This window comes from Sceloporus undulatus, chromosome 1 (assembly GCF_019175285.1).
Source record: "Sceloporus undulatus isolate JIND9_A2432 ecotype Alabama chromosome 1, SceUnd_v1.1, whole genome shotgun sequence".
In the NCBI taxonomy this organism is placed as follows: domain Eukaryota; kingdom Metazoa; phylum Chordata; class Lepidosauria; order Squamata; family Phrynosomatidae; genus Sceloporus; species Sceloporus undulatus.
In genome coordinates this window covers 7244474-7316562 of record NC_056522.1, presented here as the reverse complement: position 1 = coordinate 7316562, position 72089 = coordinate 7244474, and the positions used below count along the sequence as shown (strand labels likewise).

At 41.8% G+C, this 72089-nt stretch overlaps 2 protein-coding genes and 1 non-coding gene across 4 annotated transcripts in view; 1 reads left to right on the top strand and 2 right to left on the bottom strand.

Annotated features, from left to right (window-relative positions):
• BLK (BLK proto-oncogene, Src family tyrosine kinase) overlaps positions 1-7593 on the bottom strand; it is a 45701-nt gene extending 38108 nt beyond the window's left edge. The window contains exons 1-2 of the mRNA XM_042446974.1: positions 7468-7593; positions 442-561 (exon numbers count right to left, since the gene is read on the bottom strand). Of these exons, the coding sequence (XP_042302908.1) occupies positions 442-555 (114 nt within the window). The 5' untranslated portion in view covers positions 556-561; positions 7468-7593. The remainder of the gene's footprint in view (positions 1-441; positions 562-7467) is intronic.
• Positions 7594-12295: 4702 nt separating this feature from the next.
• Positions 12296-48063, top strand: FAM167A (family with sequence similarity 167 member A). 2 transcript variants are annotated; one of them, XM_042446785.1, is made up of 3 exons: positions 12296-12619; positions 33142-33716; positions 45490-48063. In XM_042446785.1, the coding sequence occupies exons 2-3, from the start codon at positions 33336-33338 to the stop codon at positions 45751-45753; spliced, it is 645 nt and encodes a 214-aa protein (XP_042302719.1). In that variant the 5' UTR covers positions 12296-12619; positions 33142-33335; the 3' UTR covers positions 45754-48063. The 2 variants fall into 2 exon arrangements, with proteins under 2 accessions (XP_042302719.1, XP_042302720.1); XM_042446786.1 differs by lacking the exon at positions 12296-12619 and adding an exon at positions 32279-32404.
• LOC121920108 lies at positions 40746-40855 on the bottom strand. Its single transcript, XR_006101649.1, has one exon. It is a non-coding gene; the product is annotated as a U6 spliceosomal RNA (small nuclear RNA).
• Positions 48064-72089: the final 24026 nt, after the last annotated feature.

Here is a 72089-nt window from a genome sequence, read left to right as displayed (position 1 = left end):
ACTTACTTGGAGTTAGATACCACCTATAGATCATCTTATGCAGGTTTTTTTTTTTAAATCATTGCCCAAAGTAAATTTTATGTCTTTAGACCACATTTCCCCCTATTTTTTTCCCCATATGAACATTATGTCCAAAATTTTGGGCTCATCTTATCATGTACCCTTTTACAGATTCATCTTCTGTCTCTATTTTCAGAAACTATTTAAATACTTTTCAAATGTTATTATGAATTTAATAAGTAATACATAGATAATGTTGAAGGGGATGCTCCTGAGATTTCTTCCCTTTACCATGAGAACTTGAGAATGGAGCCCAATCCTTAGGGTCAGGGCCAGGCTCTGAAAGGATCCCTACTAGCAGGGGCTAATGGGAATTAGAGTCCCACTACATCTAGAGGTTTCCCCATGTCTGGTCTACTGGTCTTGGAGAAGATTCCTTACTGGTGGGACAGGTGGAGGAAACTTCTTTCTCAGGTGTATCTGAGGTTTCATCCTATATATTGAATTGTTCTTCGGCCTCTGAATGGTGCTGGTTTTGCTTCCGCATAGACCCATCCTGCCCTGAAAGAAACGCAAACAAGATTGCTTTAGAACAGACTTCTGTGATGAGTTTGCTAGGCATGGCTATTTAGACGTGTGCTTTTTCTAAGCTAAAACAGATGTTTCGGAAAATGTCACATTTTGCCATTCAAATTTACCACATGACATTGTACTTCAAAATACTAACCCTTTCTCTTTATTTAGTCTTATTTTTATTGGATGTCACTTCTGAACTTTTCTAAATTGCTTACTGTCAAAGGTAAAATAAAGTAGACGGGGAGACTGGTGGCTTCTATATTACTTGGGCAATTTAATTCACTCTGGGCTATAGTTGGAACTTGAAAGGAAATATCCAGGGTGGCTAAACTTGCCAGGCATCCTGGTAATCCACGATGATGTTGTACATTAGACTTACAATCTCATAACTGGATTTTGTAGCACCTTTGAGACTAACTGAAAGAAAGAAGCTGGCAGCACAAGCTTTTGTATACTTCAGTCTACTTTCTCAGATGCATGGAGTGGAGGATCCAGGGACAGACTTATATAAGCAGGCTATATGTGAGAAAAGCAATAGAAATGCAACATTTGTGGGTATGGAGATGAGATGACAAATTCAGATTTAATGATGGTCAATGGGAGACAAAAGGACTGGATAGAGAGGGCGGGCTGGAGACACCCGTTTTTGCTCCAGAGGGAGCACGCAGCAACCAAACCAACCAACCCCACGTCCTTGTTGACCTGCCTCCCCTTCCCTCTTTTCTCCCTCTTTATGTTTTTATGACAGCAGGGAGCGATGGGGATCTTGGAATTTTTAATGCATTTATCTTTTAACTGTATCTTTTTTCACTGCTTGGATTCCTTAAGATTAAGCATAATACAAATTGTTATTGTTATTATTATTATTATTCCTCTTAGGCTGTGAGTGGGAAGTGCGCAATGTCAGTCACTGCCTTTCCATGGCTGAGCAGGGATTTGAAGCCTGGTTCTCCGGAGTCCTATGATTAATGCAGTTTGATACTGCTTTAGCTGTGGAATTCTGGGATTTGTAGTTTTGTGAGTTATTTAGCATCTTCTCTGTCAGATAGCTCTGGAGCTCAAACAAGCTACAAATCCTAGGATTCCATAACACTGAGCCATGACAATTAAAATGGTGTAAAATTGCATTAATTCTGCAACTCTGAAACCATTGCACCATCCTGGATCTAGATGAGGTTTGTTGTTATTCTTGTTCCAATTTGGTTCCGACTTTCAGAAACCTTAAGTTGAGCCTATCATGAGGTTTTCTTGGCAGGTTTCTTCAGAGGAGGTTTGCCATTGCCATCCTCTGAGGATGAGAGAGGTTGACTTGCCCAGGGTCACCCAGTGAGTTTCCATGGCCAAGCCAGGATTCGAACCCTGGCCTCCAGAGTCAACACTCAAACCACTACACTATGCTGGCTCTCTAAATAGGCTTCACATACCACCAAACAAACCTGACTTTGAGGTGTCCCATGAGGAGCTGAGGTATTTCTGCCTTCTGCTATAATAAAACAACCGCTCTCGGATTTGCCATCGCATCAACTAGCATCACAACATTTTCCACTTGTGTATCAATTAGGGGGCTGGGCATATGAGATTTTTGTTGCTGATGGGAAAGAAAATTAAAAAACCACCCGGTTTGATCATCAGATAACTCCAGCCTGGTTTCGTAAAAAGAAGGCAAAGAATAGATACTGCTATCTGCAGGATTTTGTACAAGCCAAAATCAGGTGACTGGGTGACCCAGCTAGAAAAGCAAAGAAGTAACCTTGATGGGAGAGCCAGTGTGGTATAGTTGTTTGAACATTGGGCAATGACTCCGGGGATCAGGGTTCGAATCCCTGCTCTGCCATGAAAACCCACTGGGTGACCTTGGGCCAGTCACACTCTCTCAACCTCAGAAGATGGAAATGGCAAACTCCCTCTGAAGAAACTCTGTGATAGAATCATAGAGTTGGAAGAGAACACCAAAGCCATCCAGTCCAACCCACTTCTGCCATGCAGGAAATCCCAATCAAAGCATCCCTGACAGATGGCCATCCAGACTCTGTTTAAAGACCTCCAAAGAAGGAGGCTCCATAAGTTGGAAACGACTTGAAGGCACCACCACCCCCCCCCCACACACACACACACACCATGGATAGGAGCTATTGACTTCCTTTTATTGTCTTTCTTATTATCAATCAGCCAAGATCCACTAAGACCTTGATGGTCCTTTTTGGATACCCCCTTGATTCTCCCTCAATAGGGCTGCCAGGTTAGTATCATTTAGGGTTGCCAGCTTTTGCATTTTAAAAAAGTAATGCCCAGGAGCACGCTTACTTCTTTTCCTGAGGTATACTTGTAGGCTGCATCTGCACTGCAGAATGGACACAGCTTGGCACTGCTTCAACTGCCATTGCTCAGTGCTATGGGATTCTAGGATTTGTCATTCTGTGAGCTATTTAGCCTTCAATGTCGGCAAGCGCTGGTGTCACAACACACTACAAATCCCAGGATTCCATAGGATGGAGCCATGGCAGTTAAAGCAGTGTCAAACTGCATTAATTCTTCCATGTGACAGCAGCTGTAATCTCTCATTAATATATATAGCAAAGAAAAGAAACACACAGACATCAGCATTGATATACCAGAATAAAATGTAACTGGTTCTTCATACAACAACCAGCAGAAAAGTCATCAAAATGCTAAAAGTCGTTCTCTCTCTATGTTTGGTTTTTTTGAGGTTTTTAAAAACTAGAAATCTCCAAATTCCTCAGTGTTCATGCTGGCTGAGATATTCTGGAATATATCGTTCATTCAGTAACTACTGTAAAGTTGTACAAAAAATAGAATTGTCATTTTTTAGCTGTTTTAATTTTTTAATTCTGTTTTTGAGGCCTTCCAGATTTTTTTTTTTAAAAATAACAACACACAAATAGAATCCACAATTCGTCCTACTAATAATACACCCACAAATACACCCTTTCCTTGTTTTGCTGGCCAAGTTTCTTATAATGATCTACCATGTATGCTCCTTAAAAAAAATATTTTGGAAGCACTAGCTGCAAGTTGCACAATCTTGTATTAAGTGAAGCTCAAGCCAAACATCCAGAATGTGGTACATTTTTTATATATTAATGAGAATGGCGAAGAATGACACACTCCAGGAGGTATTCATGAATGTTCTGCTAAAAAGAGATATATAATTTCTGAATGTGAATAAACGAATAGTTAACATTCACAATTAGTAATTTTTAGCATAAACTTTCTCTGTGTCTGATTAAATGATTAATTCCAGGAAGCGTATCCTTAAAATGCCTTCTTCTCAGTTATGTTCAAAGGTGCTATTGAACTCCTTTGCGTCTTTTTATGCTAAAACAGACTAAAATGGCTGTCTCGTGGAATACCCATATTTATATTATCCTTGATATTTTATCCTTTAGGATATCCTTGACTTGGGTTCTTGACATTCCCAAGATCTACCTGGGATCATCAATTATTCACCAGTTTCAGATGTTTAAAATTACCGGTGTAGGCTCTTTAGGTTATCAAACTGAAAACCATGCCCTATGAGGAATGCCTTAGGGAGCTGGATATGTTTTGCCTGGAGAACAGAGAAGGTTAAGAGGGGACATGATAGCCATGATTAAATATTTGAAAGGTTTAAATAAATAATTTTAAATGTTATACTGTTTAATACTGTCTTAAGGGGGGGAGGGATAAAGTGTTTTTAATTGTCATATTTTATATTTTACTGTTGTTAACCGCCCGGATTGGTTTGCCAGAGGGCGGTATACAAATTATTATTATTATTATTATTATTATTATTATTATTATAAAATTAAGCCATGTTTAAATATTGAAGAAGGAGCAAGCTTGTTTTCTGCTGCCCCAGAGAATAGGACACAGAGCAATGGATGCAAGCTACAGGAAAATAAAAATAAAACATATTATTATTATATTATTATTAAAAGAGATTCCACTTAAACATTAGGAAGAACTTTCTGATGTCAAGAGCTGTTCAACTGCAGAATATGCTGCCTCAGAGAATGGTGGAGTCTCGTTCTTGGAGGTTTTTAAACAGATGCTGGATAGCCATCTGTCAGGAAGGCTTTGATTGTGTTTTTCTGAAAGGCAAAATAAGGTTGGACTGGGTCTCTTCCAACCTGGAATATTGTGTCCAGTTCTGGGCACCACAATTCAAAAAGAATGTTGAGAAACTGGAGTGTGTCCAAAGGAGGGCGACTAAAATGGTGAGGGGGTCTTGAAACCATGCCCTATGAGGAACGACTCAGGGAGCTGGGGATGTTTAGCCCGGAGAAGAGACGGTTAAGAGGTGATATGATAGCCAGTGGATGGCCTTGGATGGCCTTGAGCTAGCCATACTTGAAGGGATGTCACATTGAGGAGGGAGCAAGCTTGTTTTCTGCTGCTCCAGAGAACAGGACCCAGAACAATGGATGCAAGCTCTAGAAACAGAGATTCCACCTCAACATTAGGAGGAACTTCTTGATAGTAAGAGCTTTTTGACAGTGGGACACATTCCCATGGAGTCTGGTGGAGTCTCCTTCCTTGGAGGTCTTTAAGCAGAGTCTGGATGGCCATCTGTCGGGGATCCTTTGATTGAGATTTCCTTCATGGCAGAATGGGGTTGGACTGGATGGCCTTTGTGGTCTCTTTCAACTCTACGATTCTATGATTCTATGATTCTATTCTTCTATGCTAGATCAAAGCCCATCTAAGATATTTTGCAGTCCAAATTGCAACCCCTTCCACCACAAAATCAAGATGCATAATAACCAGGACCAACCAATTTTCGTCTTAACCCTAACTCCAAAAGCATGTTTACAGTAAAAACTGAGTAATCGCAATTCAGTTAATGAGCCTTATGCTTCTCTTTCAAGACCGCCAATACCTGCCACCTTAGGCAGATGCCACACTGTGGCTAATGGTAGGGCTGACTGCAACAGAAGCCAAGTTAGCCAGAATTATCTCCATAAAATGGACAAATGTAGGGGTAGCCATGAGCATTGCCTCCTAAATAATAATAATAGTAATAGTAATAATAATAATAATAATAATAATAATAATAATAATAATAACGGTTGCCCTTCAGTGAAATGTTAGAGAGACAGCATGCTGTAGTGGTTTGAGGCTGGGACTTTGGAAGACCAGGGTTTGAATCCTGGTCAGTCTTGGAAACCCAGTGGATGGCCTTGGACTAGTCATACTCTGTCAGCCTTAGAGGAAGGCAATGACAAACCCCTTGCAAACACATCATGCCAAGAAAACTTCATGATAGCTTTGCGACAAATCAAAAATGACTTGAAAGTACAAAACAACACAAATGAAATTTTCCTCCAGTCCCCAAATTTGTAATATTGTAGTAACCCAAAACTCCATTACTAATAGGAATACATGTTTCTAAAAGACATAAGGGAAGAGAGAGAAAGAGAGAGTAGAAGAGAAAGAATGAATGAATTTACATTACCTGCTGATGAAGTTCAAAGTCCCAAAATATGTTCAAGAGATGGAAGAATGCATACAGATGGAATTCAATGCAACTTTATTGGAAGTGAATTGTTTCTAGGTTTGTTGTCATTGTCACTGTTGTGTACCTTCAAGTCATTTCTAATTTGGCACTCCAAATAGTTATCTGATTCTTATGGTTAGCAGAGGACGTATCTACATTGTCGTTATCATGTGTCTTCACGTTGTTTCCAACTTATTGTGACCCTAAGGCAAACGTATTACAGGGTTTTCTTGGCAAGATTTGTTCAGAGAAGGGTGCTGCCTTTGCTTCACTCTGGGGCTGAGAAAGTGTGACTTGCCCTATCTTTTAACTGTTTTAATTAATTTTAACTTGAATTTGTAATTTGATTATCCTTTTCTTGAATTTGTAATTTAAGTGTTATACTTTATGTTGGGGATGGGTTGGGGATTGTGAAATTTTATGACCTACTGTATTGTGTATTTTTATTATTTTTATTGTAACCCGCCTTGATCCACAGGGAGAGGCAGGCTAATTATTAATTAATTAATTAATTAATTAATTAATTCCCAATGTCACCCAGTGGGTTTGCATAGCCACAGGGATTCTTTGTCCCTTGAAATCCTAGTTCAGTACTCAAACCACCAAACATTGTAAAGAAATGAAAAACATGTATTATCTTACTCAGCCCTTTGAAAATGTAAAGCAAGGAACATCATGTGCATCATTCTGGCTCCTATTACATTCTGTCCCACTCCCACAACTGTATAAATACGCTTTATACCTGAGGCTGAAATATAATTTTGTACTGCAGCTGAAGAATTGGGTTTACGTCCATGAAAGTTCATGCTAAAATAAAATCCAGCTAGTCTTAAAGGTGCTGCCACATTCTTTTTTTTCCTCCCTCTCCTTTCCTCCTTTTTTACATGACACACTGGCTCTTTCCCCAAGTACTTGGTCTAAATACACTGAAAGTACCAGATCCCATCTGATTTAGGAAGTTAAGCAGGGGCAGACCTAGTTAGCACTAGGATGGGAGATCAGCCAGGAATCTCAAGTGCTGTAGGTTACATTTCAGAGAAAGAAATCAGCAAAACCACCTCTGAGTATCCCTTGCCTAAGAAAACCCTATGAAATTAATGAGGTCACCAAAAGTTGACAGTTGATTTGAAGGCACATACACACACAGAGACATTTTGGGACTCTTTTGGCTGTTACAATCATTTCCATTTTTACAGACAGAAAATAAAAGGCCGAGGCAATGATGTGAAACAAGGTCATATATTAAGGCAATAGCTGAGCTGATTCCCGAATACTGAATCTACTCTTGAATCCAAGTCCCCGGCTGCTAGCCCTCGCTTGATGCTGTCATGCACCACATTTGAGAAAAGCCAACATTAATGGTTTGCCGCTTTGCATTGAGTTCAGTTTCTCACCTTGGAGTATTCCTTGCAGATATGGGTCAAAACATCTCCCTTGAAATCTCAGAAGCCCTCCAGGGCAACCAAAGAAGAAAAAAGACTTGGAGTGTTCTTCGAGTGACAGTATCAATAAAGAGTTTTAATCTGCCAAACTTACCCGCCTACAGAAATGCTCTAATAAAGCTTTGTCAGTTTGACTTCTCTTCGTGGTTTCCTGCCGACAACATCAGAACAGTAAACTGGGAGAGGGGCTGGTCCACTCTTAGAGTCCAGGGGCCAATAACTTGGCAATCAAGTTCCTTCTGAGCTAATGTTAGACTTGTGGCCACTTCAGTGGAAAACAAAGCTTGCCCACAAAGCCTCAATGGACTAAAACAAGCTGCTTTCATGTTTACAACTTTTGTAACTGTTCACAGCTATTTTTAACTTCTCTGTGTTGACTTCTGTTCACCACTTTCTTTGACACCCCACCCCAAAATTACACCAGGATCTTATTGATAGATCCAACCAGAGCAGACCTACTGAATCAATTTTTGTATGGTGAGTTTACATTTATGTAGAGCCCGTTGAATCCATGGGTCTATTTGAGTTGCAAGAGCTGTGCCATACTAGTGGCAGCCATCTTAGCCAGTTCTGGGGTAATTCAAACTAAGCAGAGATAAATTTCAGTTTGCAAAACTACTAGGTTAATTTACCCTATATACTCAACTATAAACTGACCTCATGTATAAGTCGCGGTCAGGTTTTGGGGCCAAAATTATGGATTTTGCCATGACCCATGGATGGGTTGAGGGCAAAACTTGGAGGCTCCTTCAGTGTATGTATGTGTGCATACGGCAAGAGAGATTCTATTGCTGATTTTTGCTTCATCGAAGCTTATCGCATGGACAAATAAACTGACTGCACCCAACAGGATGCAGCCGAGTTGTGGGATGCAGGCAGGAATTATCACACACAGTTCACCATCAGTTCCATTGGGCAAGTGCAGCCTGACTGCATCCTGGATCCCAGGCACGCTTCGGAGACTGCTTTTCAAAGCTGGGAGCTTTCTGACTTAAAAACGTGGTCTCCAAAGCATGCCTGGGACCCGGGATGCAGCCGCGCTGTATTTGCCCAGTGGAATTACATGCAATAATTCCCACCAGCATCTCACAGCGTCGCTGAATGCCACTGGGGTGCAGATGAGTTTTTTGTCCATACAATAAGCTCTATCATTTCAGCTTTCATTTCAGCCAGGCTCTTGGGTGGGAGAAGGACTCTTAAACAAACAGCAATATCAATCAATCACCCAGGACTCTTTCTGCTTGGCTCAAGAGAGAAAGTCACTGCATGGGGAAATCTGAAAGAGCTGCTATCACATTACCAAAGTGACCCATAAATAAGTTGACCTGGGAATTTTGGATCAATTTTTGGACATATATTTTTAGACTTGTAGATGAGTATATACAGTAATATACATTCCAACCCCCAAGAAAGGGGCCACCAGAGATTACAATAACTCCTGCAAGCAAAGTGTGCTCAAAATTCTCCAACAAAGACTTTTACCATGTGTGGAGCAAGAAATGTCAGATGTCCAAGCTAGATTCAGAAGAGGAAGAGGTATAAGGGATCATATTGAAAACATGAGTTATATAAAAGAATGGACCAAAGAATTTTAGAAGAAAATCAGACTGTGCTTAATGGATTATAGCAAAGCGTTTAATTATTTAGATAATGAAAAACTATGGCTCACTCTTAAAGGAACCAGTGTATCACAACATTTGATTATTCTAATGTGTAGCCTGTACTCAGGACAAAAAACCACTGTTAGGAGAGAATAGAGAGAAAAAGAGTAGTTTGCAATTAGCAAGGGAGTCAGGAAAAGCTGCATTTTATCACCCTGTCTATTTGGAAAACTGGATTAGACTCTGAGGATGGAGGAATGAAAACTGAAGGAAGGAACATCAACAATGAAAGAAATGCAGGTGACACCACACTACTAGCTAGCAGAAAACAGCAAATGAATGGAATGATTACTGAAGAAAGTCAAGGTAAAAAAAAAATGCAAAGGCAGGTTTACAGTTGAACATTAAGAATACAAAAATAATGACCACATATGATCTGCGTAACTTTAAAGTAGCCAATGAAGACATTGAGAAAGTCAAAGATTTCCTTTACCTTGGCTCACTCATTATTCAAACTGGAAACTGCAGTCAAGAAATCAGAAGACTGGGAAGGATAGCTATGAAGGAATGAGACAGGATAGTGAAGTGTAAAGCTATTGAATGCCAAAGGGATTGTGCACACTATTGTATTTCCAGTTTCTATGTATAGTTGTGAAAGCTGGACAGTGAAGAAAACTGATAGGAACAGAATAAACTCATCTGAAATATGGTACTGAAGGAGAGTTGTACGGATACCCTGGACTGCCCAAAAGACAAATTTGTGTGTGCCACCTTGCTCTATGGAGCTTGGAAAAGTTACATTTTTGACGACAACTCCTACAGTCCCCAGCTAGCATGGCTAGTAAGCCATGTCTATTAGGCAATTGTAGAACGGCTGTTTCTTTCCACACAAAAAAAGCAGCAATGATTGATGGCATCCATGTCATGACACAGTGAATCTGTTTACTGAAAACAGATTCAGCACTCTGGACAGCTCTCTTTAAGTCTAGAGTAAAACCCAGAACAGAGAAAGAGAGAAAGCAATGGGAGCCACCAGCAACTACTCCAAAAAGTAGGTTTCCTAATCTCTGTTGTTTCATATGTTATTTGAGCACAGAACATCCGTGGTTGTTGCATATTTAAAAATGAAACAATTGAATTTTCCATTACGAAGTCCCCACCACCCTCCCTCAAGATCTGAGCGTGAGAAACTGCAATCTCATTTCTTAAAACCTTCCACTCCCACAGCCTCTTGCTCCAATTTCCCTGTGAATTGTATCTGTTTAACTACCATGGCCTTAAGGTCAGAACAGATTGTGCCAACAAACTGACACAGCTGGGTTTATGCCCTCTCATTGTGTTCCCTTGTTAAATGATGTCCAGTTTATGGCCAGGCACACTCTTTCACTGGGTGGGCTGGGTTTAGCTTTTGGAAACCATTATAGAACCCCATCAAGGTTCCATGCAACCTGTGTTTTGCATACTAAAAAATAGACATCCTACATTGTGTTTGCAAAGTGTAAACCTGTGTTCAGTGCAGTTACAAGGTGGTTGCACTAAAACACTCTTCTGCTGAATACATTGGGGGAACAGAATGCATATCTGCCAGTTAGACTTGTCAGACTTCAAGGCCTAGCCTGGAGTCTCCAATTTTCATACGCTGTCAACAGATGGGAAAAGGGGGTACAAATTCTCTACTTTTGATGGACTCATCTTTAGGCAAAGGGTCTTTTCCGTGCATCACCAATACGATAGTATAGCTTGTCATCCTGCATTAGCACACATATGCCCAAGCACAGCAATTACGCAGGGCAAGATCATGTCTGGCCCATGATCCTGACACATATTGAAATACTGCAGCTTTGCTTCATGCACAAAATTATGTTAAATGTTATGCATAAAATTATCACCAGGCTATGATTAAAAGGTGCATATTAAACATAAATGAGTGTCATGCTTAGACTTGGGTCCCTTCTCCAAGATATTACAGTATGTATAAGCAAATATTACAAAATCTGGAAAAATCAGAAATCTAAGAAACATCCAGACCCAAGCATTTAGGATAAGGGAAACTCAAACTATATGCTGTGGCAAATAGAGCTTTTAAAGAGGGGTCGAAGTTTGCTGTGTTTGCTGTGTTTCTATGTTTTAAATGAGTTTTCTAACTCAGATTGTGTTGTGTTTCAACTTTTGTATTAAGAGGGTTTTAAAAAATAATACTTAGTAATACCTGCTTTTGCATTTTTAGTGGTGCTATGTTTTTCTACCCATCATGGTGTAGTGCTTTGAGCATTGGACTATGACTCTGGAGATCAGGGTTCTAATCCTGGCTCAGCCATGTAAACCCACTGGGTGACCTTGGGCAAGTCACACTCTTTCAGCCTCAGCGGATGGCACTGGCAAACCCCTCTGAAGAAACTTGCCAAGAAAACCCCATGATAGGTTCATCTTAGGTTCTCCATAAGTGAAAAACAACTTGAAGGCACACAGCAACAGCAAACTGTGTTTTTAAATGGTTGCAAGCTGCCTTGAATCCCATACCGGGAGATAGGTAGGATATAAATTAGATAATATATAAGATAGATCTTATTGTTCTACAAGGTTGGATAATCTGCAGACTGTCCAATGCCAGTGAGTAGTGGCTTCCATATCAGGGGGATGGTAAATCCACTACAAAGTTGAGTTTGAACTTTAAAGGAAATACCCAAAGTGCTCATCACAGGTACATTTGGAATGGTGTCCTTGGAATGCTCCCATGAAGTTCAAACTCAAACCCAGAACAGATTCATCCCTGCGGACATGGAAGCCACCAGACCCCTGCCGGCTGTCCAGGCTCATGTGGATCCATTCTGGGTTTGAGCCCAAACTTTACAGGAGCTGTTCCCAATGTACTTATGATGTGCACTTTGGATAGTTCCTTTAAAAGTCAAACACAAACCTGTAGTGGATTTACCATCTTCTTGATATGGAAACCCACCACTCACTGGTATTGGGCAACCTTGCAAGATGACAAGATCTATTTTATACATTCCATTCTCCTTCCCACATTTCTGCTTGCCTCTGAAATTCTGGGTTGTATGTGGGAAAGCGAATGGAATCTGTCAGGGCCTAGGACCCAGCTTTGCTCACAAAGCATCTTCTCTTTCAGATCTGGTCAGGGTTTGTTTTTTTTCCCCTTAGTGGGAGGTAGCCATATCCATCCAAGCCTAGCTGGCATGAATGAGACCGAAATTCAAGAGTGAAAAGCCTCAAAGTGGATGGAATACTACTGGGGTCTCCAAGCAACGGCCTTGACGCAACTGCCTCAGAGAGGAGAAGGAAAGAAGTCCATTGGAAAAAAAGAAAAAGCAATGCACACCCATTTTTCAAAAGCAAGGCAGACACAGAGAATAACCTGGAGACAGGGAAGAGGGTGCAAGGAAGGCAGCATCACACAGTTGCAATTCTGCAAAGGAGGCAAGTTGGAAAACAGGTGCAGAGAAAGAAGCATGGAGTAGCATCCCCTTAAACCCATGCAAAGCTTGGTAAGTTGCCTTTCTTGGTTTCTTTTCAATTCTACACACCCATCCACAAAAGAAGCAAGGAATTCAGAGCTTCCTACTAGGCAGGCTGCTGGTCAGCTTGGTTCAAAGTGTGAGCCCACACACAACCTGCGGTCATTTACTTTCGGGGTCCTTACCACCCAACAGGGACTTGTGTATTGATGCATCAGGTTGACATCAGAAATTTTCATTAAACTGGTAACCGTGAAGGCATCGATTGAAAGTACTGCTTTGAAACATGTCTTATTTCCTCCTGAAATGGCTATAAATTTGGGTTTGCAACCCCAGTATCTTCAAACAGGGTGGTTTTGGGGGGAGTGGGGGGGATTTATGTGTTAATTTATTCACTATGTTTTATATTGGCTCCTCAGTGAACAACATTACCTGGGCAGGGTATAAAGCATATAATAAAAGCAGATTTTAAGAAAAATGAAGTACTGAAATGCAGTCCTGAAAGACAAATTCCGAGACAGAGAGAAAGCATATTGAATTGGGGGGGGGGGGAGGGGGTAGAGAATACCTTCCATAGAATAATATGGATAGCAGGGTGGGATGCATGTTATGTTCAAATAGCACAGCCATTCCTGACCCTGTGAAACCAGGAGGGGGGCAAGATGAAATGAAACCCCTTGACAGATCACAAATTAAGGAGATGTAGTGTCTATACTAGAAGGACAATGGGAAGCAAGATTGTACTGTGGGTACTGGTGTGGTTTCCTAGATGAGGGGACATCTGGATTGAGGAGTGGCCCTTTGGGAGAAGAAACACCCCTGGATCTCCCATCCCACAATGTAAGCAAGTGAGAGCATTAAATGCCATTGTGAGATCATTCTCTTTTCATCCTTGCTGTCGGATGAACTTAAGCAGCTCGACCATTCTTCCCTGGTTGTGATATGGATTTTTTTAGGGTGTGGATTGTATACCTTAAACTCCACATATTTAAGGAATTTATTTTATTAACATGTAAAACTACATTCCCACGGGCTAGATCTCTCTCCCTTCCCTGCCTTTTTCATTAAGCTTTGAACACTTTAATTATGTGCAGCCCCCCTCCTTTTGTTTGTAGTTTGCGACCTTTAAAAAATGAGTAGAAAACAGTCCAGGGAATCAATCAGGACTGGATTCTTGCATTTCTAGCACTCACCGAGAGGACTCCCCTAAGAGAAGGGGAAGAATGAAAAGAAAAATCCCCAGGTTTTCTAAAGAGATCTGGCAGAATCCATCTAAAAGAAGATAATCCAAAGCTCTCCCTGCAAATGGGCATCTTAATGGTGGGGTCCAAAGATGGGCACCGAAGGAGGTGAATCCAAGGACAAGCTTTCTGGTGCTCTCATGCTGTTGTTTTTCCTGACTGGTTTTCACAGAGGTTTAGCATCCAAATGAAATCACCTGGTGTGGCTGAACATGAACTGAGTTTCACTTCTGAAAATCCTGATCTATCTATTTCCTTGAAGGGTTGGAACATACAGGGAAAGTTTGAGGTTCTGAGAAAATATGTTTTAAATTGGTGCTTTCTAAATTACAGTATCAGCTGCAACAGCTTTCTTTTCCCGTTGTTCCAGGTATTGGTTCAGAGGAAGGTAATGGTAGAAGGTCTGGGAGTGAAACTGCATCCCAAATACCAGGGTCCCAGGAGGGCACCCACAAATAATTTTCAATAGAGGAAAATGTATTAGCTCAAATAAAAGCAGCCACGAGGGCTCCAGCAAATCATAGTGAGGATTAAGCATGTGAAACTGAACTTCAGAGTGCAAGTTCCAAAAACAGTTTTATTTATCATTCATGCACAAATTCAAGAACTAACAAAATAAAAGGTTGTAGCAGACAGTGACTTAACTGGTTGCGGATACCAGGATACCAGGCTCAGCCAGAAATGCTGAGGAGTCAAGCAAAATATGGGAAAAGGGTCTGTCTGACTAAACAGTAATGTTTATAGGTCAAAACCTATCCCAGAACAGAATTTGGGATTAAAGTGGAGTTTCCAGAACAGAAGAATGGGAAGAGAAGTTGGGAATGGCTGGACAATCAGTGCAGATGTCCTTGGACAAAAGAATGCCCAAGAAGTGCACTTGGATTTCTGTTCACTTGTAAACACAAGGTCTATCGCCCACCATCACTCTTGTCGATGAAGGGATTATGCATTATCATGATTGATCTATCTGTCCTTGACTATGTGCTCTCGTGCTCCCCATGCTAAGACTCCCAGTTTCCCAAATATGGTTCCAGATCTTCCACACTGGAGGTGCCCTCACAGCAATGTGCCTCCAACATCCCTTTTGATATCAAATCAGTATTGAAAACAGGAGGGGGGGTGAAGGGAGGCTGGACCTTGGGATAGCAAAACCTTTTAAAGAATGGCTTAAGAAAGCTGAATAACCCTGTGTTAATATCTTCCCCATTGTCTCCCAACAATCAGAGTTAAAAGTGAATTCGTCACCTTATCATCATACCTACAAATTTTGCAGTTATGTTGCCATTCACACATATAAGCAGCTCATTCATAGCTTTAATTGTCTGTTCCTGGACAGTTCATTCCGAAACAGAGCAAAGTCTACAAAAGTTTGTATTACCAACTTCTTCTTTTCAGTTAGTCTTAAAGCACTATGCATATTGATATTCCAGACTAAAATGGCTATGTCTTTGAATCCTAACACCTATGGGTAGATTAGAGAAAAATGACTAGTGCATCACCTAGTACATTCATTCTGACTAGTTGAAATTGGCAGCCCTCAGTATTGGTTGGTAGCAAATTCCGCAGGTTAACTGCACATGTGCTCAGCATAGTGTTAATGTATGCACAGTGAAAAGCATCAACATCCATTTTCACACATTACCTAAGAACCCAGTCTCTAGTTTTTTTGTGGGTTTTTCAGGCTATGTGGCCGTGCTCTAGAAGATTTTTTTTCTGACACTTCTGTGTGTCTATGTGCCTTTTCAAGTCACCTGTCGACTTAAGGTGACCCCATGAATTTTGCAGTGTTTTCTTAGGCAAAAAATACTCAGAGTTGGTTTGCCAGTTCCTTCCTCTGAAATATGTGTAGCCGACAGCATCTGGTATTCATTGGCGGTCTACCATCCTTCTAGGAAGGGCTGACCTTGCTTAGCTTCCAAGATCAGACAGGATCTGGTGCCATTAGAGAAACCAGTCTACTGCAAGGTAAAGACACACTGGCCTGGATCCTATGAGGTGCCTCAATAAGAATGGACCCATTAAAACATTTGTTGAAGAGTGAATCAACATTTACATAAATCTCATTGATTCAAAGGGTCTGCTTGCATTAGGAATGTCTATAGGATCCAGCCCTCTGTATAGCACTGTTGTTATTGTTATATTCCAAATTGCTTTTAGGGAGTGGGGGGTTGGACTGGATAGCCCTTGGGTTCTCTTCCAACTCTAGGATTCTATGATTCTAACACCAGGATTAAGTTACTTGCTGAGTCCAAGGGCTAGTAAGCTTCTTGCTGAGTGGGGATTTGAACCCAAGTCTCCCTAAATCTTTCTTAGTGCTCTTGCTAGTATTCCATAGATGCTCAAGAGATGCTGGATTTCTTGAAATGAATACAATGGTAATCCCAGAGACAACAAAGCAACCACACCATTGGTAGAGTCAAATAGATCCTGGGATGGTTCTTCTCCCAGGGCAAAATGTAACCAACAGTCATAATGCATGCTCTGTTCATTATTCATTGGCTTGGTTCCTATATTTGTTTACCCTCTTGTGGGCTCAAGCCCTTACATCTGTGTAAATGATCAGGATGTCACACATTTTTGCAATACGCAGCTCTCAGCAGGAAAAATAATGTCATTGTGCAATTTCTCATCCAAAACCAGCCTCTTGTAAAAGCTCCAAAATGTTGTTTCTGGTTTTCAGGACAATAAAGGATTCTTAAGGAATACCGAAATCAGTTCTTTTCCTCCCAGTTCTCCTCTAACATTTTCATGTTAAATATTCTGCAGTAGTTTTCTGAATGTTCACCAACTAGCTGATAGTTATGTCTGATATTCAGTAATACATTTGATATTGGTGGTTGTTAATATTGGAGAGGATCTGATAATTGGCCTGAAAAGGTGCTGAGAATTTGGTTTGATCTCATATGTAACATGAAATACTATGAAATACCTGTCAGCATCTGGCACGTGCGATATAATTGCAAATTGATCTGAAATGACGTGTGATTGAAGGATTTGATGGACAATAGGCCACAGTTTGAACACTTGCCTATAAATTTATCAAGGTATTTGTTATTCACTGGACTTCAACTCCTATCATCCTAACCATTGGCCATGGTGGCTAGAGTGATGGGAGTTTCAATCCAACTTAACTGTGTTCATTTCTGAGTGCCTTGTTTTAAGAAGGATAGAGACAAGTTGGAACTGGTCCAGAGAAAGGCAGCAAGGATGATCAGAGATATGGAGGACAAAATGTATGAAGGATCTGGGCATATTCAGCTTGGTGAAGAGAGGATTGGTGGATGATATGGTTGCCTCCTTTAAATGCATCAAATGCATTAAATGCGTACCTTGAAGTTGTTTCCAGGTTATGGTGGCCTTAAAGCAACCTTATCACAGGTTTTCCTGGAACTGAGAGTGTGTGATTCACCCAAGGTCACTCAGTGGGTTTCTTGGCCAAGCAGGGAATCGAATCCTGATCTCCAGAGACATAGTCCAACACCCAAATGACTAGAGCAAAATGGCTTTTGTCCAGTTACGCAGATGCAGATTGCATACTGAATTCCAACCCTAAATTATTTAAAACAACAACAACAAAACCAAATAAGCCCGTTTCTCCTGAAAAAATCAATTTTAAAGGCCTGCCAGAATAAGTACAGCATAGAGGAAGATGCACATATTGGCCGACTGTCCGTTTTGAAGAAAGATTCAAGTATCAGTCCAACCAACTTTGATACATGGAATGGCGGAGGAAGGAAGCATCATCTTCTCCTTTGCCTCAGACAGCAAAATATCATTGGCTGGCTCTAGTTCTGAGCAGCATTGCACTGTAAAAGAGCTACCAAGGTAGATTACAAGTAAAATGAATAATTTAAAACAAGTTATTGCAGTCTGATCATTCCCAGACAAATTACATTTATGAGTGGATTGATGGTGACCAGTGACAGATACATAGTTGCATTCAAATTTGAGAATAATTGATGAATCATAGCATGCAATAGTATTAAGTATCTGATAATTGGCAAATTGGCACACTTAGTACTTAGTTTTAGGTACTACTTAACTGGAACTAACATTTGATTTGGAGATTATGAAAAATGGAGCTTGAGACCACCTGTACCCCGAGCCATAAAATCCCCATTCCTGATGTAGATATAATGCATTTTAAAATAAGCAGCATTTGATTGCCATGCAATGATATTTGGGTTGCAATCCTACATGCCTATCATGGCAGTTGAGAGAGACTTCATGGCATTTACTTCTGAGTAGCATTATAAGATTGCACTGTTATTACCTTTAGGGTTTTGGTAGCTGACATGCAATACTATTTGTTGATACACTGTTGTTACTCATATTGTGTTTGGTAGCTCATATGCAATGGTATTCTGGATGCAACCCAGCACCTGCCAAAGTACCACAAAAACAATCTCAAGATGTCAGCAAGCCTCAGATTCATCTTATTCAGTCTTATTTTAAAGACTGCATTCAGAATAAGAACAGTTGAACTAAACGTCCTGGTAAAATTAATTTTTAAAAATCATTTCAGCTGTGCTATAAACACTTTTCTTCTTTAGTAAGTGTTAGTAAAGCAAAACATTTTGGCTTGACATCAGTGCCTTGAGATGTGCTTTACCCCACAGTCTGTTCATTTCCTCTGTGGGAAACTCAGTCGACTACAATTTTTGGAGTTCATTCCTAAACTCTTATCTCTCCTCTACCCTATCCTTTGAAACCTTCCTCAAAAACCCTCATTTTCCAAAGCTCTTAAATTATCCCTTTAATATTTGTTCTGTGTTCAAACAAAACCCAGTACTGATGGAGGTTCTGATGTCAATGAGGTGATGAATCCACTCTGGATTTAAGTTCGAAGTTTAAAGCTCAAGTTGCTCAACCTATCTTGGAGATAAGGTTCAGCTCCGCAGATATATAAGTCCATACTTAAAACTGGAGCAGATCTACCAGTCCACTGACTCCAGAGTCACCAGCTGCCATGGATTAAACCTCTGCTATAGAATAAACTAGAGGTTTAATCCTCTTCATCTTGGAGAGAAGTGACCAGTGGGGTGTCACAGGGTTCTGTTCTGGGCCCAGTGATATGCAACATCTTTACCAGTGATTTTGGATGAAGAAATAGAGGACATGCTCATTGTTTATAGAATTTGTAGATGACACCAAATTAGGAGGGGTTACTAGCACCCCAGAGGACAAGATCAGAATTGAAAATGACCTTAAAAGATTAGAAATCTGGGCCAAAACTAGCAAAATGAAACTACAATTCTCAGAATCCCATAGCACTGAGCCATGGCAGTTAAAGTGCTGTCATATTTCTGCAGTGTGGAGGCAACCTCAGTTTAGTCCTCTTGGCTTCTAGGGAGAATTCAGGCTTCATTTGTTTGGTCCAATTTATTTGTGTTTTTTTGCAATCCACGGTATACATTAAATTCTCTTCCAGCAACACATTTTGAATGAGTCTGTTTTCTTTTTTCGGCTTTCTTCACACTCCAGCCTTTGCAACCATACATAGAAATCAGAACTATGATGGCATGGACAAGTTATATATTTTGACAATAACTTAATGCATAAGTAATTTCCTTTTTCTCCCTCTTGCTTTCATTTTTCTGACTGCTCTGCAGAGGTAGTTGGTGGCGCGCAATACATTCCAAGTTTGGGATAGCTTTGAAGGATCTGCCCAGTGTGCTGAACCCATAACTCAGCTCTTTGGATAACCTTTTGAAACTAAAAGCTGGAATGGATTAACCACCCCATTCATATGGAAAGCATTGACTGCCATTGCCTTCCTGTATAGTAATAGGGCTTACTGCTACCCTAAAAAAGGACATGCACCATGTGCCGTAGTGGTTTTAGTGCTGGACTGTGATTCTGGAGACCAGGGTTCAATTCTCTGCTTGTCCATGAAACCCACTGGGAGATCTTGGGCAAGTGACATGCTCTCAGCCTCGGGAGAAGGCAATGGCAAACTTCCTATGAAGAAATCTTGCCAGGAAAACCCCACAATAGTTTTGCCTTAGGGTCACCGTATGTCGGAAATGACTTGAAGGTACACAACAGCCACCACCAGCAAGAAATCAGACATTGATTTGACTAAAGCAACCTATGCTGATTTATATGGACAAATTCAAAGTTAGGCATTTGTAAATACAATTTACAGTACCTCTCACCCAAGTAGGGAAGACTGTGACCAGGTGATCTGTGTGCCCACACAATCTGCCATCTGTAAATGGGCAAATTCAGGGTCTCTGGTTTCTCGCTTGATGGTTCTTGATCTTTAAATCAGACTTGAATGGAACAGCCCTGAAAACAGAAGACCCTTCAAAGACATTATGGTCTTTTCTGCTTTTCTGGCTGGCCCTTGAGTTTTCTTCCAACTCTAGGATTCTATTATTCTAAAAGAGGATCGGTAGCTACCCTTCTCTGTAATACTCAGTGTTCAGTTTTAAATTGTAAGCACTTTGGGGCAGGGATCTTGCCCTTTGTTATTGCTCTTTAAGCCACTGCTAATAGCACTACATGGATATGAAATGCATCTTTTTATGACAATAGACAGAATCCTGCTGGTGCCTTATGTATGTGTAAGCTCTACTATGGAAATGATTAGACATTTTTGTCTGCTGCAAAACACACACATTGAGTTGTATACATAGTTCTGTTTCCCATACACTGGCTTTTGTGCTTTGGGCTCTTGGTATTTGCTGTGGATACCAAAATCCACAGATGCTCAAATTCCACTACATACAATGGCATGGGCGGGCAGGGGGGAGGTATTATAAATCTGTAGGTGGTTGAATCCATGAATATGGAGGGCCAACTGTATTTGATTGGTGCACTTCATTGTGTGCTGTTCTTTTTCAACACAAAGCTTGCCTAACACAATCAGTGCATAAGTCGTGAAAACTGATACTACCCATTCCAAGGCAGGACCTAGCAAGACATCCTGGCAGGATTACCTTCCAGGGGATGGTGCCATATTGCAGCCATCTACTTTTCCCACAGTCCCTTACAGTAATGCTGCACTAGGAGCATGCTGGAAAATGCAAAAACAGGCTCATAATATTAAAACCTTTCTTTAAAGGGGAGGTCATCCAGGGCAGCATTTGCACTGTAGGGATGATGCAGCTTGACACCACTTTAAGTGCTGTAGCATCATCCTATGGAATCCTGGGATGTGTAGTTTTACAAGTTCTTTAGCCTTTGTCTGCCAATGCATCCTGGTGCCTCACCAAACTACAGATCTCAGAATTCTGTAGGTTGGAGCCATGGCAGTGAAAATGGTGTCAAACTGCATTATTTCTACAGTATAGCCAGTGTGGCATAGCGGTTTGAGTGTTGGGTTTCAACTCTGGAGACCAGCATTTGATTCCTTGCTCAGACATGGCAGCCCATTGGGTGTCTTTGGGCAAGTCACATGCTCTCAGCCTCAGAAGAAGGCAATGGAAAACCTCCTCTGAACAAATCTTGCCAAGAAAACCCCACAATAGGGTTGCCTTAGAGTTGCCATAAGTCAGAAATGACTTGAAGGTACACAACAACACCAAGAACAAAGATGCATCCTAGGACAAGTGCCAGATGAGGTCCAAAGGCTCTGCCTACTACTGCTCAGAGATGTTGTATCATGGTTTTACTTCTAATAATGATTTGCTTCTCACTGTGTGTATTTGCATACTGACCTGAAACATTATGGATACCTTACCTGCCCATGTTCCTCTTTCAAAAGGAGGCAATGATTGAGGAGATGGGAGGGGAGAGTTGCTCTCCATGCATCATATTTTCCATGCAACGAAAACACATGCACACGGGCCTTTCCCTTGCCTGTTTGCTTTTCCAATTGAGGAGTTGTGAAAGAAAGAAAGAAAAAACCATGCTGGGAGAGATGTGTGGAGAGGAAAACCTCCTTGCACACCCAGAAATGCTCAGAGGACATTTCTCATCTCCCTTTGAATCCCCATGGCAACACAATAAATGCAAAAGCACCACAGACAACGTGATGGAAAGGCCAGTGCCTCCCGGCTGCAGCTTTTATTCTCAGATCTGTGGTCAGCCTTGTTTTAGACTCCAGCCATCTATGTGTTTTTTTTCTTGGAAGAAAATCCTTCCAAAAATGAAAAGGACAAGAAAGACATGTAGCAGCTTCTGCTACCTGTCCATCTTCAGCAGGATACCCCAGGAGAGAGTGTCTTAAATTTTTATCTGTTAATTATCTTTATATCCTGCTTGTCATCCAGTGACTTGGGGAGCATCTACATTGCAAAAATGTATGTACTTTGACACCCTTTTAACTGCTGTCGCTCAGTCCTATGCATCCTGGGATTTATAGTTTTGCATGCTCTTTAGCCTACTAGGGCAAACAGTGCTGGTGCCTCACCAAACTACAAATCCTGGGATTCTGTAGAATGGAGCTATGGCCACTAAAGTGGTGTTGAACTGCATTATTTCTACAGTGTAGGTGTACCCTGCTACACAAGCCTTAAATGTCTGCAAAGGGATCTGGTAGCACTTTTGAAACTAATTCAGTGAAAGATGTTGCAGCATAAGCTTTTGTAGACTTGGGCTGCATCCCTATTGCATAAGTAACCCAGTTTGCTATCATTTTAACTGCCATGGCTCAGTGCTAGGGAATTTTGGGAATTGTAATTTTGTGAGATATTTAGCCATCTCTGTCAGAGGGTTCTGGTGCCACATCAAACTACAGTTTCCAGAATTCCATGTCATTGAGCCATGGCAGTTAAAGTGGTGTCAAAGTGGATTATTGCTGCAGTGTGGATGCAGCCTTGGTCTACTTCCTCCATGCCTCTGAGCTTATGCTAGAACATCTTTTGCTCAATTAGGCTGCATTTGCACTGTAGAAATAATGCAGTTTGATATCGCTTTCACTGCCATTGCTCAGTGCTGTGGAATTCTAACATGTGTAGTTTGGTGAGAGTTTGGTTGGTTTGTAGTCTTCCCTGTCAGAGGCAGGGCCTCCCACCAAACTACAGATCCCAAGGTTCCATAGCATGGAGTCATGGCAGTTTATAGCAGTATCAAACTGCATTATTTCTGAAGTGTGGCAGCTGCCCTTGAGGCAATGTGCATGGCTCTTCTCCTCACAACAAGCCTATGCGGCAGGACAGGTAGAGAGATAGGGAGTGATCCAATGTCACCCCAGATGAATGGGGTTCTAGAGGAGAATGGCTCTGTCAAAATAACATCGGAGGTGTTACATGTCACCTGAGGACTGCATGATTTCCACCTCCGATCTAAAGTCACCTAGCGGTACTCCCTCTTCACTTTCACATCTCCCGTGTATTTGATGTGTGGCATCACAGGTAAAGATGGCACATATGTCACAGGGCTTTCAATGTTTTCAAGGAGCCCTAGTGGCTCAGTGGTTAAATGCCAGTACTGCAGCCACAAAGTTGTGAGTTTGATCGCAGGACTCCAAGGTTGATTCAACCCTCCATCCTTTCAGAGGTCAGTAAAATGAGTACCCAGCTCTTTGGGGGGCAATTGGCTTACAGATTGTAAACAGCTTAGAGAGTGCTGAATTCACTATTAAGCAGAATAGAAATATAAATCCTGTTGCTATTGCTAACGTACAGTAAGTGTAGAACTTGGCGAGTTATTAGGTAAAAGTCATGAGTTACACCTGCAGGTTAAAGCCGAAAAGTAATTAGCTAGCAATATACTACACTTATAGAAGAGTAACTCTTTCTTTTATTGTTGTTCAGAATTAACTAGAATTCTTAATCATAGACTCACAGAGTTGGGAGAGACCCCAAGGGTCATCCAGTCTAACCCCATTCTGCCATGCCCCATCTCTCCAATTCTACATAATTTTTTAAACCCAAAAAGCCTCCTAGAAAGCTCCATTTGGTGTGAAAGGCAAATTTGCTATGCTTTTTCAGCCCTGAACTGTTTTAGATCTGAAACGGACATTTTCCTCAGATGGGAAAAGACTGGAGGAGCAGAAACGTAGTGAAATGTATGCATGTTGGACTGACCACGTTTTTTGCAAAATCCTGGGACTACCTGAACTCCATGGGACTTTGTCTATCGTGGTCTAATTTGACCTTCATTTATGTTGGACTAGGACTCTGGAGATCAGGGTTCAAATCTCAGCTCAGCTATGAAACCCACTGGGTGGCCTTGGGCAAGTTACTTCCTCTCAGCCTCAGAGGAAGGCAATGGCAAACTTCCTCTGAACAAATCTTGCCAAGAAAAACCCATGATAGTTTCACTTTAGGGTCACCATAAGTCAGAAATGACTAGAAGGCACACACACATATGCCTTGATTATTGCAAAAAAGGAAAGAATTGTTATTTGAATCGAGTTACTTGGAAGCTCTTTCAGCTCTCTGAGGACAATGAGCCATTTCTCTTCCTTGGGTAGATAACAGATCATTTTACTCCTAAGAATCAGAAGGAATGCAAAAGGCACATTTGGCACACAGTTTCTGGAACTCCATCCAGCCCTGCCTGAAGAGGTGAATTTCTTGAGGATGGGGGAGGTTATTAAATTAAATTAAATTAAATTAAATTATCAAATAAAATGATTATCCCCCACATCGTCTTGCTTGTGTCTGCTCTTTTCCTACTCCAGCTAAAGAACATCTTGATACCTGTCAACTTGGTGTAAGGAGTGTTCTGACAACAGATTCCATTGTGCACTTGTTATCTGGATTTCAGATCAGCAGCTGAAGCAACCACACCTTGAAAATGTCCCCAATTTTAGTATTTTTTTTAATTGAATGCTTCCTGGTTATGGCTGCTTGGGGCTTTGTTTTTTCTTACTTCCCTAGCGGTATGATGATCACCCAAGCTCCTTGAAGCTGCAAAGGAATGCTAATTGCTTAAATATATACTCAAAAGCCTCTCTGCAGTAAAGTAAACACAGTCCAGAGATGCTCTTTGAAATACTTTACTGAACAACGTGCTTAAAGTGCTGAATGGCAGATTAGACTATTCCAGTAAAAGGGTTGTTTTTCTGTACAGATTAGTGTATTTCTGGTGTTGTTCAGCTCATGTGGGCAAATGTGTCTTCAAGTCACCAGTCAACTTATGGAGACCTCATGAATTTCACAGGGTTTTCTTAGGCAAGGAATCCTCAGAGGTGGTTTTGCCAGTTTATTCCTCTGAAATACAGCCTACAGCACCTCTTATTTGTTGGTGGTCTCCCATCTAAGTACTAACCAGGACTGACTCTGCTTAGCTTCCAAGATCACAGATGATCAGGGGCCTTTAGAGAAATCAATCTATTGCAAGATAAAGATAACCTGGCCTGAATCCTATGGGATGGCCCAATAAGTATAGACTTTTTAAAACAAATGTTGGTTGATTCAACACTTGCATAAATCCCATTGATTCAAAGGGTCTACTTGAATTTGGAATGCTCTGAACAAATCTTACCAAGAAAACCCTATGATAGATTCACCTTTGGGTTGCCATAAGTCAGAAATGACTTATGTGTTATTGTGCACACAATGTGTTGTTGTGCTACACAAGGCTTGCCTACACAGCTCCAGATGCAGAGGTTTATGTTATGCTGCCCCCGTGTAATACCTCACTCCTAGAATCCCCCAGCCATCCCTGGATTTCTGGAACTGGAGTCCAAAAGAGAAAATTTCTCAGACGCGTTCTGCTAATGATTGTAAATCTAGACCTGGGGCTTTTCAAGCCATAGTTCCACTTTGTTTCAACCTTGCAAACAAATGGTTTTGCAGAGTGGCAAACGAAGTTGAAGAACTCAGACTGGAATGTTTATAGAAAAAGCATGCTATGTTTTGTTAACCAAGAATCTTATCCGTTTATGAAAAATTGGGGTGTGGAATATTCTAAACTTGAGGAGTTGTTTTCAGCCCCTAATGTTGGACACCAGAGAACAGAGAAGGTGACATGTCATTCTTTAGTTGGCATTGCCACCTTTGGAAGTGGCCCTTTTGGTTGACTCCTTTAAAAAGTCTCCATTGTGAGTTATGGCTTCTCCAATATGGAACTTGGCAGTTGGGCAGAACAATTCACTCCATACATCTGAGGAGGTAGACTAAGTCTACAAAGGCTTAGGCTACAGCTTCTTTCACTCAGTTAGTGTCAAAGGTGCTACAAGATCCCTTGACATATGTTTGATGTTTGATATGTTTGCTTGTCACACAACCAGTTAACAGGCATGGAAACATCTGGATGCACTTTCAGTTGACAGCTGGATGAACAGACTTTGGACAATAGCTGTCTTAGGGGCTGTTCAGACCACCCCTAAGGGGCAGCCTGCAGTTGCCTTCAGCTGCGCCGGATTGTGGCTGTGGCAACTACATACTGTGGCCCTGACCTAGCCTTTCCAGGGTCCAAAAAAGAGCCATAAAAAGTAGTTCCTTTTTTGCACACTGGAAAGAGCGCAATAGCCACGGTGCCATAGCTTTAAAGCACTCCTTTGGTGCTGCATTACGTGGATGCAGCACCAGAGGAGTGCCGTGATGCTGTGCCATGTGGAGCGGCATACAGCATCACACCACCCTGGGGGCGGAGTCAGGGTGTGCATCATGTGGACGTCATGCCCCGACTCCGCCCCCAGGCTGGCCTTTATGGTTGGTGTGCGCAGCCCCTTAGAGAAGCTGAGAAACAAAAACAGATGCCTACATGATGATGATGATGATTATTATTATTATTATTATTATTATTAACCTTTATTTATAAAGCTCTGTAAATTTACACAGCGCTGAACATACAATCTTTTTAATTAGACGGTTCCCTGCCCTCAGGCTTGCAATCAAAAAAGACATGACATAAAAGGAGAAGGGAAAGGTGGTGGGGCTAGTAGGCTAATACATATAAAGTACATAGCAATACAGGAAATGGTTCGATAAAACAGGCATCAAAAGAACATCAAATAGCAAGCGACAATTATGCAATGCCTGGGAAAGCTTCTCTGAACATGAAGAACCAGAATGCTTTTATTTTACATGGCACCTGTTTTTCCCCTCTTTTGAACAAAGGGTCCAACACTCTGGAACATCCCATTGCACATGGCTAGGTTTTTAGAGGGACATGTTTTAATTAAGATGGACTAGAACAGTATTGATATGTTCTGATCAGATTAGCTGCTCAGTCATGCTTATTGCTGCATACTGTTTATTTGTTGTTGTGGTTGTTTTTGCTGTTGCTGTGTGCCTTCAAGTCATTTCCCAGTTATGGAGACCCTATCACAGGGTTTTCTTGGCATGCCTATCAAGTTTGCAGATGACACTAAATTAGGAGGGGTAGCTAATAAATACCCCAGAGGAGAAGATCAGAATTCAAAATTACCTTAATAGATTAGAGAGCTGGGTCAGAACTAACAAAATGAATTTGAATTGGGAGAAGTATTGGGAGAAGTCTAAAGTACTGTAGTTAGACAGAAAAAAAATGAAATGTACGTATAAAAGAAAGGTGATACAGTGGTGCCTCGGGATACGAAATGATCAGGTTACGAAATTTCCGGGATACGAAAAAGTTGGATTGGCAAAAACTGTTTCGGGTTACGAAATATTTTTCGGGTTACGAAATTCATTTCGGCGCGAAATTCAAATGCTGCAAAGTGCAGCTATAGGCTTTCCAGTGCTAACGGAAAGCCTTTTCGGGTTACGAAATTTTCGGGTTACGAAAGGAATGGCGGAACGAATTAATTTCGTAACCCGAGGCACCACTGTACCTGGCTTGACAAGAGTACAACAGTACAAGTTAAAGGGATCTAGAAGTCCTAGTAAACCACAAGTTGAACATGAGTCAGTGGTGTGATGCAGCACCTTAAAAAGCCAATGCAATTCTAGGCTGCATCAAAAGAAGTATAGTGTCTAGATCTAGGGAAGTAATGGTCCCACTCTGTTCTGCTTTGGGAGTGGCTTAGGGATGTATGTTTAGCCTGGAGAAGAGAAAGTGAAGAGGTGACATGATAACCATGTTTAAATGTATTTCAAGGGATTCAAATTGAGGATGGAGCCAGCTTCTTTTCTGATACTCCAGAGACTAGGACACATAGGAATGGATTCAAACTAGAAAAGAGATTTCACCTAAACATTAGGAAAAGCTTATTAACAGTGAGAGCTATTTGACGGTGGAATATGCTGGTTCAGAGATTGGTGTCATCTCCTTCTTTGGAAGTTTTCAAAGAGTCTGGACAGCCATCTATCGGGAGTCGATTGACTGTGTCTTCCTACATGATGGAAGTGGTTAGCCCTTGCGGTCTATTCCAACTCTATGATCCCATGACTATTTGTAGTTCAAGATTTATTCTGTGCAAAATTAATAGGAGGTATTTTTATACAAAAAAGATGGATTTGGGTCCACACTGGGAGAAATGCAGAGCATAAAATGAATAAATAATTGAATGAAATAATATTTCTGTACAGGAAATACTGTTTTCCGTGCAAAATACCAAGTGTGAATTTTGCATAGAATAAATCCCAAACTGCGAAGTTTCTTGTCAGTCCAGGATTCTTCTGATCAGTGTTTCCCAAAACACAAAAGCCACCTTCTTTGACCATTTTTAAAAATATATTTTGAAATACTCTTCCCATCCCTAACTTGTGGGTGCACACTTAGTTGTGCAATGTTGCTATTTAACATAAGGGTTGTATCACACCATTTATACGTAACTCCACATGTGGAGATGTTTGCTACACAACTCTGTATGTTCTGTTTGAAGGGTGGGGAATCAATAGTCCATTTAGGTCATCACAATGGTGAGGGCAAGTGGAAAGTAGGAAAGAAAGAAAGAAAGAAAGAAAGAAAGAAAGAAAGAAAGAAAGCTTCTTTTCAATAGAATTATTTCTATGAAAAGAATCCTTCAGAATAATTACAGATTTGACACTGGAAGCATAGCAGCCCAGCAAGCATTTAGCAAAGCTGGAGAATTATCCAATTACTCGAATTACATTTTAATGGATTTGCAGGGTGCTGTTCCAAGAGTTAATTGTTGGCCAAGTTCCCAGGTTGACCACAAAGAGGTTTTGCTTTACATTGTACTCATAGAACAAGAGACTTGAAATGCTTTGGAGTCCAGACTGTGATCTAAATCTGTGACTTTGAACAAAAGTCACTTGACTAGATTCTGCATCCCTGCTTTCAGATATTCATGGTAGTTGTTGTTGCTGTTGTTATGTGCCTTCAATTGAATTCCAGTTTATGGCAATCTTATCTAGATTGATTCATAGGAGGTTTGCCGTTGCCTTTCTCTTAGATGGGCGAGCATGACTTGCCTAAGGTCACCAGTGGGCTTCCATGGCTAAGTGGATTTGAACCCTGATCTCCCAGAGTCCTAGGGTGCATCTACACTGTAGAGGTAATGTAGTTTGACACCACTTAAAGTGCTGTAACTCCTACAGTACGCCGGCACTGTAGCCACAAGGTTGTGGGTTTGTTCCTAGGGCTCCAAGGTTGACTCAGCCTTCAATCCTTTCATAGGTCGGTAAAATGAGTACCCAGCTTGTTGGGAGCAATTGGCTTACAGATTGTAAACCACTTAGAGACGGCTGAGCTCACTGATAAGCGGTATAGAAAGGTACTTGCTACTGGTAAATGCTATCCTATGGAATCTTGGATTTGTTGTTTTGCATAGCCTTCTCTGCTATCATACAAAATCTCCCTAGTCAGTCCTAGTCTAAGATTGAAACCACTAGTCCATGCTGGCTCACTCAGATATTCAAACATGATATTTATATATTCAGGAGCTGGGAATAAACACCCGTCTTTGTTCTTTAATAACCACAGTTGGGTCTCCTAGTTCCAGTTTCGATTTCTATTTAGTCAGTACAGTAATATATGTCAGCCACGCCTTGACCAGATGATGCTTTTCATGCGGGAACAAGGTGTTGCAGATGTAACAGCACATTGTACTGTTTAATAGAATTGAGGGCAAATGAGATGTCCCTTGAGAAACACAGGGATGTAATTTTTAGTACATTTTGTTCTCACAGGGGAAAACAAGAACAACTGTGGGAAAGACACTAACAATTATAGAGTTTTCAAAGAACATTCACATTTCTGTTCTGTACCAAAAAGATCCACTTGCGAGTTTTATGTGCAGAAAACAACATCTAAAAAGGCATTTTCCTGGAGAAGTACACGATTGCAGTGAAGATTTTCACACACATTGTGATATGAGATGTCTTATCCCAGGAGGAACAGGAATGCTCCAGTAACAAACCATTCACAGGGAAATCCCGTGAATGGTTTGTTGCTGGAGTATTCTTGGTTCTTCCCAGGATAAGTCCTCTTAGATTACAATGTCATCTGAAAATCTTCGCCGTGATTGCGTGACTTTCCTGGGAAAATGCCTTCTTAATCCCCTGATTTTCCCTGTGTGGTAGCCTCCTTAGTTAAGAGTACAGGTCACCCCCACATCTGTGGCATCGGCAACCACAGTTTTACGTATCTGTGCTCGAGGGTGGGGGAGGTCTCTCTAGGCATACTAAAGGATCTCTCTCTATGCAACTGGAGGTCCTCCAAAGTAACTTTATGCAAGTTGACCACTGGAGGTTGATCATAGAGTCACACTGGAGAGACTCCAGATGTCTAGAGAGGCATCCTTTCTAGCCATTTTCTAGGTCTCTCAGTGCAATTCTATGGTATTCTGTGGGGGTTCACTATTATCTGTGATTTCAGGGTCCCACAGTAAGTCCGGAAACATCTCCCCTGTAGATATGGCGAGGGGGGAGTGACCTGTACTCAGCTAAAAAGTTCATGTAGAATATGGGACAACATTTTTTGGCAGGAAAAAAATATTGGGGGGATTGCAAGGGGGATAATATTCCTGTGTAGAAAATCATGCATTAGAGTCTACAGTCCATACTTTTATAATATCCTAGCTATGTCTCTACATGCTACCTTTCTAGCAAATTGTGATAATACATACCAGGGCATCTTGTGTGGTTTCCTGTTACACAATATGAGTCCCCATTGCACAGTATGTGCCATAGTGTCATAGTGCCTTTTGGACCATGGTATCATGCCCTGCTTCCAGAACATGGACCTGGACTCTGACTCAGAGATGGGAGCAGTGGACCTGCTAGGACCTGCTGCTGAACCAGAGCAGGAGGAGGTTCCAGGGCCACACGTCTCAGAGACAGAGTAGAATGCAGTTCCAGCTCTGCCAGAGAGCCCTGTCCATTCAAAGATACAGAAGACAACTTGCCCCATCTACCTTCGTCAAGTGGATACAACAAAAGGAAGACTTCAGGAGGTCTCAGAGGATTTATAGGAAGCAGCAGTTAATTAGGCAGCAGTTAGGTTAAGCTACTGATCTATAAATTCTCAGCCCTGCCCTCCAGAGATTTTTGGACCTACCTGATTCCCCGTCATATTCCTGAACTCTGTACTTGACCTGGACTGTTTTTGTTGACTCTGGGTCCTGTTTACCTGACCTGAATATTGCTGAACTCTCTTGACTGACCTGAAGCTTGTGGATGAATTCTGTTTGGGACTTAAGGCTATTGTTTATTCAATAAATAAGTGATGAACTGTAAGTTGCTATCTGACTTTGCTTGCTCATTAGCTGCAGACATCTGCTATCAGCTATGTAGCAATCAGCCTATGGCTGGTTACCCAGACTGTGTTTGGGACACATAAGTCCCATAGCTCTCTGATGCCCAAGGTGCACTGGAACCCATGGTGCAATGGGGTTCACACTGTTGGCTTCATTTGCACATTGGTATCAGAGATGACTCTGCTCCCCTCCTGAGAATTGTGCAACATTGCAGTTAACCACAATATGATCATATGACAGTTCAGGATGTCATAAATATCTAACAGGATGCTGGTCCATGTTTTCTTATACTGCATGAAAAACACAGTTTTTGCACAGAAAATAACTGTGATAAAATAACCATGTTTTCTATACTGGAAATGCTGGAGGGCAGGGGGGGGGTTGCACAAAACTGCCACAGAAGAAGCCCTTTTTGAAAACTTGGTCATAGCAAGGAGGAAGATAGTGAAATTTTTCATCCTTGCCCACTAGGACAAAATTTAGTCCAAGTCTCTGTTAATAATCAAGCCAATAGCCAGGATCTGACACAAGGCCAAACCTCCTCTTGCTGAGTTACACGTTAATTTTGAAATGCAACCCAGGTACGGGATGACACCATTGTGCAACTGAACCAAGACACCAGAAGTGTGGCCAAATCCGTAATCAAATGGATATGCACACCCATTTGCAAATGTGTACACTCTCCCAAAGTGTAAGTACAAATCCACTTCTGCAATCTTGTATTGAATGTAGACTTTCTGCATGGAACAAAAATGCCCAGCCACTTTCATGAGGGAACCTATGTATGCAGAAGACACCAGCAGGATATTTGGAGAGTGTTTTCCATTCACATCACCCTTGTGATGTCAAATTTGTCTTTGGTTCCTTAGATACATTTAGTTTCCCATTGCAGTACATAGAAAGTCATTTGTTGTTGTGTGCCTTCAAGTCATTTCAGTCTTATGGTGACCCAAAGGCGAACCTATTATGGAGTTTGCTGAGAGTGTGTGACTCACTCAACATCACCCAGTGGGTTTCCATGGCTGAGCAGGGAACTGAACCTTGATTTCCAGAGTCATAATCCAACCATCAAGCAAATACACCATGGTGAGTCTCAGCATTGTTTGTTGTTGTTGTTGTTGTTGTTGTTGTTGTTGTGTGCCTTCAAGTCGTTTCTGACTTAAGGTGACCCTAAGACAAACCTATCATGGGTTTTTTTTGGGGGGGGGGAGAGATTTGTTCAAAGGAGGTCTGGCATTGCTTTACCCTGAGGCTGAGAGCATGTGACTTCCCCAAGGTTACTGAGTGAGTTTCATGCCCAAGTGGGGAATTGAACCCTGGTCTCCAGAGTCGCAGTCCAACACTCAAACCACTACCAGCAGACAAAAACCACTCCTGTGGGTGGGTTCATCAACCAGTTCCACCATAGCTGTGTCAGCCCTTTCCTGCCTCCCATATCGTGAGATTCAGCAAGGGAAAGCTGAGAACACCTTATGCATAGGAAGAAGCTCAGGGTATATTAATTGTGTAACACTGCACTACTGGCAGTTTTTCTCTTTTTTTGCCGTGACCTCATCATCAGTAATCCACTTCATAGCCTGAAGCGTAGCGGCTGACAGGTCTCCCCATAGCAAAACGTTCCTCCAGAGAGCATGAGAGCTTGTTTGCTCTTGTCGGAGAACACCACCAGACAACCGCAGTCAAATCTCTTCTCCGGATGATTTAGGCTGAAAGGTTCATTTTCCACTTTCTTTTTCCCCCTCAAATCGGATCATACAAAAAAAAAGTTCTGGTTTCTTTCTCATGAAGATTCCATAACAATGTCTCTTTGTCTTTTGACACAGGTGGTTGCTTACAAGTCTAAAAGGAATGTCTTGAAGTGAGTGGCACAGAACCAAATCCCCAGAGTGGGGTTATTTTCCAGAGTGTAGCAACTTCTGAGCATCCGACTTCATCCGGATGGTGTGTCGCTTTCACCTCTGAAATCTCCTCTGTCCACCTTTCAGTGGATGTTTATGACATTCCACCAGAAAAGAAGATGTCTATACCAAAAATTCAGGTTGAAGGAATGCTGGACAGTGCAGATTATGAAAGTGGAGCTGGCCCGCCTTCCGATGATCACTTGCGGAACTTGAAAGCTCTGACCCAGAAGCTGAGGTTAGAAACAAGGAGACCTTCCTATTTGGAATGGAAGGCCCAGCTGGAGGGGTTCACTTGGAAGAGCCACCCCAAACCTCCTGAGGATGAAGAGGATGACCAGGATGAGAAACCCAAGGAGGAACATGTTCCTTTCAGAGAGGTGCGCCACATTCATCACCTCAATGGGGCATCTTCCACCCAGAAAGTGGTGTTGGCCCCAGAGAAAATCAGCAGCTTTGGAAATATTGATGAAGCTTTGAATTGGCTCAGGAAGGAACTGGTAAGTAGCTCTTTCATTTGTCATTCTTCAAGCTACGTTTGACTTATGGCAACCCTACTCTTAGTTTTCTTTCCAAGATTTATTCAGAGAATATTTGCTATTGCCTTCCTCTAAGGTTGAGAGAGTGTGACTTTGAATAATAGAATCATAGAATTGGAAGAGACACCAAGGGCCATCCAGTCCAACCCCATGCCATGCAGGAACTCACAATCACAGCTTCCCTGAGAGATAGTCATCTTGCCTCTGTTTAAAAACCTGCAAAGAAGAAGAATCCACCAAACTCCGAGGCAATATATTCCACTGTCAAGCAGCTCTTACTGTCAGGAAGTTCTGCCTAATATTTAGGTAGAATTTCTTTTCCTGTAGCTTGCATCCACTACTCTGTGTCCTAGTCTCTGGAGCAGCAGAAAACAAGCTTGCTCCAGCTTCAGTATGACATCCCTTCAAATATTTAAACATTGCTGTCATATCACCTCTTAACCTTTTCTTCTCCAGGATAAACATACCCAGTTCCCTAAGCTTCTCCTCATAAAGGCATGGTTTCCAGATCTTTCACCATTTTGCTCACACTCCTCTAGGCATGCTCCAGTTAACAATTATCTTGAATTGTGGTGCCCAGAACTGGACACAATATTTCCGGTGAGGTCTGACTAAAGCAGAATAGAGCAATACTATGAGTTCCCTTGATCTAGACACTATACTTTTACTGATGCAGCTTAGACTTGCCCAAGGTCATGCAGTGGGTTTCCATGGCTGAAAGGAAATTTGAACCCTTGTCTCCCAGGGTCTTAATCCAACACTCAAACCACTACACCACACTGTTGTTGTTGTTTTAAAAAATATGGCAATCCTAGTTTAAGGCAGAACCAGTGTGGTTTATGGTTTGGTTGTTGGACTAGGATTCTGGAGGCCAGTGTTTGAATCCTCACTCAGCCATGGGATCTCAGAGTGACCTTAGACAAGTCACGCTCTCTCAGCCCTAGAGAAAATTGGAGGAAACCTCCTCTGAAGGAATCTTGCCAAGAAAACCTTGTGACAGGTTTGCTTTAGGGTTGCCATATGTTGGGGGGAAACTTAAAGGCACACAACAACATTCTAGGGTTTGTTGGCAAGATTTCTTCTAAGGAAGTTTGCTATTGCCTTGCTCTAAGGCAGAGAAAGTATGACTTGCAAAGATCACCTAGTGGTCTGAGCAGAGAGTTGAACCCAAACCACTACATCACACTGGCAGGCTCCCAGCTCCTTTTTGTCTTCATTCATTTATGTTGCTATTTATTTATATTTGATATATACTACATCATTATTTAAAACTGGGGTCCACTGCAGCTCACAAAAAGATTTTTAAAAACCCAACTACAAATGAAAACAAAAGGGCCAGAATCCTCTTGCTGTCTTGCTCATGCACACATTCGCCTGTGAAAGTGCTTGGCCCATATTTGTCGATTGCTGAGCATCTGCATTCAGTTCAGTATCGCACAACTGGAGTTGCATATACAGTATCCAGTGCACATTGTGTATTGTGTGTTGCATATTCAGGTGCATATTGCTCCTTGCACATCCAAACATGCCTGCACATTTGGTCAAGCATTGGGTTGCACAATGTTGCAATTCATAAACAATGTGAACATAAAGTTACACTCTGTCTTGTCTGTGTAGAGGATCTCAGTCAGTAAGTTATCCTATTTAAATGCAATTAAACAAGTTTGAGCATTAAAAACACAAGTGATTTTTTAAAAAAAATAGTCTCAGAAGCACATCATTCAGGATTAAGGATTTAGATCTACAGGGGTGGTTCTTGTCTGTGTCCTACTAATGGGAGCGATATATGTGAGAGCATGTGGAAGAGGTTTGAATGTTCGTCTATGACTCTGGAGACCAGGATCTGAATCCTGGCTCTGCCATGTAAACCCACTGGGTGACCTTGAGCAAATCACACTCTCTCAGCCTCAAAGGATGGCAGTGGCAAACCCCCTCTGAAGAAACCTGCCAAGAAAACCCTATGATAGGTTCGTTCGCCTAGAGTCAAAAATGACTTGGAGGCATACAACAACAGCCTTTTCTTCTATGTTACCCCAGCTGAAGAATATCCTCCCCTTAGAGGACTGATTGGCAACAACACTGGCTTTATTCTGATGCCAAGTTAAAATGTGGTTTTTAATTAAAGCCCTTAAGGCCTAACTGATTTCATCCAAATCTTCACGTCTGCATTGTTTTAAACTTTTTTAACTGGTAGCAGTCTGTCTTGTTTTAACTTTTTATATTAATAAGCTTTTAGTTTGCCTATTTTTTTTTTCATTTTTAAGTTGGTTTAAGTTGGTTTAATTGATGGACACTGCCCTGAGACCCTATAATACAGGGCGGGATCTTCTTACCTTTGTGCTTGCATAGTGCAAATTAAAACTCAGATAGTTGTGTGGTGGCTGTGTCCCACACCATCCCACTGCTAAATACAAAGGCCAGAATCCTGTTTTGGACTTATTTCCTCATAAGTGGACTTGTGTATGTGGGAATTAGAACTCAACAGTTGTGTAATGCCTCTATCCAGTCCAGGGCTGGTGTTATGTTGCTATGTGGAAGAGCTAGCAATGTGCCTCATGTGCATTGGTGTCCAATGCACAATGGGACTAATGCACAATGAGACCAGTATACGTCAGTCCTGATGAACAGTGCATTCCTGATGCACATCAGCCACATTTACTGATGTTCCATTATACATCTTTGCAACATAAGTAAAGAAGTTTCTTAGTGCCTCTGCTAGATAGCTAGATATGTCTTGTTGTTGTTGTTGTCATGTGCCTTCAAGTCATTTCTGACTTATGGTGACCCTAAAGTGAAACTATCATGGGATTTTCTTGGCAAGATTTGTTCAGAGGAGAGTTTCCATTGCTTTCCCTGAAGCTGAAAGCATGTGAGAGGGGGTTTCATGTCCAAGCAAGGAATTGAACCCTGGTCTATGCCTTGAGTAAAAGGTTTCCTAGCGCCTCTGCTACATAGCTAGGTATTGTTATTCTTCTGTGTCTTCAAGTCATTTCTGACTTGTGGCAATCCTAAGGTAAACCTATCATAGCGATTCTTGGGAAGTTTCTTCAGAGGGGGTTTGCCATCCTCTAAGGCTGAAAGAGTGTGACTTGCCCAGAGTGTTGGACTATGACTCTGGAGACCAGGGTTCAAATCCCAGATCAGCCATGCAACCCACTGGGTAATCTTGGGCATGTCACACTCTCTCAGCCTCAGAGGATGGCAATGGCAAACCTCCTTTGAACAAATCTTGCCAAGAAAACCCCATGAGAGATTCGCCTTAGGGTTGCCATAAGTTGGAAATGACTTGAAGGCACACAACAATAACAAGAAGTAAAAAACATAAGTAACTTCCAAAAGTGATATAGAGGCCAAAGAGGAGATTCAAAATCAGAAAAAACACCCCCTCCTTCAAACAATGTTTAAAGCAATAGTTTTTTGGGGGGAGGAGGGCAAATATGTAGGGAAATTGCCCCTCAGACTCTCTAAAGCAAGGGGAACTGTAGCTCATGGGCTGTATGTTGCCCCCAATATATATATATATATATATATATATAATCACGGGCTGGCTAAAACAGAAGCATTAGACTTGCTGTAGAGAGGTGTGCAGTCTGCATGGGGACTGGAGGCAGAAATTGTCCCTTTCTGTAGGTCAAGTCCTGCAGGAAAAAGGAATGACATCAATTGCTGAAAGTACATGGCAAAATTTGCTGCCTTTCCAGATGTTAGAAAATGCTCTTGTATCCCCCCCCCCAAACACACACACTTCTCTATTCCATTGCATATTTAGTGCCTAGGTCTGTTGTATACCAGGCAGAAACAGATGTGCCTTAGAAAAGCAGAAGTTACCCATTGAGGTTGAAATCTTATCAAGGAATCCCAGCTGGAGTAGACCCATTGAATCAATTGTTGAACAGTGAGTCAATATATAGGTAAATTCAGTTGCTGCCAGCTTGCTAACTGGGATCCACCAGATGCAAAAGTGAAAACACACAATTAAACAATAATTTAAAAACCAGGTTTAAAATAGGCATCATTAAAACACACACACAGAGACACCAGCACCGCAATTTAGCGATATCCAGCGTATTGTGTAAAGTGGGCCTTATATAATCACTCATCAAATGCCTGTTGGAATAAAAAAGGCCTTTGCTTCTTTGCGAAAAGAAAGTAGGGAACGAAAGATTTAATAATGAAAGTCAAGGATGAGCAGAGAGAAACTGGGTTTTTTAAAAAGGAAACGTGGGTTTTAACAGGGACTATCCTTGCAATATTAAGACAGCAAGGAAGTATGAAAAGTTTACTCATTTCTAGCATAGAAGAGGATCTAAAACTGAACCAAGTCCTTCAGCTAACGACTGATCTGGGGGTAAAAAACATGTGGCCAAGCAACATCACAGTATGGTCAAGACAGGAAAAGTTATAAATGAGGAAGAGCACACAAAGAGGAGAGGCTATTGCAGCTCCATTTCATAAGTGCAGAAGTACTACACTTAGGCAGAAAACAAAGCAAATGCACAGATACAGGATGGGTGACTCCTCGCTTGACAACAGTACCAGCGAACAGGATCTAGGAGCCTCAACATGAGTCTATGGTGTGATGCAGCAGCTAAAAAAGCCATTATGATCCCAAACTGCATTAATAATAGGAGTATAGCGTGTAGACTGAGAAAAGTAATTTGTTGTTGTTATCTGCCTTCGTGTCGACTTCGTCTCATGTTGACCCTGTGGATGAGATGCCTCCAAGATTCCCTATCTTCTGCTTCTCTGCTTAATTCCTGCAAGCCTATTTCCATCTCCCCCCAACTGAGACCATCCATCTGACATGATGAGGTCTCCCTCTCCGTCTTCTCCCCTCTACCATTCCTAGCATTATTGTCTTTTCCAATGATCCATGCCTTCTCATGATGTGGCCAAAGTACATCAGCTTCAATTTGATCTTCTAAGGAGACCTCTGGCTTGATCTGTTCCAAGAACCATCTGTCTGTCTTTTGGGCTGTCCATGGTATCTGCTATCCAGATCTCAAATGAATGGATTTTTCTCTTGTCTGCCTCCTTTAGTGTCCAAATCTCTCATCCATACACGGTGATGGGGAATATGATGGCTTGGATGATTATAACCTTTGTGCCCAAATCTTTACTCTCCAGGAGCTTTTCTAGTTCTTTCATACCCACCCTTCCCAGTCCTAGTCTCCTTCTTATTTCTGGACTACAGTCACCATTCTGGCCTATATTTGATCCTAGGTACAGGAATCCTTTAATTATTTCATAGAGTCATGGAATCATGGAGTTGGAAGAGACCACAAGAGCCAGCCAGTCCAACCCTCTTCTGCCATGCAGGAACTCTCAATCAAAGCATCCCTGTGAGTAATGGCCATCCAGCCTCTGTTTTAAAGCCTCCAAAGAAGGAGACTCCACCAGACTCCAAGGGAGTATGTTCCACTGTCGAACAGCTCTTACTATCAGAATCTGGAATCTCTTTTCCTATAGTCTGAATCCATTGCTCTGTGTCTTTGGACCTTATCACACTAGACGAATCCCGCTCAGAAGCGGGATTTAAAAGTACCAAAAAAACCACAAATGCGGGATATTTTTCAGACGACGTTTCTTCCAAACAGCATTAATGCGAAAATAAAATGAATGGGGAAAAAATGACACCTTTTTACCTGCGGGCACTTTTCTATTTGGTGCAAATGTGTCTGAAAAACATCCTGCATCGGTGGGCTTTTTCTTCTTTTAAAATCCCATTTCTGAGTGGGATTCTAGTGTGATAAGGCTCTTAGTCTCTGGAGCAGCAGAAAACAAGCTTTCTCCATCCTCAATGTGACACCCCTTCAAATGCTTAAACAGGGCTCTCATATCACCTCTTAACCATCTCAGTTTCAATTTCCTCATTGTCTAGATTGAATTTATGTATCCCTTCGGTGGTCATAATTTTTTTGTTCTCTTTATGTCCAGCACTAATCCTACCTTTGCACTTGCATCTTTGACCTTCGCTATTAGCCATTCCAAATCTGCGATGTCTTCTGCCATTATTATGTATCATCCTTGTCCTTTAGGTTGCCTTCCTACTGCCTTCATCCCTCCTCCTTCTGAGTCTAGCTCTGTTTTTCTTATCATGTTTTCAGCAAAGAAATTGAACAAATAGGGTGAAAAGATGCAGTCTTGCCTGAACAATCTGCGTAGAAGTAATAGTGCCACTGTATTCTGCTTTGGTCAGGCCCCACCTGGAATATTGTGTCCAGTTCTAGGCACCACAATTCAAAAAGGACGTTGAGAAACTGGAGCCATGTGTCCAAAGGAGGGCGACTAAAATGGTGAAGGGTCTGGAAACCTTGCCCTATGAGGAACGCCATATGGAGCTGGGGATGTTTAGCCTGAAGAAGAGAAGGTTAAGAGGTGATATGATAGCCCTGTTTAAGGATGTCATATTGAGGAGGGAGCAATCTTGTTTTCTGCTGCTCCAGAGAATTGGACATAGAGCAATGCATGCAAACTACAGGAGAAGAGATTAATTAGGAAGAACCTCCTGAAGGTAAGAGCTGTTTGACAGTGGAAGATGCTGTCTTGGAGTGTCAGGAGGCCTCCTTCTTTGGAGGCTGTCTTTAAGCAGAGGCTGGATGGCCATCTGTCAATGGGGATGCTTTGACGGAGAGTTCCTGCATGGCAGAATGGGGTTGGACTGGATCAGGGCCCTTCTTGGGGTCTCTTCCAACTCTGTGCTTCTATGCCTCTGCTTTTTTCCTCTTGAATCTATTGATTACAATCAATTGTTGAAGTCTGAACTCAGGGGGTGCATGATCTACACTGCAGAAAATAATGCACTTTGACACCACTTTAACTGCCATGGCTTCTCTACACGAATCCTGGGAGGCGCGTAGCTTTATGCCAGCCATCCCCTTTGGCAGAGAAGGCTAAAGACCTTGATAAAACTAGAGATCCCAGGATCCCAATCGGCTGCAGTAGGAAAAAAGTGGCGTCAAAGCGTGTTCCATCCGGCAGTGTAGATGCAAAATATGGAAACGCTTCACGAATTTGCGTGTCCTCCTTGCGCAGGGGGCACTGCTAATCTTCTCTGTATCGTTCCAATTTTAGTATATGTGCTGCCGAGAAGCGAGCACCGACTCCCTCCTGGACCGAGCCTTATATAGACCTCCAACTCTCCATCTTTTCCAGGTTATGGTGAACAACTTGGGAACCTCATAAAAGAGATGTTTTTCTCTCTTATCTTACTGTGCTGTTTGTAAATTAAATAAATAACAGTCTCTCTCTTGAAAGTGAGGTTGTAGAAGAACTACAAAGCCAAATATCCAGGGAAAGAGAAGAAAGGGATGAAAGATGAGAGGGGAGAGAGGGGGGGCTGGTTATGCAAAATGAGGGGGTGCTTCGTTTGGGGACAAAGAGGTTGGAGGAAGATGTCCACCGCCTTAAAGCGCCATCACTTCTGGATTCCAGTTGCAGCTTCACCTTGGCAGGGAATGATAAATGCAAAGAAATGAGGGGTGCATCTGCACTGTAGAAATAATCCAGTTTGATACCACTTTAACTGTCATGGCTCCATCCTATAGAACTCTGGGAATTGTAGTTTTGTGATGCACCAGCTCTCCTTGGCAGAGAATGCTAAAGACCCGTAGCAATAATGCAGTTTGATGTCCTCCTTTTCCAGGACATGTCCTCCATTTCCACCCTCTGTCCAGTAGGAATTTCAAGTTGACCTTCATTTTGAGCATGGCTAAGAGGCATGAATTTATAGTTCTATAAGTGGGGCTTTTTTAGCTTTTTTTTTTTTTTGGTCATGTCCTGCATATTTCCTGAAGGTCCTACATTTTGCGGTGCATTGTCCTCCTTTGTGGTGTGGACATCTGGTCACCCTGGGTTTGGTGCCACTGTTACAGCCACGGCGGAGTCCTGGGATTTGCAGTTTTGCAAGGCACAGAAGGCAACAGACTGTGTACAACTACAAATCCCAGGATTCCATAGGAGGGAGCTGCAGCACTTTAAAGTGGCGTCAAAACTGCATTATTTCTACAGTGTAGATGTACTTTCAGTTTGCAGCAGTTCAAGTAAGCTGAAGACAAAGGCGGGGGATAGAAAGAGATGGAAGGAGATGAGAGAAACTGGGATATTTTAATAGCAGCTGAAAATAGGACAATAGAGGACTAATTAGCACTTAATTAGAACCTATCATGGGGTTCTCTTGGCAAATTTATTCAGAGGGGTTTTGCCATTGCCATCCTCTGAAGCTGAGAGAGTGTGACTTGGCCAAGGTTGCCTAGTGGGTTTCCATGGCCAGGCTGGGCATCAAACCCTGGTCTCAGAGTTGTAGTCCAACATTCAAACCACTGTGCCATGCTGGCTCTCTTGTTTTCCTCTAGGACCCAATCATTTGTCCTTTTAGAAGTCCACAGTGTTTGCAGATCTCTTCTCCAGCACCACATTTCAAATGGTCTTCCTATCAGTTTTCTCCACTGTCTAGCATACATAGAAATGGGAAATACAATGGCCTGGACAATTGTAACTTTAGTGTTCAATGATATATCTTTACCATACATAACTCACCAACAGGATTCCAGCCTCTGCATTTGCACACTTAAAACACACTTAATTAAAACAACAATATATGGGCTCTTGATATCTGCTGGGATTCGGTTTCAGGACACATACACACACACACGCACACACCCATGGATAACAAAATCTGTCAATGCTCCAGTCCCCTTAAATACAATTGTTTTTAAGTGCCCTTGAGTCGATCTCGAACTTGAATCATGGCGACTCTATGGATGAGGCATACCCAAGACCCTCTGTCCTGTTCTTCTCAGCTTAATTCCTGCAACCTCATAAAATTAGTGATCTCTTTAATAGAGTCCATCCATCTGGCATGCAGCCTTCCTCTCTTCCTACTTTCCTCCACCTTTCCCACCATGACTGTCTTTTCCAGTGAGTTCTTCCTTCTCATGATGTGTCCGAAGGATGACAGCCTCAGTTTGGTTGGCTTCCAGGGAGGTTTCCGGCTTGATCTGCTCTAGGACCCATTTGTTTGTCCTTTTGGCTGTCCATGGGGTCCTCAGCACTCTTCTCCAGCACCACATCTCAAATGAATGGATTTTCTTCCTATCAACTTTCTTAACTCTCCAGCTCTCATATCCATACATAGTAATAGGGAATATGATGGCTTGTATGATTCTATCTTTTGTGCTCAGTTTTATATCTTTGCATTTTAGAATCTTTTCTAGTTAATAATAATAATAATAATAATAATAATAATAATAATAGGCTTTATTTGTATACCGCTTTTCCGTGGACGATCAAAGCGGTTTCCAATATCAGATTAACAATACATAACACATCATGACTCTGCTTCTCTCCCCTCAAGATGGTGGTCGGGAGGAGGGCTCTTCTTCTTTCAGAGTCTCCCTCCCCATTCTAAGTCTTCTGATTTCCTGACTGAAGTCCCCATTTCTATCAATGTTTGGGAATTTTTTTCCTGTTTCTTTCTCTTCATTGTCTAGTTTAAATTTGTGTAGATTCTCTGTGGTCATTATTTTTGTTTTCTTTATTTTCAACATTAAGCCTGCCTCTTGCACTTTCTTCATTGATCTTCCTTAGTAGGTGTTCCAGGTCTTTGAGGTTTTCTGCTAATATTATGGTGTCATCTGCATGTCTTACATCCTTGATATTCCTTCCTCCTATTTTCACTCCTCCTTCTTCTGTGTCCAAGCCTGCTTTTCTTATCACATGTTCTGCATACAAGTTGAACAGAAAGGGCAAAAGGATACAGCCTTGTCTGACCCCTTTGCCAATGCAATGGCATAGTGAAATGGTGTCCCTTCTATAAAGCGTCCAAATGAAGCTTTGATTTTTGGAATTCATAGATTTTAAAAATATTCTCAAACTGTGGATGTTTGAATCTGTGGATAATAAATAAATAAATCAGTGGATACAGAGTCCTGACTGTAATAACAACAACTAACTTTTTGTAGAGGGAAAGGTGGAAGGAGGTCTTACACATAAGGAAACTCCTACAATCCCAACACAGCCTTGTGTATTCTTTACTGCAGTTGTCTTGATGTCATTGGATTTGTCTACATTCCCAAAGGACATTTAGCTGTGCTCCTTTGTCCCTGATACCAGAAACTGAGCCTGAAGCCCGAATGGGGACTCAGCCCCGCTGGCACCTTTCTTCACATTGTGCCAGTAATCCTTTTGTCAGGCATTGCAATCCTTTGTCTCTTGTCATTTTCCCAGGGACCTAAAAAGCCAGTTCACCTCTTTTGCCAATTTCTTGCCCCCATGTCATTTTTCAAGAGACCCCCCTCTCTCATCCTGAAAGCGGCAAGTGAAAGACATGGGAAGCTTTATCTTCCTGGGAAAGTTTTGATGCTATTAGGCTGTGTCTACGAAAGAAATGATCCCCACTAAAAAGAAATACAGTATGTAGCCTTTTGGGATGATGGGAAGTATCTTGTACAAGGCCACTGAGACACAAGGACTGTCTTGACAAAGAGAGCATGGTTGATTTTTACTCAGAATTCTGTTTTCAGTGGCATTTTGCCTCCCTCCGCTCCCAACACACACGCATGAAAGAAAGGCACATAACTACTAGCTGTTCTCAATTGTTTTTGATTTTTAAGGCAAAGTTTCGTTGTTGTGTGCTTTCAAGTCACCTCCAAACTATGGTGACCCTAATCCAAATCTATCCTGGGGTTGATTGGCCAGATTTGCTCAGAAAGGGTCTGCCTTAGCCTTCTTCTGAAACTGACAGAGTGTAACTTACCCAAGTTTATCCAGGGGGTTTCCATGGCTAAGCAAGGATTCAAACCCTGGTCTCCATGTAAGAACCAGAGTGGTGTAGTGTTTTGAGTGCTGGACTATGACTCTGGAGACCAGGGTTTGATTCCAAACTCAGCCATGAAATCCACTGGGTGATCTTGGGCACGCTGCACTCTCTCAGCCTCAGAGAAAGCCAATGGCAAACCCCATGATAGATTCACAAGTTGGAAACAACTTGAAGGCACACAACAATAGTCCCAAGCTCAAACCACTACAATATACTGACTTGGAAAGCTTTCCCAAGCTCTGGTTTCATGATAGACTGCCTCTGAGTGTGAAGGTGTCACTAAACCATTTTGTCTTTACCTATTTATTATTTGTTAAAATCATGACTTGCCTTCCCAGTAAATGGTGCTCAAGGCAGCTAATGTAAGTGCCTTCAAGTGCCAAATTAAGGCAGTCCCATGAACTTCATAGGATTTTCTTAGGCATGGTATACTCAGAGGTGGTTTCCTCTGAAATACAGCCTACAGCACCTGATATTCCTTTGTGGCCTCCTACTCAAGTACTAATTTGGCCTGACCCTATGTAGCTTCCAAGATCAGAGATGTGGAGCAGCAGCTTTTTAAAAAGGAGGTAGTGTACAAATTTAAAACAACAACAAAATAAAGTGTTTTTTTTTTAATTAAAAAAAAACCCTAAGTTGGGTAACAGGGGCACCACACTGGGTGAAAGCTCAGATGGAGGAGTCTCTTGGTGCGCAGGTGGGAAGGAGCTGCCTTTCAGGTCTGGCAGCTCCCTTTGCCACCCAGCCAGCAGCTCTGACAGATCCAAAAAAGGCTGTTAAAGAGTGGAGGGGTGGTATTCAAATGATCCACACTGGGTGTCAAATTTACTAGTTATGCCTCTACATCCACCCAACCAACCACACATGACTGCAATGTTCTTCCGTCATCATATGATTCCTTCTCTTGTATTCCAGATGGAAATGCGTCTCCAGGATCAGCAACTAGCTCGGCAGCTGATGCGCTTGCGCAGTGATATCAACAAGCTCAAGATCGAGCAGACGTGCCACCTTCATCGGCGCATGCTCAATGATGCCACCTATGAGATGGAAGAGCGGGACGAGCTCTCCGACCTTCTCTGTGACTTCCCTCTCACGTCCTCCTTCAGCCTGTCCACCCCACTCAAGCTCATTGGGGTGACGAAAATGAATATCAACTCCCGCCGGTTCTCGCTTTGTTAGAAAGAAGTGGGAGAATGGGCACAGGGAATGGGGGAATGGGCACATGAAGTGGGTATGGTGGGCAAAGTTCTCAAGATCAAGGGAAGAGACGAGAGTAAGAGATGGAAGGATACATGGGATCAGAGAGCTAAGAAAGAGATGAACCAACAGAGAGTGGAACTACCATGCAACCAGTCTTCTGCTCATCTAATATGACTGCACTGTGGTGGTAGTGAAGATCATGTCCCATTTGTGAAGGGTGGGTGGTATGAAGAACAGGATGACATTGACACCCACCATAATCTGACACTTGCAGTCAGAAGAATCTCTTGTGGTTGGAACTAGGGTGTGAAGAATGAACCAGGCAACTTCACAATGGAGGGCTGGACAAGATATAGCACCATGCACACCATTGGTAGAGCCTTCTGTCCTACTTCGTACTGGACATTCATGGGAAGGCAGCAAGCAAAGGATGAAGAATCCACATTGCTACTACAAAGGAGAAGCCAATGACCAAAAGACAGGAAGAACTATATAGGATGGAAAACCAGGGTGGAGAAAGTAAAGTGCAGCTCTCAGGGCTGGTTTTGTGGCCCTTAGACAATTTTTTTTGCTCATATGGCTCCTACAGGGTAGAGAAGTTCACAGACACTTCTCCTTATTGATCTGTTGTAGGCCAAGAAAGGTTCTCTTTTCCAACAGGAATTGTACCCCCTGGTCAATTCTTTTTGAGAAAAATCCTCTCCTGGGCCTAAAATGATCCAAAGAAGACCATAACTGAGTTGGAATTACTGGGTGAAGAGGGAGCATTTAAGGACCACAAAAAGTTCTTTTTCAGGTTGTGCAGCCCTCAAAGGTCACATGAAAAGGCAAAATGCCCCCCTAACCCCCAACTGTTCCCCATTCCTGGTGCAGAATATTGAAACTTAGACTGCATCTACATGCAGAAACAGTGCAGTTTGATACCACTTTAACTGCCACAGCTCAGTGTCTTGGAATGTTAGAATTTGTAGTTTGTTGTGGCACCAAGACAGGCAATGATTTTTAAAAATTCACAAAACTACAAATCCCAGAATTCCATACCATTGAGCTATGGAAGTTAAAGTGGTGTCAAACTGTGTTATTTCTGCAGTGCAGATGCTGCCTTACCTGGAATTATTGTACAGAGTGACATACCCTTTTCAGATCAGTTGTTACCAAAGGATGCAATTGAGTTTTAGATCATCTTCTATGCCAGGAATGAGTAAAATGAAAGTATGAGCTTTTCATACTTTCCAACTGTCTTGGTTTGGCAAGGACAGCACTGGTTAATCCTCTGACATCCCACTTTTTCAGCTGCTTTTAAAAAGTCCCTGTTTCTATCTTTTTCTCCCACGCTCCCTCTTTGTCCTCAGCTTACTTCAATTGCTGCAAACTGAGTTCAAAGTGCAAAAGCAGCATGCACTCAGTTAACTCAGCAAGAGGGAGAGGAAAGGTAGGCAAAATCTTGCCCTTCCCAGTTAGCTTAGCTAAAAGTAAACTGGTGCAGCGTCTCCTAGCTTATCAGTTCTTCCACATTAATGACTTTTGCCGTCTTGACTATACCTGGAGGTTGCTTGGCCCGACTTGTGTCAGGGACCACAGACTCCCACCATCACCACTATTGGATGTGGGACAACTGTACCTCCCTTCCCAGTTACTAAAAAGAAATTACTACAAAGATGTCCCATGGCGTATTGGGGTGATAGGGTATACAGTGGGTACTTGGTATCTGCTGGGATTTGGTTCCAGCACCACCACCACAACCCCCCATGGATACCAAAATCCATGGATACTTCAGTCCCATTAAATACAATGGCAGAGTAAAATGGTGCCCCTTTTATAAAATGTCAAAATCAAGGTTTGCTTTTTGGAATTTATATTTGTTTTTGAATATTTTCAAGCTGTGGATGGTTGAATCCGTGGATAAAGGATCTCTGGATATGAAGGTCTGACTGTAATTTGACAAGGTCCTCCTCCCCACGCACCTATGGTTGGAGAAAGGAAGGCCTTTTTCAAAAACCAGTAACTAGACATCAATCGCCTAGGTGAGAGAGTAGGCAGTCATTGAAAACCCTCCAACATTTCGGAGATGAAAAGCAGGACACATGTGACCAAGCAAAAACAAACTAAGATGGCAAAGGTTCCTAATGGGGCAGAATAGACAAGCTAGGAATGGCCACAGCAGTTTGCTTTTATCTCAGCATACTGGGAAGGTCAAGATTTCATCCCTTCCTCCCCTTTCCCCTCTGTTGAATTAACTGAGCAAAAACTACTTTTGCACTTTGAACTCAAGTGAGCAGAGAGGGGGAGGAGGAGAGAGAAACTGGGACATGTTTACAGTTTTTGTGGGTTTTTTGGGCTATGTGGCCATGGCAAGCATATACCCAACTCCTTTCCAGGCAAGCATTCTCTGAAGATGCCAGCCACAGATGCTGGCAAAACGTCAGGAAGAAACTCTTCTAGAACATGGCCACATAACCCGAAAAACCCACCCAAAAACTATGGATGCCGGCCATGAAAGCCTTCGCCTTCACATGTTTACAGTTGTTGGAAAAGGTGGGATGACAAACGGGACTGTCCTTGTCAAATCCGGGAAGTTGAAGGGTATGAGGCCTAAATTCTATTTTAATCTTGAGTTGAGTGGATCTATTGTATCCATTAGATACAATTAGTTACATGGTGACTCACTATTCAAGAACTGATTGAATGGGTCTTCTCTGGATGGGAATACCTAACAAAATGCCAGCATGCCTTTCTATAAACTGCCTAGAGATTTGGCCCAATGATCTCACTATTCTTTGGCCAAACTAACGTAAACTACCTAAGAAGATAAAAACACACCATTAGTGCACCAAAAAAGCCAGCAGTTGGTAGCTTTAAGATTGGACTTTATTACACAGAGGCAAACTGCTTAAATCCCATGCAGAAATGAGATTTTAAAATTCGGAAAATACCTGCAAATGCAGGATGTTTTCAGGCGCATTTGCTTGAAAGAGAAATAACGCAAAAATAACCCGAATGGAAAGTCAACAAAAATGACTCCTTTTTGCTTTTGGAATTTCCCAAAAGTAAAAAGGAGTAGTTTTTGTCGATTTTCCATTCAGGTTATTTTCACATTATTTCTCTTTCAGGCAAACGTCAGCTGAAAAACATCCCACATTTGTGGATTTTTCTACTTTTAAATCTAGTTTTTGCCCAGGATTCATCTGGTGTGATAAAGTCATTTGTCTAAAAAGTAACTACAAGCTGAGTCTCCTTTCTCTGGAATTTCAGAATCCAAAATACTCCATGTGGGAAGCTGAGACACCTTTGTTTTCAGATACTTCAGTGTACACAAACTGTGTTTCATGCACAAAAATATTGAGGATATTGTGTATAAAATAACCTTCAGGCTCTGTCTATAAGATGTATAGAAAGTATAAATGAATTTCATGTCTAGACATGGGCCTCATCCACATGATATCGCAATATACACACACACGCACAGGATCCAGAAATCCATTTCTGGTCCCAGGTGTTTCAGATAAGGGAGACTCAACCTGTACATATTTATCTTACTTCTCAGAAAGGGAAAAGTAAAGTGTTACTTTTAAAAATTCTACCTATATTGGTAACTATTTTTGATGGGCCTTGGAATGATAACTGTAATGAACTGCTTCTTGAAATGAACTTCCCAAGCTCTGGTCTTTCCTTGACATTGAAAAAACAATTTTCAATAGCTGCCTTTCATGAGATGATGCTTTGCTCTGTGCAAATGGGGAGGGGGGCATTTTGGTGCATTTGAGAATGAGGGTAAAATTGCAAGAGTGGATCTTGTTCTTATCTAGATACTTTTAAAAATCCAGGCTGTTGCAAGAACCCAAGCTCTTACTGGAAGCAGAGAGAAGGAGTTGTAAAAGAGAAGGAAGAAGAGGCAGAGAAACACCAAAGAAAAGCCAGTGGGCCATCTTGAATTAAATGAAGAAGCCCCCTTCTGCCTTAAGATCTTGGCCATCAACCTCCAAAACTGGTTTGCTTTTACTCCATCCTCACAAAATGCACCCCCCTCCCATAGCCTACCACAGGTCTTATCCAGACTACACAGTTATAACCCATTGATACCACTTTAACAAGAATCAGCATAGTATAGTGGTTTGAGTTGGATTACAACTCTAGAGATCAGGGTTTGAGTCCCTGCTTATCCATGAAAACCCACTGGGTGACCTAGGTCAAGTCACACACTCCCAGCCCCAGAAAACCCTGTGATAGGTTTGCCTTAGAGTCACCATAAGTTGGACATGACTAGAAAGCCTACAACAAAAACCACTTTAATTGGCTTGGCTCCATCCCATGGAATCCTGGGATGTGGAGTTCACAGCAAATCCATATAATTCTCTGCCCCTGCTCTAATGACAGCAAACTACAAATCCAGGATGCAGGCAAAGTGGTATCAAAGTGCTATAGTTGTGTTGTCTGCAATAAAGCAGATAAGTCTCCTAGGAAGATAATTCCATAAGGAAGGTCACCCTAAGAAGACTCTCACAGCAATCCCCACCTGTCTTACATTGGACAGAAGACCCTGATACCCTGGCTGAGAAGAAACCCTACAAAGATGCATCTCTTTGATGCTTAGGCAGGTTTTGCACTGGGCTCTTGTCCACACAGAGCAACCTGATCCAGAAATTCCTTTGCAAACCTGCCATTATGACCAACCAGCGCCATCCAAACTCAACTCCACCCATGTACCTTCTGTCCCCATTACAAAAGGATTTACCCAGATGCCACCAGATGCTGTCAAATGACTGATTTGGGGAGTATGACAGGCATCTAGATTATTGATTTAAGGAGTTGGCACAGACTAGAACCATAGGTTCTAGTCTGGGCCTCTGCCAGCTAACTGACTTTGTGCTCCTCTTCAGAGCAGAAAGGTAGAATATGAATATTTCTTTGAGAACAAAGGGTAATAAACAGTCAGGTCTCAGAGGAACTATTTGGGCCAAAGATGGGCAAAGTGTTACCTCAAAGGCTGTTTTAGTGGCCATCAACCCTTCAATAGGTCTCTAAACCACCAATTTTTCTGGCAAAAAAAGGATGGATGGTATTTCATAGAAGCCTCAAGGAGCAGCAATTCACCGTTTAAACAGATTACAAGGGGCTCACTGTACTGTTGTCATAAAATACAGTGCACCTCCACATTTTCTGGGTTTAGGGGCACAGGACTCCTGTGAAAGGAAAACTACAAATTAAAAAACACTATCTTTTTCCTGAGAAAATACCTTTATGAACCTCTAGGTCAGGGGTAGGCAACCTGCGGCCCGCGGGCCAGATGCGGCCCGGCAAGGCCTTGGGACCGGCCCCAGCCCGGTCCTGCCACCAATTGACGCCGGAGCCTTTGGCCTCTCGCATGAGGGTGTGGGGCCTTTGGCCTATCAGGAGGAGGCGGGCAAGGGGGGGCAAGCGGTGGGCAAGGGGGGCAATTGTCCATAGAAGCCTCAGAAACATGCATTTATATTAACATTTTTTTAAAATCAGCAATTTTTTTCATGTGTCCTCCATTTTTATAAAAAGTGTCCTCCCTTTGAAAATTTTGTCCTACATTTGTCCCAGTTTATTTATTTATTTAATTTTTTAAAAAATTATTTAATTGTTTATTTTTTAGCTTCGGCCCCCCCGTTGTCTGAGGGACAGCAACCCGGCCCCCGGCTCAAAAAGATTGCCTACCCCTGCTCTAGGTCCTCCAATGCAACTCTGGTCAACCTCCACTGGATGTTGAACATAGAATCATGCTGAGGGACCTAGAAATGCCTGGAGAAGTGTTTTCTCTAGGGAGTTTATCAAACGGGAGGAATTTCTCTTAAATTCGAATGAAAAGAAAGTGGGGCCAGAACGCATTCACTTAAAGTCATTAGTTTCGCGCAATTACGTGAATACGCATTGCATTCAAACTGGCTCCCCATTGCCCGAAAATAACATGCCATTGCCCAAATTTGCGTGTGGCAGTCTATCACGCAGTAATGTGAAGCCACATGATTGCGTTCGGACTGACTTCCCATTGCCCGAATTTGCATGTAGTGGGTTATCACGTAATAACGTTAAACCCCATGACTGCATTCGGATTGCCATCGGATTATACTTCTAATTCCCCTTGTCTGATAAACTCCATGCAGCCCCCAGAGGATCCCAAGGGGGGCAAACTGGCTTCCAGACTCATCAAAATGGCCACTCTTGATAAAGTTCACGTCACAATATTTGCCCTTTTTGACTTATGCCTCCTTATTGTAATTCACCCTGGTGCACTTAAGTAATTCTTAGCATCCCCTTAATTTTTGTGGCAGAACCATCCTTTGATCCAGCCAGGTTTGCTATCATGTTCTTGGGCCCTTTCAAACAGCACAATTATAGCACCGCTTGCAATTTCAGGGGGAGTAATGGGGACACTCAGGCAGAGAACTCTAGTGCCTTACCAAACTACAGACCCCCTGATTCTGTGGGAGGTAGCCATGACAGCTGAAGTGCACTGAAACTGGTATACATGTGTCGTGTAAAAGGTTCCCTGGTCTAAATGGAGAGAGTCCATCCCAGGTTTTCTATTCAGTGTCTCAAAGGGCTACAATAGTTGTCCTGTGGCATTGGATGGGGAAGGAGCCACAGGAAAATCAAGTCTTCCCATACCCTTCAACTGTCTCAGTTTGGCATGGAGAATCTTGATTAATTCTCTGTCGTCCCATTTTTTCAGCTGCTTTGAAAATGTTCCAGTTTCTTTGCCTACTTCTCACATTCCCCCTTCGATCCTCAGCTTACTTCGGTTGTTGCAAACAGAGCGCAACATGCAAGGTGCACAAAGTGCAAAGTGCAAAAATAGTTTGTATTCAATTAACTCAACAGGGGGAGTAGAGAGGAGGGGTGTAATCTTGCCCTTTCCAGTAGATTCCAGCAAAAGCAAACTGCTGCAGCCTCCCCTGGCTGGTATATTCTTTCTTATGTATAACTTTTGCCATCTTGACCACACTCTGATGTCGCTTAGTAGCACGTGTCCCAGTTGTCCTCTGTGAAATGTTAAGTGGGTATGCCTGCATCTAAAGCATTGCCTCTCTCCACCTTTGATCCTCCAGATGTTTTTGGACTTCAGCTCCCAGAATACCTAACCATTGATCAAACTAGTTGGGGCTTCTGGGAGTTGAAATAGAAAGGTGCTGGACAAAAACAGTCTGCATTCTGACTTTGAAGAACACCAGGGGTGCGCCTGCACTGTAGAAATAAGGCAGTTTGACGCCATTTTAACTGCCATGGCTGCATCCTACGCAATCCTGGGATTTGTAGTTTTGTGAGCACCGGCATGCTTTGCCAGAGAAGACTAACGGCCTTGTAAAACTACAAATCCCAGGATTCCATAGGTTAGAGCTACAGCACTTAAAGTGGTGTCAAACTGTCTTATTTCTACAGCGTAGATGCAGCTGAGGTCTCTAAATATGACACATCCTTTTACAGCACCTCACCAATTATACTTCTTTGGACTATAGCTGTTTTGACAAAGTATACCCCTATTTTTTAGGTGTCTGCAAGGAAGTAGAGCGCCTCCACCCAAGATCTGAATCTCACCCCCAAGTCGTCATTGCAATTATTGTCCTCATCCTTCATATTATATGTAGCACATCATTGCGTCTTTTGGTTTGCAGAAATACTGATATTGCTAATACCATTTGCACATTTGGAAAGGCTCAAATTCCTTTTATTTTAAGAAAGAAAATGAGGCAAACTGGTCTTTTGTTTGTACAAATGCATCACATATGCAGAGAATGCTTGGTATCTGTTGACATATTTGTGGGAGAAGGTTTTTAAATTATTTTTATTATGAACATGTTTGCTTTTCCATCCCAATAAGCAACTTGATTCTTGGTGTGTTGGTTTGTTTTTGTTTCCTTGGAGATATGTGAGAAAACGGAAATGGAAAATTCAATAAACATTTTTTAACTGTTTGAAACTTCATTCTTCTTTCTGTATAAACAGTGGTAACAATATGAATGCTTAAGAGTGTTGTAATGGGAATAACCATATGTTGTATTTTCAAAAACTAGAGGATGCAAATATAGATATTCCCAGAATGCCCCAGAAGAACCCTGTGTTCATGGCATACAGCAGCGGAGGATGCATCTACACTGCAGAATTAATGCAGTTTGACACCTCTTTAACTGCCATGGCTCAATGCGATGGAATTCTGAGATCTGTAGTTTTGTGAACTACTTAGCTTTCTCTGTCAGAGAGCTCTGGTGCCACAACAAACTACACCATCCAGGATTGCATAGGATAGGGCCATGACAGTTAAAGCGATGTCAAACCACATTAATTCTGCAGTGTGGCAGCAGCCAAAGATAACATTTGCCAGCTAGGATCTACTGAGAATTGCTCTTTCATCGTGGTCATTACCACTTTTTTAAAAAGAGTTAATGCTGACAGTGCTGAACCTTTCAAACACACACACACACACACACACCTCATCCCCAATGTGATGGGCAAGGTTGCCAAATCTCAAGACCTGACCCTGAGTCTCCAGTTTTCACGGATCATCTCCATACAGGAAAGAAGGGTGCAAATTCTCCAGGTTGGGTGGGATCAGCTCCAGACAATAGGAAAGGGCTCTGTGTCTATGTCTAGTTCAGCTAGTACAGAAACTGCTTTCTGTAGCTAGCAAGGATTAAAATGATTCATTGCTGAAATTTGCAGACTCCCCATCAGTCTATGTATTTATTTAACTACCTTCTCCTTCCCTCCCAGTTGTTGTGGAGCCAAGGTGTCGTATGCTCCAGTCAACAAGTATCCCAGGAATCAGGAGGTTAGAATGCAAGAGCCATTGAATACCGAATTCATTCCAGGTCAGTCAGGGGTATCCAGAAGGATGAAGGCATTGACATCACTAGGGTTGGCGTCACTTAGTGTGGCAATTCATGGTGTCACACACCTCACTGAGCTGTTCCCATACCACACCATACTGAATCCTTAGTAATGTTTTTTGTACAAATGTACAAATGTTACTCATCAATTGTAATTCCTTGAATGTAATGGCAATAGTTGTGACACAAAAATTAAATTCAAAGGGATCTTGTAGTACCTTGAAATTAATTGAAAGAAAGAAGTTGGTAGCATGAGCTTTTGTAGTCTTGAGCCTGCCTCTTCAGATGCAAGTACTACAAGATCTCTTTGCACACTGATTTTCCAGACTAACATGGCTATGTCTTTGAATTCTAGCAAAATTAAAAATTATACCTTTAAATTGCAATATCATGCACACAGCATAAATGTATTTACATGTACATAGTTTTGCGTGGTTAAAGTGAACATTTAGTAAGATGTGTTTTTTTAAAGAAAATTTTAAAAAATAGTTTTTGTAAAGAAAATTATTAAATTTTAATTTGAAAAAAACCTGGGGCCTCTCCTTTCTCCTCTCATAAACCTAGCCCCACTCACACCACCTTTTCTGATGAGCTCCAGTGTTTTAAAGGGACACAGGCAAATGCCACAGCCCATTTGCGCCAAAAAATAAGGTTTTTGGGAATCTGTGGTGTTACTCTCTCTTAGAGTGTCAGCTGGTGCAGCCCACATCCCTCCCCCAGTGATGCCCCTGGAGAAAGGGAGAAGCAAGAGACTGGTCATCAGCCGGTCCAGAGGTCATTCAGCAATTCAATAGTCCAGATAAAGAAAGCCAGCAAGAAGTGAAACAGAGTTGTACATGTTGTTGTTGTTGTTGTGTGCTTTCAGGTCATTTCTGACTTATGGTGACCCTAATGTAACCCTACTATGGGGTTTTCTTGGCAACATATGTTCAGAGAAGGTTAGCCATTGCCTTCCTCCTGAGGCTGAGGGCATATGACTTGCCCAGGGTTACCCGTAGCCAATCCAAAATCAGTAATACATGGATGCCAAAGAGCACTGCTAGTAATCAAGAAGGATGATTGAAAGCAACAAGCAGCCAGGGAGCAGCTGGAAGATTTATAGGCAGCTGTTTCAAGACCCCAGGTGCCTAATTAGATCAGCATCTCCTACTTTTGCGATCTTTCTTTGTCCCATTGTTGCTCAATGAATGATGACAATTTACCTTCTGGGGAGCAATGCTCCCTTCGCCCTCACCCCCCAGCTCCTCTGGCTCAGACAGAGCATTATTATCAGAAGCTGCAGATTTTTGGCAATCTGTCTCCTCTCCCTCTGAATCATTGAACTCTAAAGGGTGAGATATGACACAGGGGTCACCTTCTACCAGCCTTGTGTTCTAGTCTTTTAGTCCAAGTCTCAAGTCTCTACCTTTAAGTCTCAAGTCAAGTCTCAAGTCCTTGCAAGACACTTTCAAGTCAAGTCTCAAGTTCAGTCTCAAGTCTGGAAGCCAACTTTTAACACAAAAAATTGAGGTGGGATGCATTTCTCGAAGGGAAGAGCAAATGTGTAAGGCAATGGGGTTGAGATAGAGGTTGAGGTCTGTTTGGTTTGTGTGTCCTTGGTAGGGAAGAGTTCCATTATGCTTAGACCATCGCAGCCACCTTGCTTTGGCCCTGTCCCATCCTTTAGCCTCATCCATTGCTATAAATTGGTCCCTGAGATTCTTCCCAGATCTGAATTCAACTTCTGGACAGGAAAGGCTTTCTGGTTCTGTTTTAAAGGCAGGGCCCAGTGCTCCAAACTGTGCACAGAAATGGACTGGTAGGTACCTAATATCCTCCACATACAGTGGTACCCCGGGATACGAATTGATCGCGTTACGAAATTTCCGGGATACGAAAACTTAGATTGGAAAAAACTGTTCCGGGTTACGATATTTTTTTCAGGTTACGAAAAAAATATCGGCGCGAAATTCAAATGCGAAGCGCGGCTAGCGGCTTTCCAGCCGCTAGCCGCGCTTCGGAAAAGCCTTTTCGGGTTGCGAAATGTATCGGGTTACGAACGCCGCGGCGGAACGAATTAATTTCGTAACCCGAGGTAGCACTGTATTCCAATGTGGCAGGGACAGTTCTAATTCTCTGTCATCCCACTTTTTAAACTGTTTTTAAAATGTCCCAGTTTCTCGTTTCTCTCTCCTTCAACAACCTCCCACCTTAGCTAAATTCATTTGCTGCAAAGCAAGTTCAAAGTGCAAGAGGAGTTTGCACTCTGTTAACTCAGCAGGAGGAGAGGAGAGGGAACAGAATCTTGTTCTTCCCAGTAGGTTTAGGAAAATCCAAACTGCTGCAGCCTCCCCTAGCTTGTGTCTTCTTCTTCATTAATAATCTTTAGCGTATTGACCGCACTCTGATGTTGCTTGGACATATGTGTTCCAATTTTCATCTGTGAAATGTTGGAATGTATAGAATTGGGTTGTGCATTGGACTGTATACTCAGTTGTACATTCTGTGCTTATTCAGTTTCTCAGCATTGACATCCAACACCAGAATTGTATAACAGTGGTGACGAACCTATGGCACACGTGCCAGAGGTGACACTAAGAGCCCTCTCTGTGGGCACATGCACCATCATCCCAATACAGAGTCCACTAGAGTTTGTCACTAGAAAGCCAGAGGGATGCGGCACTTTGCGATAAATAATTGGGTTTTAGGTTGTAATTTGGGCACTCAGTCTCTAAAAGGTTTGCCATTACTGGTATAGCACAATCCATGCAGAGGAAGTTCATCCAATTATATCTCTGACAGCTTTTAAAATGGATTGCAAGACTGACCTCTACAGGATGTGTTTGGGATTAGTTGTCAAAGGCTGTGGTTTAGGAAACATTTGCTATGGACTTGATATATTTGATGATGTAATAAGCAGCCCTGTATATCAGTGGTTTTAATCTGTGGGCTGCAGATCCCCAGGACTCCACAATATTCTTAGAGAAGGCCCACAAAGAAGCCCAATATAACAATGCTTGAAAGTGAAATGCAGCACCAGCCTTCTCATTAATTAATAAACTAAAATTAATAAGTAATATTAGGCCATGCATTATTTTTATTATTATTACTATTACTATTTTAAATGCAATTTGTTTTATAAAGATCAAGTAGACAGAACATATTAGGCTCATTCGCACTACAAAATAACCCAGTGTGGAAACTGGGTTATTCCCATGGCATTCATACCCTCACCAAGTGTACTTGGTGCAGTTTGCAGAGGGGCTTCCTCAAAACCTACTTACCTCGGCATATTTGATACTGGGTTTTTCTTACGTCTTTTGAAAAGATGTGGATTGCCGCAAATGAGAACACTCTGCCGATTCGATTCAGGGCATTCTGAGCCAATTCCTCCAAAACAGGAAGGAAGGGGTGGAACATACGCATCCCATCCCACCCAGTCTTGCCCGTGAAGACACTGGCTCCATAAATCTGGCCAGTATTTCCACCACTGCCTCCATTCTCCATTGTAAAGAGCAAAAATAACTTTCTAGCCTTGCATTGCACATTTTAGTGCAAATATTCAGACACAAATAGTGTTCAGTTCAGCAAGTATGGCAGAATGTCATGCCACAAGTCCGCTTCAAAGAGAGTCATAACACACAGCTGTTAATAAAATGCTGAAGTATATAAAAAGCCACATGTTAAATTCATAAAGTATATAGTGATTTGTGAAATTGAAGGCTTTTGCGGCTGGCATCCATAGTTTTTTGTGAGTTTTTCAGGCTATGTGGCTCTTGGCCACATAGCCCAAAAAAAACTCACAAAAAAACTATTTAGTGATTTATGCGGATGATTTTTAAATGATTTCACCATGGAACTTATGTCAACTGGGACAAACATCCAGAGAGTCTTCATATTTGAAAGTCTTCTTCCTAAGAGTGTGCGCATTTACTTATTTCTCCCTTGTTTCAAAATTTGAAGACCTTGGATGAGCAATTTTAAATAAACTTTTTATGCACTTTTGGGTCTTAAATCTTGAGTTAAGTCATGGTGGTTGATAGCCACAAAAGATATTTAAAGGGGTCCACAGTAAACACAAGATTAAGAACTGCTGCTATTAGCTGTTCTTCAGAAGTAAATCCTGCTGTATCAATAGAGTTTACTTCTATGTATAAGTAGGGATAGGACTGAAGCCTCGGTGTTTCAAATTATCAGCATCAATTATCTTGTTGCAGGAGAATGAAGTAAGAAGTTAAGCTAGTGAAATTAAATCTCCCATAAAGCAGTGCCTCAGTCTTTGGAGAAGGCTTTCCAATGAACATGTTGGGGCAGGTAGCATCCTGCCACGTTTAGAGGATGAACGATCAGCAGAGCCAAGGCGTGGCAGTGGGGTGTGCCGCTAGGGAACTCCATCCCAGGCGGAGCCAAGATCAGGCAGATTATCAAAAAGAGGTAAAAAGATTATAGTTTATTAAGGGCTGTGTTTTTGCAAAAGCTGTTAACCGGATTAGCATGCGTAATGAGGTTTTTAGCCAGAGGCAATTTTACTTCTGCCAGGAAATCCCAGGACTGGTTTCTCTTGAATTGGTAACCCACTTTCTGGACCCCAGAAAAAAGGTAACAGCTCATAGGAGGAAACAGGGCTGCATATAAACTTATTGTTGTTATGTATCTTCAAGTTGAGCCCAGCTTGTTGCAAACCTCTCCTCTTGCAATCCTCTCCTAGGGTTTTCTTGACAAGATTTATTCAGAGGATGTTTGCCACCATTGCTTTTCTCTGCAGCCATGACTTGCCCAAGATTGTCAAAAAAATAATAATACAGGATTTGTTTTGTAAAACAAAAGACAGATGCTGCTGGAAACCAGATGGGTGGTCCTTTTCTTGATGTACCACTAAATTGGGTGGCATGGGCAAAATTGGAAAAAAAAAATTCCGTTGCAGGGAGGTGTCACAGCTTCCAGAGCCTCCCAGACAGTGAGGCTACTGGGGGAGTCTGCAAAAAGTATTCCCAAAAAAGTAATGAATCTATGCCAAGTGTGTGCGTATACAGGAAGAGACATATTTGCATGTCCACAAATGGAAAGTAGTGGGATGTAGTATCATTTGTCTACCTTTTCCCACCTTTATAACTGCCTCCTGAAGTTGGAAATGCAGCAGAATGTACTAGACATGGAATTGATTTATAAGATTTTGTAGGGAATCTATGGACATGTTCATAAAATGCCCAACTCAAAATCACAGCCCAATAAGAAGAATAGAGAAGGAAGCATTTTTTAAAAAAAGGGGGGGAGGGTGGTCACAAAAAATGTTTTTCAAGTCGTCCAGAAAAGCTGGGGAGAAATATGCTTGATGAGGGAGAATCTTTGGATTGGAAGACTTATTTGCTTTGCTCAGGAAAATGTCAGCGGTGGATCTGATCTCTGAATTACAACCAGACAGAAGCACAGTGGGAAACGGTGACATTTAGAACAAAGCTCCTCATGCTGGGAGGATGATATCTTCTCGGAAATGAGAGGCAAATGAAGCCAATCTTTCCAGGACTCCATTTTATTTGCAGCTGAGAAATCCCCAGCCAAGGAGGAGGAGAAAACAAAAGAATAGAGAAGTCCATGCAGCCCTGCACAGGGCATTTTGGCCCAAGATTCACACACTACTCATTATTGCTCATTAACTTTCTGCATCAAGACCATAGACCTGACGCCTCTGTAGCCAAAAATCTATGTTGAGGAATTTTACTTTAGCTCAGAGCGGATTAGGACACAAATAACCCTTGAGACCGTTTGCCTTAGTGTATACCGAGAGAAAGGTGGAAAAAAGAAATTGCACAGAGGCAGAATTTTTATAATTAAATGTTTCTTTTATTGGGAGAAAACCACACAGCAAGTCACGAACACATTCATACAAGGCTCAGGAAATCAGGGGTTAGCTTGGAAAAGACTGGAGGCTGAACTTACACAAACAATTGGTTGGTGTGGAGTGGGACACGGCTGTTCTGATGAGCGGAGATGAATGAGCGCACCAGAGCTAGTCAGCGTTCACAGAGACAGAGTGTCCCCATGGAATCCAAACTAACATACTAAGCAAGGGTTTCAGGGATCTTATATAGGCCAGATCTAGCCTCTGGGCAAAGGTGATTCCACATCCATCAGTGAAATCATGGTCTGGAAGTATTCAAGGTGGAAACGGGTGTTTGATTAAGCCCATTAGGCTCATCCGATGAAATATCCTTCTGATAATGGAGGTGTTAATGTCCCATTTGCAACTCCCAAACTATCTGCTCAGCACACAGGGACCTAGGGCATTGTTCCCCAATGATCCCATTAGTCTGACCTCATCAGGGTGTAGCAGACTGCATTGCATGGTCCATCTGGGGTCATGTGGAAAATTACACACACCAAAATTTCAGAATATCTCAATGTCAGTAACACCTCAAATCACACAATGCCCCAAGGCCCTGAATGAGCCCCTCCAACCAGGGAGGCAAAATGCCATTGTCCCCAATGGTGGCATGCTCACCATTTAGGTCAATGAGACTTGAACATCTACGGATTTTGGCATCCACAGGGGGATCCAGAATGGATCCCCCACGGATACCAAGGGCCGACTGTATTCTCCTACTGTTTTATTTCCTGCATATTGTTCTATACTCCCTGGTCTACCTATCAAAATTTATTTTCATTTAGACTTCTTTTTGTTTTATTTCAAAATATCTCTTTTCCCAATAAAAGCATGCTTTTTCAAGGGAACACAGAATAAGCAAGGGTCACAATTATTATAAAGAGGACCAAAATATAAAGTTTCATTCCTGAAATAAAACCTAGGTTATGCTTGCACAGTTTCCCACAACTTTATTAGATTTCTATGCCCCATTTTTTGTTTCCCATCCACATGTCAATGAAATATCTTACAGGGTAAACAAACTCAAGAACTACATAGGGACCTTTCCATCTGGGTCTTAGAGCATGTTCTTTGGGGCCCAAATGCTAATACTCTACTTTGCTTCCTGGTAACATTTCCTTCTTTAATTAAGGTTTTAAATTACATGGTATACAAGAGTTCACAGTGTCCTTTATCTTTTGTTTTGTTTTCCTTTCCAGTCTCCATATTCTTCAGATCTCTTCATTAATTTTTCAGTGCCCCATGCCCAATCTCATGCACATCTTAACAATTGATATTGGTCTGTTTTATCTTGCTCATCCTTGAAGATTTTTAGCTTTTTAATGTAAGTTTTACTAATTTGTCTACAAATTGGTTACACTTTTGCAGTCAGTTTTGTTTTTCTTTATGATGGGCTTTTATCCAGGCAAATTTTACATTTTATGCCTCTTTTAACAACTCCCAAAATGTTTCTTTTGTTTAAAATATTTCTTGTCTGCAATTTTAAATCCAACTTTAACCCAAACATCAAATGAATTTGTTATTTCTTTGTACACATATTCACTGTCCATAATAATGTAAAATTCTTCCTCCTCCCTCTCTTGTTCTTTTAAGAACATCCAAACTTTGATTCTACTTCAGCTTCCTATGCTCCAAACAGGAACTTTATTATTCATCATTCCCTGTTGTTGTTGTTGTTGTTGATCTATAGGCTAGTTTTATTTGCACTTCTGTACACTCAAGATCACTTTGTTCTCTTATGAAGGACAACATTAGATCTGGGCTTTGAACAGTCTCATAGGAGCTTATTGTATTAACAAATAAGCCTTTTTACTTTTTCCAGATGTCATCATACCTAAATTGCCGCCGATCTAGCTTGGATGCCACCGCCTGGATGCATCCCAGGTCAAAGCCTCACTCAGCCAGCAGCTTTTCAAAGCCGGACTTCAAAAATTGGCTGGCAGAGTGAGGCTTGGACCCGGGTTGCATCTGGGCGGTGGCATCCAAGCTAGATTGGTGGCAATTTAGGTATGATGACGTCCGGGGCCATCCCAGATCCTGATTTCAAGATGGAAGAGGTAAAACAGATTATTTGTTAATGCAATAAGCTCCTATATAGCTTACTCCTTTCTGGTTTAAAAACACGGTCTACTGATTTAACTTGGTAGATCTTAATGCAGACATGTTTCCTCGTAATATATATTTTAAAACTCCATGTTTACTCTGGATAGCTATTGGAGACATCCTAGTCATGGACTCCCATTCATCCACAGCTCACAGACTTACAGCTTCAGCTTTTTCACATTCATTATGTTTTCGTTCAGATCCTTTGTAAAAGTCTGCTTGCATAAGCTATTGGTTGGAGTTTGTTTTCTTCATCCTTTTGATAAAGCCCAGCAGCCATAGGATCAACAGTCCAATGCTGATCGATACAAAACATTTATTCCACATACAGCTGCCAAAGCTTTATCCTTCTCTTAACCCACAACTTTAATTCTTATTTTTCTTTTTTTGGCTTCTTTCCCATCAGCTTTTGTGGATAAAATCTGCCTTTTTATTTCTTTCAACAAAGTTTTCAATTCTTTTTTAAAAAACATTTTTATTGAAAAGCAATCTCATATCACATTAAACACTGACATAAACATATACACAGTCAAATCAAATAGATACATACACATACAAAACATCATTAAACACAAATTCTAAAAGTTACTATAAGATATATGCTTACAACACATCCAATAGATCTTATATTACCTTGCTCACCTAACTTAAAGTATTCCCTCTAGTCCTAAACTAAAAGTTTAACCTCTGGAGTAATTAAAGACCTCTTATCTGTATCCTTTACTACCAATTATCTGAGTATATCCAAAAATCATATCTAGTAGTTTACAGAAAGATATAATTAAATATTAGTCATAATATTTTATATTAATCATTCAGATAAATTCCAAAACTTTTAGTGAGGAGAAGTAGTTTCCAATCAAATGATAATATTATTTGTGTGATAATAATACTATTATTAGTTGATAACAGATCAAATAATAAGATTCATAACATATTTTCTAAACAGCCCCAGTCTTTCTGGATTGTCTCTATATTGCTATCTCTCAAACTAGCAGTTAAAATATCTAGTTTTTTAACTTCCTTTATCTTAAGCGACCATTCCTCTTCCAAAGGAATTTGGGGATTCTTCCAGTATTGGGCATACGGGATTCTGGCCAATGTTTCCATATACAGAATTAAACGAGAATGTTTTTTAGCTCGTTCATTTTCCAACATAGCCACCATATTTAACAAAAAGTTAAATACGTTTAAGTTTTCGGTTCTAATGAAGCTGGATCCCTAACTCCGAGTGCCAGTCTCCATTCTCTAGTTAGTCCTTCCAGAGGTAAGCGGAATATCCCATCATCCCCTTCCTTCAGCCTCATGTGTCAGTTCATCAGGGGATCTATTCTATGTCACTGTTCTGCTGCTAAAACCTCATCTCCTGGTATTAGTATTCCTGACAAATATAGATCTGTATATATTCTTATAAAGAACTCTGCAGCACCTTCTCCAGGTTTGTGTTCCCACTACATCATTTCTCTTTTTGCTTTCCCTCTCCCATTTCCTGATACCTGTATATATGTAACATTTATTGTAACATTTACAATATTTATTCTAAAATATTACATCTCAAGAGGCCTCATTCATACACACATTCTTACAATACTCATGCACACGACTCTTCCAGGAGGTTCTCTGAAATTATTATTAACATTTATTTATAGAGTACTGTAAAGTTTGCACAGTGCTTTACATAGCAGGGGTCAAATAAAATAAGAAAAAGAATTAAAACCTGCAAATCAGCATACAATCTAAAACAACAACATTACATGATTAAAACATCTCTAAAATAATGCTAACTAGTATACAATGAAGACAAAGTAAGCAGCAGATTAACTGACAATGGGTTTCAGTTAATTCTTGCACACTAGCACCGTGGTTTTGAAGATACCTTTAATCTTTTTAATATGTGCATCATTTTTCTTAATGATTGACTTGTTGTTCCCATTCTGTTCTTGTTCTGGTACTCCGTATAATAGATTGTGTTGTACACATTCCGTTCTTCTTTTGGTACATTTCAGTTTCATGACCTTACAATATATTGTCCTTATCTTTTAAGTTGTGTGCCCACATTCATTTCCTAACCAGCAGTTTCAGTTTTTCTCGTTTCCGTGTGCCAGATCCTTCATTTCTTTCTCCATCTTCTAATAAGAAACATTCATACATGGCAAGATAGTCTTGAAGTTTGGTTTACTCACAAACATGAATATCACACACACAGTTGTTTCCATCAGTGAGGAACTCAGGCAGATTCCAGTCACTGACAGATCCCTCTTTACATCCTTTAGCACTCCCCTACTGGATTCACAGGATCTCCTTTCATGGTCCTGCAATCCTTATATGTTAACTTCCTTCATACTGGGAGCCCTCAGGGCTACATGCCTTTAGACAGCCCCTTTAATATTAATTTTATATTGAATGGAGGACTCTGCATGAAGGGGTGATCTTGGGGTAACACTTCTATTGCTGCAAAATGAATTTAGGTTTCAAAAGTAGTTTGGATTCTGTTAACTGAGTGGCTGGAGAGGAGAGAAAGGGAGGAATCTTGCTCTTCCCAGTAAGGTCAGGCAAAAGCATATTTCTTTAAGAGTCTCCTAGCTTGTCTGTTTCTCCTCATTAACTAGTTTAGCACCTTGTCCACACTATGCTATTTCTTAGGCATATTTGTCCTGCTTTTTGTCTGTGAAATGCTGGAGGGTGTACATTTTACTTATCTAGTTCAGTTTTGTAAATGAGTTTGAATGATTTGAGTGGAAACGTGACACTGAAAGGATTTCCTTCTACCACCTGCATCCCTCTAACAGCAGTGTTTAAAGGCAGATATAACTTTGCAATACAAGATGAGACAACAGTGGAGAAGCTAACCTTAAAGATCAATGTTCCCAAATGTAAAGGATTGTAATAATTCTGAAGATTTGGGAGAGGAGGCTGAAACACAAAATTTGTATTCTTAACATACTATATAAACTTGACCATAAGTGGGCCTCATGTATAAGTTGAGGACAGATTTTTTGGGACCAAAATTATAGGTTTTGATAGGACCTGTGGATATCTTGAGGCTAAACATAGGGAAACTGCTAAGGAAGATCAAAGAAGAATGTACAAAGGCATGCTTAATTTTGACGATAAAGAAAACAAAAATAAAGACCATAGAGGACCTTCACAACTTCAGCCTAGACAATGAAGAAGTAGAAATAGTAAAAGAATTCCCCTATTGATAGAAATGGGGACAGCAGTCAGGCAATCAGAAGAAGATTTAGAATGGGGAGGGTGACTCTGAGAGAACTAGAAAAGATTCTAAAATGCAAAGGTATAAAACTGAGCACAAACGTTAGAACCATACAAGGCATCGTATTCCCTATTACTATGTATGGATGTCAGAGATGGGCAGTTAAGAAAGTTGATAAGAAGGAAATCAGTTCATTTGAGATGTGATGCTGGAGAAGAGTGCTGAGGACCCCATGGACAGCCAAAGGGACAAATAAGTGGGTCCTAGAGGGGATCAAGACGAAAACTCCCCGGAAGTCAAGATGACCGAACTGAGGATGTCGTCCTTCGGACACATCACGAGAAGGAAGGACTCACTGGAAAAGACAATAATGCTGGGAAAGATGAAGTAGGAAGGCCACATGCTGAATGGGTGGGCTCTATTAAGAATACCATGGGTTTTATGGGGTTGCAGGAATTAAGCAGAGAAGTGGAGGACAGAGGGTCTTGGAGATGTCTTATCATAGGGTCGCCATGGGTCAAGATTGACTCGAAGGCAGTTAACACCAAAGAACAAAAATGTAAGTGGATGCTACAAAGAATCTAAATGATAAAGCAAAAGAAAAAACTGCCAAAGAACTTAGAAAATTCCAGCAGGGATAACTGTTTGTGCTCATCCTAAAGACTGGATGGAGGGGAGAGCAGAGGGCATCCCTTCTTTTGAGACAGATTACACTGGTTCTGTTTTTGATAAGAGTTCAAGTACACTACTTACATGGACCCATGGATAAGCCAAATCAATTTTTTATGTCTACTAAATTTGTCTGACATATACATAAATATATACAGTCATCAATGGGCTGTTTTCCAAACGTGCAAAAACCCACTTTTGTAGAAAGAGACTGAAAAAGAGAAAGACAAAGCAATTTTGCAAAAAAATTAAAAAAGTGAAGAATTAAGTGGAGAAAGAGAATGAGAGATTGAGAGAGAGACAGAAAGAGAGACTGAAACACTTCTGAACATCTTTGCTTCACAACAGAGAAACAACTTAGATGAAAACAGTTACGATTGGCAAACTCGAGCAGGGAGCTGCCAACGACATTTGGTTTCCTTTGAAGTGATTGCTTTAACAGCCCCCATTGCCACAACTTTGCAAGAAGAGCCCTATAAATATGGGAACTCAGCTGCGTGCTGAAAACACCTGGGTGTCATTTTCACTCTTGGCTTATTCTCAAAGCATCCATACCTTCACCAAGCAAGCCATGAAGATTGCTCACCTCTTCTTGGTCGCTGTGTCTTTGCTGCTCCTGGCTTCTTCAGGTAAGGAATGAAGGGAGTGAAAGAAGAGGGAGGCATTCCTTCCAGACCCAATTAACCCTCTGTTACCCTGCTTTTTCAGCTGCTTCTACATTGTCCTTGGGTGCATCTCCACTGTACAAATAATGCAGTTTGACACCACATCACTTTAAGTGTATCCTATAGAATCCTGGGATTTGTACTTTTATCTTTAGCCTCTGCCAAAGAGTGCTGACAACTCACAAAACTAGAAATCCCAGGATTCTGTAGGTGGAACCATGGCAGTCAAACTGCAGTCAAGCTGCATTGTTTGTACAGTGTAGATGCACTATTAGTTTCTCCCACCTCTTCCTACCTTCTGTCTTTGTCTTCAGACTACTTCAGTCACACCAAACTGTGTCAAATCTCACCTAAACCACAGAAATAGTGGTTTGCCCCCACTTTAACTTCCATAATGCTAAGCTATGGAATACTGGGATTTGAAGCTTGGTGAGGTATTTACAAAGGATCTAAAGGATAAAGCAAAAGAAAACACTGCCCAAGAACTTACAAAATTCCAGCAGGCATAACTGTTTGAGATCATCCTAAAGACTGGATGGAGGAGAGAGCAGAGAGCATCCGTTCTTTCGAGACAGATTACACTGGTTCCAACTGCTGCAGCTTCTGCAAGCTTGTGCGTCCTTCCTTATTATTACCTATGCCATCTTGAACCCACTCTGATGTTGTTTGGCCACATAAATCCCGATTTTTTCCTGCGAAATCTTGGAGGGCATGGGGTTCATCAGATGGCTTGACTTCCCTAAAGGCACCTGATCTGGTCTGATCTACCTGCATGAAGAAATGACGGAATCATAGATTTGGAACAGACGGCAAGGGCCATCCAGTCCAACCACCTCCCATGCAGGAACTCTCAATCAAAGCATACCTGACAGATCATCCAGCCTCTGTTTAAAGACCTGCAAGGAAGGAGACTCCACCAATCTCTGAGGGAGTGCATTCCACTGTGGAACAGCCCTTACTGTCAGGAAGTTCCTCCTAATGTTGAGTTTGAAAATCTTTTCCTGGAGCTTGCATCCATGTCTCTGGAGCAGCAGAAAACAAGCTTGCTCCCTCCTCCATATGACATCCCTTCAAATATTTAAACAGGGCTGTCATATAACCTTCTCTTCTCCAGGCTAAACATCCCCAGCTCCCTAAGTTGTTCCTCGTAGGGCATGGTTTCCAGACCCTTCACCATTTTGGTTGCCCTCCTTTGGATGTGCTCCAGTTTCTCCACATCCTTTTTAAATTGTGGTGCCCAGAACTGGACACAGTATTCCAGGTGAGGCCTGACCAAAGCAAAATAGAGTGGCACTATTACTCCACTTGATCTAGACACTATACTTCTATTGATGCAGCCTATTCTGCTTTCTTCACTGTCAGCTTTTACCTCTGTACATGGTAATGGGGAATATCATGGCTTATATGATTCCAACTTTGATGGTCAGGTGTATGTCTTTATTCTTCAGGTGCATTGTCTAATTTTTTTCATGGGTGCCCTTCCTATGCCTAGTTTTCTTCTTATTTCTTTGCTGTAATTTCCATTCTTATAGATGTTTGATCCAAGGTATGTGAACTCTTTCCATTTCTACATTGGAGTATATCGCACAGAGCTTTTTGCAGCTCAGATCTGGGGTGACACCTGGTTCAGCTATGCGAATTCACGTGGTAACGTGAATGTTTTATCACACCTGGTTGCCCTTCCGAATCGAGGGGGAATCGAATCCACGGCAAGTCACGTGATGCGGATTCACGCAAGGCGGAGTGAGTGCAAATTGTATTACCACACCGGTGGGATTCAACGATTCTCGGCACCCTTGTGCATGCTCAGTGGGGGTCTGGATGCTGTCCTCCTTCCCTGCCCCCTCCTTAGCTGTCATCCTTCATTGGACTGAAGGAGCAGTCAGGGGATGATGAGATAGGTCGCAGGGGGTCACTAGAGCCAGGATAGGGCTTAAGGAGCAGTCAGAGGATGATGGGATAGGTCGCAGGGGGTCACTAGAGCCAGGATAGGGCTTAAGGAGCAGTCAGGGGATGATGGGATAGGTCGCAGAGGGTCACTGGGGACAGGCTCGGGATGCAGGAGCAGTCAGGGGATGATGGGATAGGTCGCAGGGGGTCACTGGAGCCAGGATCGGGATGCTGAAGCAGTCAGGGGATGATGGGATAGGTCACAGAGGTTCAATGGGGACAGGATTGGGATGCAGGAGCAGTCAGGGGATGATGGGATAGGTCGCAGGGTGGCAGAGAGAATGAGATGGCATATAGGAGGAGGAGGGGCATGAAGGAACAGGACGCAGGGGGCCAAGGGGGGCGACATCGGAGTGATCTTCCACACCAGAGCAATTCGGAGTGAAATTGAAGTGAGCATGAAAGCGAATTCTGTGAATTCACTTTTTTCCGATTTTACCAAAATGAAGGGTCACTTTGGAATCACTGCGGAAGCGCCACGGAAGGAGCGCCCGTAGGAAGGAATCTTGTCTGATAACACATTCACATTATGACATGAATTCGCATCATTGGACCCGCAGTCACGTCAGAACTGAGCTGCAAAAGCTCTAAAAATTTCCATTGTCTGGGATGAATGTATATAGATTTCTGTGATCATTATTTTTGTTTTCTTTATGTTCAGCATTAAGCCTTAGCACTTTCTTCTTTCACTTTAATAGTTGTTCCAGATCTGTGATGTTTTCTGGTAGTAATATCATGTCATCCGCATATCTTAAGTTGTTAATGGCTGTTCAGCCATTATTTCTCCATCTTGCATCAAGGGGGAGTGGAGTGGAAGGAGGAAGACAGTACTTTTGTCATGCTCTGACTTTTTTTTATGTCCTAACTATCTTGTTCTCGTCTCTCTAATGTGCAGGTTTTGCCATCAAACCAAGCAATAGGGAGGAGTGTTACAGAATCAGTGGTTATTGCAACTATTTCAAATGTTCCTATAACACAGTGTCAGTTGGAAAATGCAGCCGATTTCAGAAATGCTGCAAAAGGTAATCTCAGTTCAGCAAAGGAGAGATGCCAGCAGTGTCTCTAAACCTCTTCTCCTAATATTTAACGTCCGCAACAGAGAGGGAACTTCTGATTCTACACTCATAGAGTTGGAAGAGACTAGCAAGGGCCATCCCATTTAACCCCATTCTGCCATGCAAGAACACAGAATCAAATCGCCATCCAGCCTCTTTTTGAAAACCTTCAAAGGAGGAGACTCCACCATTCTTTGAACAGCTGTTACTGTCAGAAGTTCCTCCTAATGTTTCTGATCTCTGTTCCTGTAGCTTCCATTCATTGTTCCACGTCCCAGTCTTTGGAATATCAAAAAACAAGCTTGCTCAATCCTCAATATGACACATTTTCAGGTATTTAAATACTGCTATGTTGTCTCCTCTTCACCTTCCTTTTCCCAGGCTTAACATTCCCAGTTCCCCAAGTCTCATATGTTTCCAGACTGTTCCCCATTTTGGTCATGCTCCTCTGGACATGCTCCAGCTTATAAACAATTGTGAAGCCCAGAACTGGACACAATATTCCAAGTGAGACCTGATCTAAGCAGAATAGAGTGATACTATTACTTGTAAGCAAAAGAATCCAGCAAAGCAGCATCCTTTTGCTCTACCTGTTTGACTTATATGCCAAAAACATAGAATCAGAAAAAGGTGGAGTGATGTAAAATAGGGGTACATTTGCACTACAGAGGTAATCTAGTTTAACACCACTTTCAGTGGGGAAGCTCCATCCCATGGAATTGTTGGATTTGTAGTTTTACAGGGCTTTTTGGTTTTGATCCCAGGGTTCAACAATTAACTCAACCTTTGATCCTTTTGTAGGTTGGTCAAATGAGTACCCAGCTTGTTGGGGGAAATTGGTTTACAGATTTTAAACTGCTTAGAGAGTGTTGAGTTCACAAGGGAGTTTATCAAACTGGAGGAATTTCTTTTAAATTCAAAGGAAAAGAAAGTGGGGACAGAACACATTCACTTAAAGTCGCTAGTTTCGCACAATTACGTGAATACACATTGCATTCGAACTGGCTCCCCACTGCCTGAAAATAGCATGCTATTGCCCGAATTTTTATGTGGCAGTCTATCACGCAATAACATGAAACCCCATGATTGCATTCGCACTGACTTCCCATTGCCCGAATTTGTGTATAGTGGGTTATCACTCAATAAAGTTAAACCCCATGATTGCTTTCAGATTGCCATTGGATTATACTTCCAATTCCCCTTGTCTGATATGAAGCAGCATAGAAATATAAATGCTATTTTGCCTTCTCTGCCAAAGTGTTCTGGTGTCTCACTAACCTACAAATCCCAGGATTCTGTAGTATGGAGCCATGGCAATTAAAGTGGTGTCAAATAGCATGATTTCTACAAGGCTGATGTTCCCTAAACCTACAAAATCTAATGCTACAACTTCTTTCGCAGAGTTAGGCCCAGTACAGACTTCAGCAAAGCCTGGGGCCAATTTTAGGGCTCGTGATTGCAGAGCGACCTCACACTCCTGAGCCCAACTGTATGGCGCTGCTCCATCATGGTGGCTTCCTGTCCACATGGCAGCCTCCATGATGATGCAAGTGTGGTGCAGCATCCGCACGTCTCGGCACTGCAGTTGCATCATTGATGCACAACAGTGCGCCAGTGGCACACTCATGGCACCCGCTGCGCAGAGCAAAAAGAACCAGGTTTCAGTGGGTTCATTTTGCTGTGGAGGGAGGCTGTGCAGTTTGGCTTCTTCAGCCTTCATCAGCAGCAAAAATGGGTGGCTCCAACCTGCCCTTTCGGGGTAGCCTGTCAAACCCCTTACTCTATATACTCATGTATGTCTAGAAATTTTAGTCAAACAATTGACCCCAAGAATTTGGATCAATTTATCCACATGTCAATGTAAGTCCAGTACTTTAACTCTTATACAAAAGAGAACAATCCCCTGGTGAGAGGCAAGAGCATAATCTGTCCAAGAAGCATTGATTCCCTTCT

Excerpts from the sequence above, each read along its gene's own strand:
- FAM167A (XM_042446785.1), top strand. The coding sequence starts at position 33,336 with ATGTCTATACCAAAAATTCAGGTTGAAGGAATGCTGGACAGTGCAGAT. Across the intron at positions 33,717-45,489 it reads ATTGGCTCAGGAAGGAACTG|ATGGAAATGCGTCTCCAGGA; the intron begins GTAAGTAGCTCT and ends CTTGTATTCCAG.